General features: G+C 36.0%; 3 protein-coding genes and 1 long non-coding RNA gene across 5 annotated transcripts; 3 read left to right on the forward strand and 1 right to left on the reverse strand.

Annotated features, from left to right (window-relative positions):
• Positions 1-18,803: 18,803 nt before the first annotated feature.
• On the forward strand, positions 18,804-20,351 carry LOC121249266 (protein NODULATION SIGNALING PATHWAY 2-like). Its single transcript, XM_041147980.1, has one exon. It carries the CDS (start codon positions 18,804-18,806, stop codon positions 20,349-20,351), a length of 1,548 nt encoding a protein of 515 aa, XP_041003914.1.
• A 14,597-nt stretch (positions 20,352-34,948) lies between these two features.
• On the forward strand, positions 34,949-40,977 carry LOC121250670 (serine/threonine-protein kinase ATG1t). The gene is made up of 9 exons (XM_041149853.1): positions 34,949-35,248; positions 37,414-37,531; positions 37,642-37,700; positions 38,647-38,711; positions 38,838-38,931; positions 39,003-39,083; positions 39,158-39,269; positions 39,388-40,134; positions 40,689-40,977. The coding sequence occupies exons 1-8, from the start codon at positions 34,985-34,987 to the stop codon at positions 39,453-39,455; spliced, it is 861 nt and encodes a 286-aa protein (XP_041005787.1). The 5' UTR covers positions 34,949-34,984; the 3' UTR covers positions 39,456-40,134; positions 40,689-40,977.
• A 2,693-nt stretch (positions 40,978-43,670) lies between these two features.
• LOC121250844 lies at positions 43,671-60,324 on the forward strand. Its single transcript, XR_005937862.1, has 3 exons — positions 43,671-43,681; positions 51,595-51,601; positions 60,042-60,324. It is a non-coding gene; the product is annotated as an uncharacterized LOC121250844 (long non-coding RNA).
• LOC121250843 (G-type lectin S-receptor-like serine/threonine-protein kinase LECRK2) lies at positions 52,416-54,984 on the reverse strand. 2 transcript variants are annotated; one of them, XM_041150074.1, is made up of 2 exons: positions 54,522-54,646; positions 52,416-54,357 (listed from the first exon to the last, which is right to left on the reverse strand). In XM_041150074.1, the coding sequence occupies exons 1-2, from the start codon at positions 54,633-54,635 to the stop codon at positions 52,519-52,521; spliced, it is 1,953 nt and encodes a 650-aa protein (XP_041006008.1). In that variant the 5' UTR covers positions 54,636-54,646; the 3' UTR covers positions 52,416-52,518. The 2 variants fall into 2 exon arrangements, with proteins under 2 accessions (XP_041006008.1, XP_041006007.1); XM_041150073.1 differs by having other exon boundaries at positions 52,416-54,984.
• Positions 60,325-60,948: the final 624 nt, after the last annotated feature.

Below are 60,948 nucleotides of genomic sequence, written 5' to 3' on the forward strand. Positions count from 1 at the left end.
GGAGTAATGAAAACCTTAAGCTAGAATTCCTGTGGGCTTGGGAACCCACGGGGAATTCGAATACTTTGAAACATTGTAAAAAAGGAAGGTCTCGACATCTTGCTCCTACAAGAAACAAAACTAAAGGCTTGAGCTATGGAAAATTATAAGTATCGGTTAGGTTTTATGAGTTGTCTAGCAATAGATTGTAATGGGAGAAGTGGGAGTATTGCGTTGTTGTGAAGAATTAAGTTAATTTATCAGTACTTAGCTACTCAAAAGTCCATATTGATGCATTTATTAAGGATGAAGAGTATACAGAAGAATGTTATCTTACGAGGGTTTATGGGCACCTGGACACAAACTGTAGGATTGGGACATGGAATTTAATAATATCCTTATGTAGAATGGGAGAGAAGGCTTGACTGGTTTTGATTGTGCATTAAGGTGGGTTTTAGGGGTCCTAAGTATATACATGGTGCAACAAAAGAGAAGGAAATTTGTGCATAAGTGAGATATTGGATAGGGTTCTGGCAAATTCCCATTGGTGCCAGAAATTTCCAAGAGCAACTATCACGCATGAAGTAGCCGCATACTTTGACCATCTACCTTTATAGTTAGAATCTGATGGAGCTTTACACAAGGAAAAGGAGAAACCATTTATATTTGAAGCCATGTGGGTAGGAGAAGACAGATGTGCAAAGATTATTGAAGAGGCTTGGAGAAATGGCTCCTACAGAAGTAATATGGAGGAAGTGACGGAGTTGATCTCAGGATGTAGTCAGAAGGTAGATTGCTAGAATCGAAACAAGATTGGAAATGTTCAGAACCAATTGCAAAAGGCAAAACTAAGACTTAAAAACATGCAGAAAAAAGATCCAACTTGTGTTGATATGACTGGGACTGTCTATGCACGAAAGGAAGTCCAAATATGGTTAGAGCAAGATGAAATAATGTGGAGACATAGGTCTAAGGCCTATGGTTGCAGGAAGGGGATCAAAATTAAAAAAAATTTCACACAAAAGCCTCACATAGGAGAAAAAATAATACTATACAAAAGTTACAAGATGATGGTGGAGAATGACAAGAGGTTGAGAACAAAGATCAACTAGTATTGGATTACTTCCAATCTCTATTTCCAGCCTCTGATTAGAGAGGCTTTATGGAATTCTTGGAAGAGTTGTCAAGGACAATTACTACTATCATGAATGAGGACCTAAGAAAGGCTTATACTAAGGATGAGGTGTGAATTGCTCTACAACAAATGCACCCTACAAAAGCCCCTGGACTTGATGGTATGACCCCAATATTCTTCCAAAGGTACTAGCACCTCATTGGCAAATCAGTCATTGCAGCAGTCTTCCAAAGCTTGAATACTGATGAGTTTCCAATGCCTTTGAATCATACTTTTATTACTTTGATACCAAAGAAGAAATCCCCTGGAAAAGTAGCTGACTTTTGACCAATAAGTTTTTGTTCTATAAACTCATATCTAAAGTCATTGCCAATAGACTAAAATAAGTGCTCCCTTGTATTATCTCGAACTCACATAGTGCTTTTGTGCTTGGGAGACTTATCACTGATAATGTACTTGTTGCTTATGAACTTATTCATTATTTGAGAGAAAAAACAGTTGGGAAGAAAGGTTATATGTCAAAAATTGGATATGAGTAAAACATATGATAGAGCGGAGTGAGACTTCTTGGAAATTCTTCTTATGCACAAACTGGGTTTTGATGTCAAATTGATCAAGTTGATTATGCAGTGTGTGAGAACAATTTCTTTTTTTTATTTTGGTTAATGGAGAACCTAAAGGTCCGGATTGAGGCAGGGGGTCCCCTATCCCCTTACCTCTTCCTATTATGCACTGAGGGGTTTATAAGCCTTTTGAAAAGAGTTTCTAATAATTAGTCTATTGTTGGCATCAAGATCTATAGAGGGGCTCCTCATATTAATCATCCACTATTTGTATATGATAGTGTAATTTTTTTGCAAAGCTAATACTAGTACAAATATGAGAGTCCAGTTATTATTAAATCAATATGAGATGACATCAGATCAGAAAATAAATTGGTTTTCTCAAGAAATGTGCCAGCTAGGGTTCAAAAGGAGATCATGTCCCTGTGGAGTGTTAACGGTATGCAATTATATGAGAAGTATTTGGGCTTACCAACCAGTGGTGGGTAGGTTCGTATCTCGAGCCCTCAGAGAAATCAAGCAGAGGGTATGATAGAAATTGCAAAGTTAGAAGGAACAATTGTTATCCCAAGGAGGTAGAGAAGTACTTATAAAAGCAGTTGCTTTATCCATCCCTACATATGCTATGAGTTGTTTTAAATTACCTGGCAACCTATGTTCTGAACTGGAAAGCATGATGGCAAGATTCTAGTGGGGCTAAAAAAAGCAAGAGAGAAGGATACATTGGATCAGCTGGGATAAAATGTGTGAACCCAAATTAAGAGGGGGCTTGGGATTTAAAGTGTGAGAATCTTTAATATGACCCTCTTGGCAAAACAGGGGTTTTACAAGAGGAAGGTACTATGCTGCATAAAATCTATAAAGTAAAGTATTTTCCAAAAGTGAGCTTTTTTACTCTATTTTAGGCCATAATCCTTCATATGCATGGAGAGGAATTTAGGAATCTAAAAATATGCTAATCCAAGGAGGTAGATGGAGAATAGGTAATGCGAAATTTGTGAAAATTTGGATAGACTGTTGGATTCCAAGGCATCAAGCTTTAAGGCAGGAATTCAGTAATGTGGAGATTGAGGCTTGTGAGGATACTGTCGACTATATTATAGACAACAATACTAAGTGGTGGGATACAGTAAAGATTAGAGTTCTATTCAATCCAAATGTTACTGCAAATATTGTGAAGATCATCTTATGCCTTGGTGAACAAGAAGATAAGTAGATATGGACTCAAGAAAGAAGTGGTAGATTTAGTATGAAAAGTGCATACATATTTTTCAGAGATAAACTGAAGAGAAACCAAGGAGAGAGTTCACATGCCAGTAGACAACAAGCTCTTTGGAAAGCTTTGTGGAAACTGAAAATTCCTACTAGAGTCAGGGTGTTTGCTTGGAGAGCTTGTAGATAGGGATTACCTATTCAGTACAATCTCAAAAGAAAACATGTTGAAGTTGAGGACAAATGCTATTTTTGTCAGGAGAAAATGGAAGATACTCCACATGCACTATTTTACTGCCACCCCATCCCAGAATATTGGGACAAATATTTACCTTTGGTGAAAGGAATTGACAATCTTTTGAATTTTATGGATATAGCTCTGATTGTGAAGGCGAATGGTAATATAAAAGACCTAGCTACTTTTTTCTTAATGGCTTGGGAGTTTTGGTTTAGAAGAAATAGAATTGTGCATGAAAAAATTTGTGTTGATCTTAGATAGGTGATTGAACATGCTTTATCTATGCAAAAAACTCTCAAGGACCTGACAACTACCCCAAGCACACAGTCAAAGACCATTTGCTGTTGGAAACCACCCCCTCAAGGATTCCTAAAGCTAAATGTAGGAATCAGAGGTTGCTGATCCATAATCCATTGAACTGCTAGCACTATTTAGAGGCCTATAGTTGTGTTAATATGGGCATCTCAGATATAATCCTTGAAAGTGACTTCTTACTATTGGTGAGAGAACTGCAAGCTGCAAAATACTCTTTCTCAATGCCAGGGAATCTATTGAAAGATACAAAATGACTTGCGCAATTATTTACAAATTGCAAAGTTCAACATGTCAATAGATTAGGAAATAAGGCTGCTCATGGATTAGTTGTAATGACCTGGTCTAATAATGCTAAGGTCAAAATATTGATAATTTTTATTGGCCTAAACTATATTTAATAGGCCATATTGGATAAGCCCACGAACGATAAATTATTGAGATTAATTATGAGTTTTAATTAGACTCAATAATTATGTAAATCCCATTTATTATTTATTGAATGAGTTAGACTCATTTTAGAATTTAAAAATCAGTCATTAGAAATTTATTTCAATTTAAAATCATCACTAATTGAAGTCCCTTATGTAGTCTCAGTCACTGCTAATCCTACATTGAATGAATTATTAAATCATGTTTTTAAATTCAAACTCTCTTCTTGAATAATTGTGACCTTGGTCGAACTCGTTGGCATCCTATTTCAAACAGGGATACAACTCTACAAGTCGTCTTCACGTTAAAACTCTTTAACCAACTGCCTTTTCAAACTCAAAACTATGCACGTCTCCACCTTCCACTATGATTCATACCCCAATAGAACTATCTTACACTTCTACAAATCATCTTCAAATTAAAACTCTTAAACTGACTCCTTAACGCTTAACCCCATGCACTTTACGTGTATCTCATTCCTCTTCAAGCCACAGTGTAGTTTCTACTCACCCAAAATTACACAGAGCACCTCTAGTCCACCATCATCCCCCACGTTTTCTCCCTCCTTCTAGTTCACGTGATCAATTTTATGCCGGAAATATTGGATTAATATTGCGAGGTAAGTAGTATGATCATACCCTTACACGTATGTACGGTAAACGATATGTCTTTTATAAAAGAATTATGCATATATGCTCTCCATTGGAAACCCCTTTTTATATACTCAAGTCATGATAAAATTATGAAAATTCATGATTTTAAGTAAAAATTATGCATCAAAATTTTTTGTAAAAATCCATGATTTATGTGAAGATTATGCATTAAAATATTTATGAAAATTCATGATTTTATGAAAGAAGTTATGCATTGAAAGATTTATGAAAAGTCATAATTTTATGTGAGGAAACATATATCACGATATTTTATGAAAGAATGCGATTTCATTTGAAGTTTATGATACGAAAAGTATGCAAGTATGATTATGATGAAGTATGAATGATAAGAGACATAACGACCTATATTATGATATGAAGACGATACCATATGTTATGAGTATATTGTATTGCCATGTTTTATATGTTGGCAGTGCACTCAGTGTGTCTTCCTTATATACGGATTCCACAACCCACGATCATGAGCGGAATGATCAGAATCTATTTAGGTTCGCTAACTCTAACTCATGACGGTCAACAGTGAGTATCGACCTATGACAAGTGAATTATAAGTTCATGTTCATGTTATTTACGTATGTATTTATAAGTATGCATATTTTTCAAGAAACCTTATATTTATTATGTTTAATGTATGATGTGTTGCTTATTGAGTATTCGACTCATTTTTATATGTTTTTATGTTTTAACCACCCAGATGATAATCCTTATGAGAATGAGACTTCAAGACAGGACATAGTCCAGAGAGGCGAGGCAGAGGCCTAGACTGTTTATGTCATGCTCAATTTTATTATTTATAGTTTAATAAGTTATTTTGATAAGCACGTCAGACTTTATTGATTTTAAATAAGTGATTCCACAGGCTCTCTTTTAGATTTTAAGCATTTAATAAAGACTAATTTATGGAATCTTTCGTATGTGGCGCTTCGTTTGAAGAAAAAATTTTAAGTTCAAGTTTAGTAGCACACCGGTTCTCTGAAAATTCTAAAAATGATTTGATTGGAGAGCGGGGTGTTACATTAGCACGTTATGCTTGAAATGTAATAAGTATTGAAATATGGTGGGATGAAGTTCCACTAGCTCTCAAGCTGTATGGCTTGTTAAACACAGCTTGTAATGTTTCTAATTAATGATATTTTGGTTTCCTATATATATATATACACACACACACACACACACACACACACACACATATATATATATATATATATATATATACTAGTAATAGAGTGACGTCCAAGGGATGTTTGCCTAATTTAGTTAATTAAGAATATTATCATATTTAAATAATGTTAAAACTCTAATTATTTATATGATTTTACTTTCTTAAAAATATTTAACAAAATTTTATCATTTATTTAATGATGAAAGATTAGTATTTTATAAAATAAATTTGATAGTTTATGTATGATATGGTATTTATATTTTAATTATCTATTTTAAAATAGTTTAAATCAATGTGTTGGATCAAATCTGGGACTTAAAATGAAGGGTTGAGATTTAAATCCCCAAATCTTTCATTTTCCCCTCATTTCCCCTTTCTCCCTCTTTCTCCTTCCGCTTCACGTCTTCCATCTCTCTCACCCGATCTCCTCTCTCAAGCAGCCCAACGCCACCCTGCGGCATCATCGACTACCTCACCGGCTTCCCCTCACGCCGGCAACCAAACCCCACCGTCGAAGCCCCTTAGCAGCTCCTCCCTTAGTCGCACGCGAGCAACTCGAAATGGGTCTCAACTCACAGGTTCTCCACCCTTGCACCACCGTGGCTCAGCCTTAGCTCCACCAAGCACCACCACCGAGTTCCCCTCATGCTGTGGACCACTTCCATGGAACTCACCACCCGTAACTCCTCCTTAGCCCCACCGACGCAGCGCCTTTACACGCACGAGTTTCTCCCTGTAGTGCCGCCGTTAGCCAACCCCACGCCACCGCACCACGACGACGACCTAGATCCGCCACCTACAACCCACGACGCCACCACCAACCTTCCATGGCATCTCCCCTGCTCCTCCATACTCAGCCGAGCCTCTACCTCTCCCATTTTGTGATTTTTTGAATTTATACATTTTGTGAATTTGTAGAATTAGGATGATTTACAGTGAGTTTGTGATCATCCTACGGTGATTTTGAGATGATTTACTGTGAGTTTGGTCTGTGTTTGTTGCGATTGCTGTGATTTTGTGAATTTGTACATTTTGTAATTTTGTAGAATTATGATGATTTACGATGAGTTTGTGATCATCCTACAGTGATTTTGATATGATTTACGGTGAGTTTGGTTTGTATTTGCTGTGATTGCTATGAGGTTGTGAGGTCGGGATATAAGTGGAAGACGGAAGTGTACACTGTTCATTCCTATTCATCAGTCGATATGCTCTTTTAAGTATAAGGAGATATATATATATATATATATATATTAAGAACAGTCTCAAAATCTAGTTAATGTACACATGATCTTATGTCGCAGGAAGTTGGAACTATAGACATCTCCACCTACAATCATTATGGTGGGGTTTGGATCATAGTGAGATGAGATGAGATAATTTTAGATGAAAGTTGAATAAAATATTGTTGGAATATTATTTTTTAATATTATTATTGTTTTGGTATTTGAAAAAGTTGAATTGTTTATTATATTTTGTGTGAGAATTTAAAAAATGTGTAATGATAAAATGAGATGGGACCAGATGAAATGGAGTGAGTCTTGAGTCCAAACCGGGCCCGCATAGCTAATTGCCTGAACAATTGAAAATTAAAAATGGGTCGAAAATTGTCAATTCTAGGAAAATAGAAAATATGCCATAAAAAACAATATTCAAACTATCTGTCTTATTATTTTGCTAATTTATAACTTAGAAGAACTAGTCTTAGGGGATGTTTGGATAATGAGTTGATCTCTATTCATCTTATCTCATCTAATCATTATAATTTTTTCAAACTTTCAAACGAAATATAATAAACAATTCAATTTTTTTAAATCCTAAAATAAAAATAATATTAAAAAATATATTATAATAATATGTTATTTAATTTTCAACTTTCATCTCTGAAGTAGTACCCATGTTAAATGTTTGGGGTATTTTCTTTGTGAAAAGTTTCTGTATTATTATTATTATTATTATTTTGAGTTTGGCATTTTTTTTAAATTGGTCATCTCTGAAGTACATAAGAAAAAAAAAAGGAGATCAAAATGATTGGGCTTAGTAAAACTGTTTGCAAATTTTACTAAAAATCATCTTTCACTATTTTAATCGCTAATCTTCTCAAAACTTCTCACATCTCTGTAACGTCTCGGTCTTGGAAGGGTCGAAATGTTACTTCTTGTCACCAAAAATCATATCTCACCGTATAAATATAAATTCTAATTCCTCAATTACTCATAGACCTCATTGTTTTAAACCAACTACTCTAAAATAATTAATTAAGAATACGATAAAGTCTCAAAGTAAATGCCAATTTTCCTAAAGTACTAAGTCAATAGAGTAAAACAAAATTATTAAATAAAATTCTCCAACAACAAGTATCCTCTTTGTATTTAATACACTATGCTCACATAGCCTTACCCATACTTCCTATTCTTGAACTTCCATTGAAATATCTAAAATATTTGATAAATGTTGTGGAGATAAAGTTTGAGTTAAGAACAACTCAATAAGCAGAGGACATATGATAGAGTGCAAATATGAGCATTTATAGAGTACAGTATGAGGAAAAAAATATTTTCCAATGTTATCATGTAGAACAAAACATGTTTTCAAACATAACAGAATGCTAGTTTTAAGACACATAAAATGCAGAGTAATTTGACATAACATAACCTGAGCATCATAATCACATCAAAATAGAGCATCTCATAAAGTAGAGACCATGTTTAACCCCAGTAGTAGGGTTTTGCTATCCCCGGTGGTTAAACCAGATATATAGAGGTGAATCTTCCTCTTATTATTCTTAGAGTTTCGTCTGTGCACACACGAAATATCACTTAAAAATCACTTTGCTTCCAAAGTGGGTGTACTCAGATGTAGAGGAGTTGGTACAAACCCAAACAAAACAAAGCATAACAAAGTAGAGCAGAGACAGAGTCAGATATAAAATCAATACACCATGCCAATGGTTTTTTAGATGCCATATCAAAACAAATCAGAGTACCAAAACATATTCAGATCATTCTCACATACTGAAAACAAAAGTCGGAGCATATTTCTAAATCAATGCATAATTTTTCAGATTTTTAATATCGTTCTTTTTCAGATTTCAGAGACAATATGACAAAATATAGCTTATGTCTACACAATACATGTAAGAAAAAATTTTTCAATTTTCATACAGATTTCAGAAGTAATGCAAATAAGCGATCGATGTTGTTTTTCCCAAGTTCTCATTTCATCACAAAACATGCAAAGTTTTCAGAAAGTCAATCACAGTCTCAATAATTCATGTAAAGCCTAGCATAGGAACCCTACTTACTTGAACTTTTTAGCTTTTCAGAATTTCTACACAACAGTACTAGATGAAAATCAATTGTCACATATAAAAATAATCACGTAATTTCCATAAATATTCGAAATTAACACCTTTTTCAATACTTAAATATGAAGCGTTAAGTAACCTATTTTTCTAAAAATATAAATTCCTTGAAACCTTAAAATATCTTAAATTCTCAAATACCTCGATATTCACTTACTGTAATAATATAGCAAAATTGATTAAAGTAATCAACAAAAATCCCGTTTAATAAAAATAAAACGTAATTAAATTTAAAACTCATATCTCTACAAACTATTTTTGGAAACATAATTTAACACTACTAACATATAATGTAGCAGGAAATCATAAATTTCTTAAAGTACAGTAGTTCATAAGATATCTTTAATAATACTTACATTTGAAATCATTGTAAACTACTACTCATATCTAATTTAAAACTATCAAAGATTGATTTCATATAATAGGCTTAAAGTGTTTAAAATACAAAATCAAACACTTACAATTTACTACTAAAATAAAATTATACAATTAATACTAAGTAATATAATTAAAGCCTTTTGAATATTTTCTGTGAAATCAAGTTTATGGCCTATATATTTATCCGACTAAAATTATGCATAATTTAAAAATACCAAACACAACTCAAATTAAAATAATACATTAGTTTCTTAATACAATAAAATAAAGCCCATTTAAAAACTAACCCCAACCCACAAAACTCAGCCTACTATATGGTGTTTTGGGAAACATCAAATCTGAGTATGGGCATTTTGGTAATTAGAAATACTCCTTGAAGATGCCAAATTACTAGAGGATAAAACTCTTCTCATTTGAGAAAAACAGACATGAGAGAGAGAGAGAGAGAGAGTCTGGCAGCTGCTCAAAGAGGAAGGCTTGGATGCGGCGGCAGGTTTGAGTGGAGATCAATGGCGGCGTGGTTGGGGTGGACGGTGACGAAGCCCTAAGAGTAAAAAGGTACCAGCGCTGTTAAAGAAGAAAACTGTACGAAGAGAATAGGGGATTAGAGGGAAACTTGTGCTTACTGAGAGAGCATCATGCGGGTGGAGGTTGAGTGGTTCACAGTGGTTGCGTGTCTCTCTTTCGGTGGTTCTTCGGCATGATGACAACGATGGTTTCTGTTTGCCATGGGGAAGACGTGGGTTATTGGGTCCAACAATGGTGGTGAATGGATATGAGATTAGTTGATTCACAGTGGGTGGAGGCTGGCGTTCTGCATTGGGCGATGCTAGGACAGCTTCCATTGTGCAGGAGCAGTGGCTAGTGGTGCTGCACTGTCTCTGTTTTTGTGGGTTAAAATAGGAGAGTTTGGCTGTGGGCATGGTTGTGCCGCTTGGTGGTTGTCGTGGTCTTGGTTGCGGAAAGGTTGGGTTGTGTGCATGGGCCTAGTTTTTCATTTGAGAACACGGAGGGGCTGTGCCTGGGGGGATGGTTGAAAGTGGAGGGAGGGGCTATGGTGCAACTATAGCTTCAAGTAGTGGTTCTCATGTGGCTTCTTGGCAGTTTGGTCTCTTAAGGTGGCATCTAGGGAGGGGTTGGTATTGGTTGACGTGGGGCAGTGTCTGAGTGTTGCAAGGTGGTAGCGCGAGAAAGGAGATGGAAGCGGGACGCTATTTGCTGTGTATGTAGTGGCCACTAATGCTGCATGGGTTGCGGACGCTGTTGGTTACGGTGGTTAGTTCACGGTGGCTAGGAAATAGTGTTCATGTGTGGGTTGACAGTGGTTGAGTGTGGAAGAAGAGAATTGATCTGCTAAGAGAAGAAAATAAAAACTTAGAGGGGGAGGAAACTGAAGATGAATGGGGAAGAGAAAATTTGAGAAAGGGGGTTGTTAAACAAATGAGAGAGAGAGAGAGAGAACATGTGAATGTGAAGTGGGGAGAAACGGTGAGAAAGAAACCAAAATACAAGATTATGGGAGAAACCGATGTGATCATTGTATTCGGGGAGAGGGATTTTCGAATGAGGGGAACAAACTGAAAATCTATGAGGAAGGGGGAAAAACGTCGGGTGAAGGAAAATAGAACCAGAGAAAAAAAATCTTACTTGCCTAAACGACGTCGTTTGGATCCTCTGCGGGCCTGGGTATTACAATCTCACTCTTTATTCTTTTCCTACTCTATTAAAATAATCATTCTTTATTATTTTAACTCATTTCTTTTTTACATTTTCTTAACTACTCAATTATGTGTCTTTCTCCTTTTATTTTGGACTATTAATCACTAATATTTTAAAAAAAAACTTTGATTATTTATCTCTCGAAAACTATAATATTTTCAAAATTGATCATTTCTTAGCGATAATATTTTTGTTCAAAAATTACCTTTTTCCAAATTCTAAGATTTTATAAAAAAGATTGGATTTATCATAAATGACAAACGGAGGGCACGAGAGAGTGGATATATATGAGAGAAAATGAGAAATGCAGGAGGCCGGAAATCTCCAGATGTAATAATTTTATTTTATTTTTTAAATTTTTTGGAGAGCTACAGTAGGTCCCTATAAATGAAGAGTAACTAAATCTCATAAAATCAGACAATTTTAACTATATTTTAGGGAAAAAAACTACTTTGCCCACCTAAACTTACCGCTCAATTTGACCACTTGTTGATTTTTTTTTTACTTAGTGATGAAAAAAATGATTTTAAGTATATTAGAGCATTTTTTTATTTTTTAAAAATATTTAAATATATTAAAAAATGTAAAAATAAAAATAAAAACAAAAACTGAAGAGTGGTAAGTTTGAGCAGGCTACTCTTGACAGCAGAGTAGCCCGACTCATATTTTAGTCAAGCCGTAACTTTAATTAGGGGGATGAGAATGCTATTATAATAAGAGCTCTTTTTGGAGGAAATGAAAAAAAAATGAGTAGTGCTACAGAGTTGCCATTGTAGTTGTGCACACATTGCACACACTACGTGACTGCTTCTCTTCTTTTTATTTTTTTGGTGCAAAACGCACCAGTCTCTCCTTCTCCTCGACTCTCTCTCTCAACATATCTCTCTCATCTCGGTCTCTCTCTCATCTCCGCTCTCTCTCATCATCTCTCTCTAATTTCGAAGAGATGTGTAGTTTAGATGATGCCACGTAGGATGTGCAAAAATGATTACTCTCAATATTTTTCCCAAAAAAATTATAAAAGGGAAGTGCGTTTTTATCATTTTCTTTCCAGAAAAGGTCAAACTCCAGATCAATCCAATGGTGTTTTATCTTTTTCAATAAATTAAAGTGATGTAAGATAATTACTTTTTAAAATTAATTAACATTTGGATATAGAAACGGTTTCATTTTATCTCATCATATTATTATAATTTTTTTAAAATTTTCACATTAAATATAAGAAATAATTCAAATTTTTTAAATTTGAAAATAACAATAATATTAAAAAATAATATTTTAATAATATTTTATTTAATTTTTAACTTTTATTTTAAATTATCTTAACTTATATCACTATATATATATAAAGAGTCGGTGAGATTTGGATAGAAAGATAAGATGATGGTTTTAGATAAAAATTAAATAAAATATTATTAGAATAATTTTTTTAATATTATTATTATTTTAAAATTTAAAAAAAATAAATTATTATTATATTTAATAAAAAAATTTATAAAAATTATAATAATAAAATAAGATAAATTGGGGTGAAACCAAACTGAGCTGAAAAGTTTTGCATATTGTGAGGTATACGTCTTTCATGATGAATTGATCCCTTTGAAAAGGACCGACGCCCTAATCACGCTAGCTAGCTAGGTTGCTAATTTTGTTTGTTTTATTAGACTTCTAATGACTTCATCACATGTACTTGATGTGACCTGTTCCCTCTTATTGTAACGACAAACTTCTCTTTATTCATATTAAAGAATGTTTAAACAGTGAATTATAAAAACCTGATCACACGTTATATAAACACATAGGTATATATATATATATTTATATATATCCTTATACTTAAAATAATTTATTTTTTTATGAATAATAATGAATAGTAATTTTATTTAACAATTTTTTTCTTCTAGTTATGTCTTTCTATACATCTTCATAACAATTATATTCCTCGTAAAATCATCAATCATCACAAAATCATCACACAATAGAGCAAGTGAGTTGCATTAACTGTGGTTGTTAGAGGCGGTATACGGAAGTGTCGTGGTGGTCCTATGGTGGTGGATCTGGGATCTTGTGAAGATTGAGGACATGAGAGGAGCTAGGGCTTCGGCTGGAGGAAAGGAGGAAGAGGAGGGTCGTCGGCGAAGGATGAGGCTGTTGGTGGTGGTGCGTTGGCGTGGGGGTGGCTAACAGTGGCGTTACAGGGAGAAATCTGTGCTTGTAGAGGGGCTATGTGTGTGAGGGCTAGGGAGGAGCTACAGGTGGTGGGTTCCATGGAAGTGGTCCACGGCGTGAAAGGAATTCGGTGGTGGTGCTTGGTGGAGCTAGGGTTGAACCGCGGTGGCGCAAGGGTGGAGAACCCTTGCATCGAGACCCATTGCGGGTTGCTCGCGTGTAGCTGAGGGAGGATCTGCCAATGGGCTTTGATGGTGGGGTGGGGCGTGGTCGCCGGCGTGAGGGGAAACTGGTGAGGTGGTCGGTGATGCCGCAGGGTGATGCACGGCGGCATTGGGTTGCTTGAGGGAGGAGATCAGGTGAGAGAGAGGGAAGACGTGTGGTTGCTGAAGGGGAAGGAGAGAGAGGGAGAAAGGGAAAGTGAGGGAAAAATGCTAGGTTTGGAATTTTAAATCCCAACCCTTCATCTTGAATTCCCAAATTTGATCAAACGGTGAAGATTTAAACACTGATTTAAACTAACTTAAAATAGATAACTAAAATATAAATATCATATCATATACTTAAAATCAACTTTAATTTAAAAAATACTAATCTTTCATCATTAAATAAATGATAAAGTTTTGCTAAACATTTTTAAAAGAATAAAACCATCTAATTAATTAGGATTTTCAACATAATTTAAATCCTATAATAAATGATGAACATGAATGAACAATAATTTTGTTTGACACTTCATTCTTCCATTTATGTCCATCTGTACACATAATTAAATGATGAAGTTTTGCTAAATATTTTTAAGAAAGTAAAACCATATAAATAGTTAGAGTTTTTAACATAATTTAAATCTTATAATATTCTTAATTAACTAAAAAGAAAGGAAAGCAGGAATAGGGAGGGTGGATTTGCTTCATATGAGCTCACTACATCTCCTGCATGGTTGGTTAACATGACATGCATGCATTGATCTCTATCGTCAAATATGGTTAATTTGTAGAGCTGAAACTTCCATGCAGAGCTTTAACACATGATTGTGATTGATTTTTCACGTACAAATGATCAACCCAAAGGAAATATTTGGAGATACTGCGATTTGAACAAACTATTTTTATTAGAGTGGTTTGGATTCAGAGATGAGTTGAGATGAGTTAAGATGGTTTGTAAATAGTAGAATAAAAGTTGAATTATTTGTTATATTTTATATTGGAATTTGAAAAAATTGTAATGATGAGATGAGATGAATTGAGATGAGATGAGATGAATTGAGATGTGTCCAAATTTACTGTTTGGACACATTATTTTCAAGAATTTTATTTTTTCTTTCAATTAGGTAAATGTGGCAAACTTGCTTTGTTCGTTAAACTACTGCTAGTGTGTATATATATATATATATATGTATGTATATACACACATGATGATGCTACTCATAGTTATACATCAAACATTTTACATATTTTTTAAAAAAAATTATTTATTTTATTTTATTATTTTATTATTAAATTAATTGAGTTGTTCTACTTATCATTCATATACCATATACTTATCATGAAAAAAAATTAAAAGAAGTATAGTGTATATATGAGATAATAAGTAAAATTTTTCTATAATATCGATATATATATAATATTATATATATAGCTAGGTGCATGGAATATTATTTGGAATATTATTTCTAGTAACATTAATTGCATCATTAGGCTATAATTAGTACAATGAACGAGACAAATTTCTTCTCCTTTGCAGGCATGCAATTAAAGACGTAGCAATCCCTTTCACACTTGGGGATCTCCTTCCTGTTGGACAATATGGCTGGCGCGAGTTTGGCATATTGGATTGAAGACAAGCTGCTAGCCCGCGCGCAGACAATTATTGAGAAAGCGAATCTTCTGTGCATTTGGTATCATGCATGAGAGATGGTCCCACCCAACTAGCTTACCTAGAAAGGCATCTTCGATTATTTATTAATGAATCCAGTTTTAGGCTTTTAAACAAATCAGATTTAACTTATGATCTAAATTAATTAGTCTAGACTATACATGATACATGTCTATAGTTTTGTCTTAATGTTAGATCTCAATAATTCGGTTGCATGTCACCTAATTAATGACTGATCTAAACAAGGCGTACTGCGTGATCACTCATGTGATATTGCAACGCTAGCAAACTTGTAAAAAAAAACACAGAATAATTCGGTATTTTTGAGCTGCAAAAGCTTCAGTCTCTTAAAAAATTAAAGAGAGAAAAAAAAGGAGCAGAACAGAAAAAGTTGAATTGTGAAGTATGATGATGATCATGCGTTAGCTGCATTCTTATTCTTTGATCAAGAGATGTTGATGCATGCATGCATGCAGATATATCGATTGATGTGCATGGTCATGTCAAGACTAATTGCATGTTCTTCCGAAATAATGAGAATTAGGAAGTTATAAAAATTAGTGAAAGCAGATTGAGATGCTTCGATCTGCCACATGCATGCATGCATGCTTAGTGACAACATGATGTAAATGACAGGTTTTACTAGTGTTTTGGTTCTGCTATGGTATCAAGTGTAACATGTGATGCCAACTACTAGACTACTTCCTCTGCTGTTCATGCCAGATTCACAGACGGTAGTCTATATATAATAAAACTTAATTTCCATATTCCAAACGTACGTTTCTCATTCATCGATCACTAACTAATTTAAGGTCATTCAGTCGACAAAATTGAAAACGACTTGCCTCTTTAGCTCTCTAGCTTGTATATCATCATCTTTTTCGAAAATGCACGTTCTATATGGAGTTAGGTATATATACATGCATCGATCCTAAAAAAAATATAATGGCCCGAGATCAGCAATGGTAGTACTGTAATTAATATATTATATATATATGTTAAATGTAATTACATGATGATCCTTAATTAATTAAAAGGGGTGACGTCGCTTTCTTCTCCGGCCCATTTCAACGTATTATATATAATACAGTACTACTTCAATATATATCTCTGATACCGCCACTGAAGTATTCTCCAGTACGTACTAAACTTGCGTGCAGTCATGAAAAGTTACAGTACTCTTGCGCGCAGCTAGGTCATGTATTCAAACATTATTTGCTAATATTAATTCATGAAGAACTCATTTTCCATTAATATATGCATTGCATGATTCGAAAAGGAATGACCTTAATTATAGAATGATCAAGCATCAGCATTTCATGGAGCCCCGATATATATATATCTGACGTCATGATAAAGGAACGCATGCACGCTGCAAGGAAAACATGTTCAGCTATTGTATATTAAATTAGAAAGGAAAATAAATTCCTATCCCGGTAATATTTTAAGATAACTATTATTTATTTTTTATTTTTTTTGTAGGCTATGGCATGTGGCCATGTGGGGAAGGGTTAAAGAATGACAAAGATGAACCCTACATGATATCTTCAGAGCAAATTTGCTGTGTGCTTAATTATTTAGCAAAAGTAAATAAAATAAGTATACGTGATCCTTTAAAGACCAACATTAATCTTCTTCTAATCATGATAGCTTCATCGATCTAAATGATTGTGAGAAAAAATTGTGAGGTTCTTTTCTAAAGTAATGAAGTCGATCGATTAGATTTGCACACTAAATCTAAGACTGTATCTAGTATTACTCAAAGAGATATTATCAATTTTATTGAAAATGGTAATAATTGAAATGCATATATAGTATTGACGACCCTTCATGTCAAGTTATTAACATAAGCCAACCCACAGACACATCAAGGATGAAGAACCATATAATATACTAATAATTTAATCAGACTCCCACTAGCTATAAATTTTGGAGATGCATTTTTTTTTAAATTAGATTTTGGAGATGTTGAGAAGTCTCAGTACTACGTACTGAGGTTCCGCATTGCATGGCTAGCTATAATTGGTTGTTTGATTAATATTTTCGTTTAATAAGGTTGCAAACTAAACTAGGTTGTTCATGCATGCATGCATGTATGTACTGTGAATGTTTATGTCATGAGTCGTCTGTGATCCATGCACTTGTTTACCATCCTAGCTGTTAATGTGTACAATTGTACAGCACTCTTGGTTGAATTAATTTAATTTCAGCCAGAAGTACTTAATGAATTAATCGGGGACGAGTGTTTTTTCTTCTTGACAGCTTATTTTTATCATGAATATCATTACTATTTCCCTGATGTCGACAGCAGATGCTTGCGGTTTGGAATATTTAGACAAGTAGTCGTCAATATTGAAGTAGTACTATGCCTCGACTGGCATATATATATTCTTCCAACCTTTCATAAATAGATGGGAAATTGAGGTTCAAATTTTAAGTACTGATCCTTAACTTTTTTTTAATGAAGTGTTTCCAATATGCTTGTCGTTCTCACAGTCCTTTGCTTCAGCAGTACTCATGCATGCGACATTTAGATCACAAATTGATGCTAATAAACAATTGCCAAAACTCTGAGACCAAAGGATATTCTAAAGATCTTCGACCCTTTTTCTAGTACCAGATCATGAAGTACAGTTTGGGTGTGCCGATGCACGTTATATATAATAATTTGCTGCATGCTACCTCTCAGCTTCATAATTTCATCACATCTTGTTGCCTTTCAGCTATAACACTTGAAAGTATCCATAAAATTACCAGATTTAATTGGACCCAGACCGACCTGCAGAAATCATCATCCATGTGTCGTACTGCACGCACCACATATTCTCCAGGTTCCATATACCTACAATATACACATAGTACGTCGTCAGCCTGATCACTCCTGAGTAGTACTCCAAAACATTATATATCTATATATATATATATATATATATATATATATTGCAGTGTCCAATTATTTGCTGGTTTTGAGTGCAGGCATTAACCCTAGCTGGCCTGGACTTATTTCATGATTTGGATACTTGGCACGTCCCATGACTTCCATTGTAAAAAGGCTCTACTCGTACATGAAGTGGTAATTAAGTACTTGACGAGATCAACAGGAAGCAATTTATAAAGCATATATATAAATTAATCTCTAAAGCCAAAGAAAAATGTTTGATGGTAGAGTTTTTTTTTCCTTTTCATATAACTGCTACAGTACAAAAAATTATTTAAAAATAAATTTATAAATTAATGTGATTTTACGTGATCCGTTAGACCTACTTTATAATAAAAATAACGTTTTATAATTTGACATACTGCATCAAGTTATGTCAATTTATAAATTTATTTTTATGTAATGTCTTTATAGTTAAAATATTAATTATTTTTTAACCGACAGTGATGATTCATTCAAGTCATATAAAAAGTACTGTGCCAAAAATGGGATACAATTTGTACGATACAATTTTTCTTATTACAATTTGGAAGTTCAACGTCGGTGGGTCCATTCTTCTAATATTATTTTTATTTTCTCCTAAAGTCAGGTAGTATATTAGGTAGTACTTTGGCTTATCTCCAGATCGGAGTTCTATATATGTAAAAATTCTTATGGCTTTATCTTCTTCCATGAACTCAATGGAATATGAGGAGATTGATTACATCTTCAACTCTAGTTGCATTGAAGAACTTCATGTATGTAGCTTGGAAACAGGTTTTTCCTTGGAAAAAGAAGATCATCATGGGTTAATCTCCCCGAACATCATCCAAGATGTTGCAATTGACGATGATGAGTACACGGAAAGATTGCTCCAGCTAGAGGCGGGGCTGGTGGATTTTGATTCCATCTGTCGAGCTACAGAAATGGATCTTGAGAGTTCTGTGGAAATTGGATCGGGTCATGATCACAAAAATCAAGAAAACCAGGAAAACGTGAGTATATCTACTGAAGGAGGTTTTGCTTTAAAGGGAATTCAAGAAGAACTGATGCAGGAAAGCAGCTTGACAGATCTACTATTGATGGGAGCTGAAGCTGTTGAAGCACAAAACTGGGCTCTTGTTTCAACAGCAGTTGAGAAGCTTAACGATCTCTTAATTGATATAGAGAATATTGGAGATGAGTCGTTTAAGAGGTTGGCTCTTTTCTTCACTCAAGGCCTGCATTCCAAGAGCATCAATGCTCTCAAAATGCAGCACGACCCTGTAGCACTCACACCTACTAACCGCACTATTTATACCTTTCAGATGCTTCAGGAACTCTCTCCCTACGTGAAATTTGCGCATTTCACAGCGAACCAAGCGATCCTTGAGGCCACACAAGGAGATCATGAGATTCATGTCATTGATTTTGACATGATGGAGGGAATCCAATGGCCACCTCTGATGGTTGAGCTTTCAATGAGGAAGGATACTTTCCTCAGACTAACAGCCATCATAGCGCCAGACGAGGAAAATACCGTATATTATGTTCAACAGACAGGAAAAAGACTGAAAGATTTCGCAGATTCAATCAATTTTCCCTTCATGTTTGATCATATGGTGATGGCCAGAGAAGAAGATTTTGAAAGTATCAAAGTTGGCAATACTTTCATAGCCAACTGCATGATTCACCAGCTTCACATGCCTTACAGGAGTTTTTCATTGGTCAAAACTTTCCTGGGTGGTGTTTTCAAATTATCTCCAAAGATTTTCATTTTAGTACAAGAAGAGTTGTTCAATTTTGCTAGAATCCAGTCCATGTCATTTGTAGAGTTCTTCTGTGAGGCACTCCACCATTACACTGCGCTGACTGACTCACTGGTCAACAGCTTTTGTGGTGTGTACAAAATGGGGTTTAGGCTAATAGAGAAGGAGTTTTTAGAGAGTAGAATTTTAGATAGTTTAAGTCAGTTTCCTAATGAGAAGGAGAAAAGAATGTTGTGGGGAGAGGGAGATGCTAATTCCTTCTTCAAGGGATTTAGGAGAATCCCACTGAGTTCTGGTAATATTTGTCAAGCAAAGTCATTGGCAAGCCTGTTTAGTGGGGGGTATTGGGTGCAGCATGAGAAGAGCAGGCTGGCCTTGTGTTGGAAGTCAAGGCCTTTGACAACAGCATCCATCTGGGTGCCAAAGCCAAAAACCAAAGACAAGCTGATGATCAAGGTGTTCACATCCAGTTGAACTCTCTTTTTGTACAGATCATGTATGCAGGATTATCGATAAATCAAGACATGCGAGACAAATTCCACTCGTTATAGCCTATAGGTGATTAGGACTGGTTAATTTTATAATGAGCAGCTTTTATATATCCAATGTTGGTATGGATTTGCTAGCTTGTACGTAGTACAACCATCTGTTTTTACCTTGGCAAATTTTCGTATATGGGACTTTGTGAATAATGCATTTCTGGTTTTTCATGATGAAGCTACACGTACGTACGTGGAATTTATTAATTAAAGATATCATTTAATTAATCAAATCTTTTTTTTTATCAGTTCATATTTTTTTAAAACTAATGAATATGTAACGTAATATCATAATTAAGTTAACAGAAGTGCTGCATGACAATCGGGCTGTTATAGATAGAAAATCAGCCCTCCTTGGAGACAGTGACACGTAGAAAAAAATACAATAGACTAGATACACCCCACCACACGCAAAAGAGACCGAAATCATTGTTTGGGTAGCACCTTCCTCATTTCATCTTCGTCTCCAAGCTCTCGCATGGGTCTCTTTGCATCGCCGCCCAAGACGAAGCTCATTTCCACCACTACCACCCGAGTTTGACGCCGACCAACTTAGAATCATCAACTTCCTCCCTTTCTTCCCAAGCAAGTCTCCCTTCTATTCCTTCTCAGTCTGTGTGTGGAAGACCGATAACAATACCCAAAACCAAAAATACACATGCATAGCCGCTTTGATCCCCATGCTTAATGATCGTTTTTCAAGGCTTCTCTCGGCCAAGAAATACGTGGAGTTGCGACAGCACAAGAAGTCCACATGGGTACATCACGTTGATACTGTTTTGACACTTGCTATATCCAGGGACGGTTCTCTTCTCTACTTAGCTTCATGGGATAGGACGTTCAAGATTTGATGAACCTCAGACTTTAAGTGCTTGCAGTCTCTGAGGATTGTGCACGACGATGCAATTAATGCTCTAGTATTTTTCGGAGATGGATTTGTTTACACTGGTTCGACAGATATGAAAATCAAGGTATGGAAGAAGCAAATGCGCGGGAGATAAAAAAAACATTCACTAGTGGCTACATTAGAGAAGCACAAGTCAGCCATTAATGCCTTGGCTCTACACAGTGATAGGTCTGTGCTCTATTCCGACGCGTGCAATCGGTCAAGTGCCGTCGGGGATGAGTGTGCGGTGGGATTTCGTTTGGGTTGGGATGGTTACCAGTACGGAAGACGAAGGAGTGAGGGAGGGGCTGTATGGGTCTTGATCATGTATATGCAAGTGTAAATTCAGCACTATAAATTACTTACATGACGCACAATCATTAGAAGGCTGCTTAACCAAGTTTTCTCTTAAGTTAAACCGATAAAATAGATAAATTTAATGGTGTTATATGTATACACTTTATTCATGTAGACCGGAATAGGCCAGGCCGGGAAACTATGAATTTGTTTTCACAAAAAATAGAATTAATGTGTACTAAAAAGCTTTTATTCTCTCTCTCTCTTCAATCTAGGCATGAGATAGGCTGGTGAGAGTGGGGTCAAATTAGTGGATTCAGCGTGCACCATAGCACCTCTCAAATTTACCGTTAGGTAAAATTGGTTTTTCTATATATTACAAAATTACTTATTTGTAATTAGTTAATTTTAATAAAATAATTATTTATAATTAAAATAAATCTATTTTAATCACAAATGAATTTTTCACCACAATTAAATGACTATAAAAGTTCCTTTTTTTTTTGTAGATATATATATATATTTTAATTTTTTTATTCATATTTTTTTATTATTTTAAAATATTTTTAAAAAAATATAAAAAAATATCAATATACTAATAGTTACTTCTTTAATCATTAAGTAAAAATAAAAAATAAAAAATAATAAAAATAATAATAATTAAAATATAAGAAATATCAGTATCAAATTTAAGTGTCAAATAGTATTTTCCATAACTTAAACTTATGGACTGAACCAATATTGAGAGAGAGAGAGAACCGTGAACAATTGGTTACTAATTTCTATGCAGACGGCCGCCAAAACTTACAGTGTAAAGTCAGGTAATTGAATTTTTTGATGGCACGTATAAAGTAGATAATCCATTTCCACGTCCCATTGTGTTGATGTGATCATTCTATTTATATATTGATCCTTAGATCAACTTTTATTTTTTTAAATTAATCCATTAATAGATTGTTGGATAAGATCACAATAAAATGAATAGAAGTTATATTAAATAAAAATTTTATAAAAATAAACTCATAAATTGATATGATTTTATGTAATATGTTAGATCTACTTTATGATAAAAATTGTTTTATAATTTGACATATCTTATCAAGTTAAGTCAATTTATAAATTTACTTTTATATAATTTTTTTTTTGGATAAAGCATTAATTTCTCTTACATTACTAAAATATAGTGGAAAAATTTATTCTTAAGAAACTGAGAAGGCATGAGTTGAGAATATAAAAAGAGATTGTGGTTCAACAACGATAATAATGGGAGATGATGATGAGGCTAAAAGGAGTTAAAATTGTCTATGACGCGCATGCATGGAATTGAAGGGTGTTTTTCGGGTATATATATAAATTGAGAGTAATGATACGAACAAGTCATGTGAAATGGATAAACTCTATGCCTTTTGTAAAAATATAAGTCTCATTTAAAAAGATATTTATTTTTGTATTTATTTTTATAATAAATTTTACTTTTTTATAAAAGGCATGAATGAAAGTTGCACATGTCATTTTTTAGGTTTGTTTAAATGGTTGCATATCTTTAGAATTCAAATATTTTTAAACAAAAATGTTAAAATAATAAAATTTATGATGGGAATAAAGCTGACAACGTGTCTCAAGTCTCACCAGAGTAAAACTCCTGACTGGAAAATAATCATGGTTTAAATATATATATATATATATATTGTTCTTATTGGGAAACAAATCCAGTTAATATATAGATGGAAAACGTTTACTCGCACTAATACATCGATATAACCATTTAATTTGGAGATTTGCATTTTGCACAACCCTATCATTCATAAGTATCCATATAACAGGCCACGTGATCATGAATTTCAACAATATTGATTGAAACAAAAATTAAGTTATTCGTGATCATTCTATTAATTAACGGTCGTTCTATTAATTTCACCATCCCTAAAAGATAACGGTTAATAGAATGATGGGTACGTAGTAATTTTCAAACAAATGTATATATATATTGAGGTTGGCCGCAATGATGTTGTTTAAAGTTTAATGGGTCGATCGAGTTGGTGAATGAATGTGAAATTCAAGTAAACGGCCAGATCAAGTAGTTACAAATTATTAATAAGGCATCTTAAGTTAGGGTTCATGCATGCATGCCCATTGAAGATAGCTAGATGCATGCATGGGACCAATCTAATTTCCTTAATTAATTAAGATTGATATTAATTTGTTTCAGTAGCTAGCTAGCATGTTAACGTCGCATGCATGCATGCATGTTGACCTCTTACATGGATGACGGAATCACTCATGACTTCAAAACATTGTCAAGTACGTAGCAGCTTAAATCAATTCCATTCCAACTTTGGATGTTTCTGTTGCTATGAACACATCTGAATGCGCCCTGCTCTTTTTGCTAAATACATTGATCCATGAGATTGATGATCTGCCGTCCCTGGATGAGACATAAATTTTAAACACTCCCAGGAGTAGTGGCTGGAGAATAATATCGGACAGGAATTAAGTGGTGGACCCCTATAGGCCGCCAGGGGAGATTCGATCGTGAATAAGTTGAGATGAATTCGTAGAGATCATGATCAGGAGATCATTAATGCAAATTAAATATAAAAGGGTTACCTAAGTTATAAATACCATGCTAGTTTATGATCATGTACGTGTATATATATACAAGGCCAGTAAGAGAGGAAGTCGAAGTTTGCGGCCAACAATGATGCTAAAAAGAAATTAAAAGGATTAAATAGCCTCGCCCCGATGCGCAAGCAAACAAAGGCGAGAGAAAGAGAGGCAGAAGCAAACAAGGTTACATTTGCCGGCAGTTGGTATATACAACTTAATTTGGCTAGCTAGTGGGTCTGTGTATACGTACTTTTATATATGATCATTGGCTTCACGTCGCATCTGCCCGCCTTTGTTGTGCGCGCAAGTTGTCCAATTAATCATCTTTTATTTTATATATATATATATATATATATGTTTATGATTAATAACTCCACCTTAGTTGGAATCACAGTTTATTATTGTTCAGCACTACTTTGATTCACAACTTAGTAAATTAAGCATAATAAATTTCATAAAATTGAAAGTGCTTTCATTATGACCTTTTTATAGCCTTCTTCTCATGAATCTGATTGGTTGGTCAAGGGTAATTGCTTGTTGGCCTTTTTATGACCTTTTTCTAGCATTCTTCCTCTTTGGCCGAAATCCTCATCATTGGGTGGCTTTGGGAAGTGCAAATGCCACTTTGGAAAGTGGCGTGTGCCTTGCCCTAGGTTAGCCCAAAAGTCTCTCTTGCCCCTCTCCATAATGTCCAGGTTTAATGTATCTTAAGTACATAAACGTAAAATGACACAAAGCCCCTTCATCTTTCCAAGAAGGAGTGTGTGCATGCATACCAAGTGGCATTGCCGTGTGGAGGGTATGTATGTGCCCCTCTCTCTTTTCCCCCATGAGGATCTTTTCTCTTTTCCATGTGTCTCTTCCTTTTTCCCGTGCCTTCTAGAATGTCCAAAGGATGACATGTGGTAAGTGAGGGTAGTGGTTGGGTGAGGGTAGCCGGAAATCTAGGGTTAGAAGCATCGACAAGTGAGTGACAAATGGCATAAGGATCTGAAAATGCCCTTGGGTGGGCGTGTGGCTTAGAATTAATCTGAATTCCTCTTGGTGTTCCCCATCATGTAATCCTTAGGAAAAATCAACCCTTCAGTCTTTCCATATGCCATTTTCCCATGTAGATCTCTTGGGATTCTTCAAAATGACAAGTGGCTTAAGGTGGGTTCCTTGGTGAGTGTGAGGCGTGTTGGCTGAGTGGCCCTTGGCCTCCCCTAGGTGAATCTCATGATTCCCTTCTAGAATCCTTCATGCTTGAGTGACATGTGACAAGTCCAAAGGCTTGTCACTAGTATAGGCATGCAAGCCCCCTTGGGTTCCCAAACCCTAAGCTTTTTCCCCCCTAGCTCACTATCACGTCCAGATTTATGGACTATGCATGCGCGACAAGTGGCACAAGGCACATGGCTTGGGCATGACCTATGGCTTTTCTAGGATTTTTGGGCTCAACCCACCTAGTTTGCAGAAAATGCAAGGGCTTGAGTAGCCCTTTCTCTTGGGCTTTAGATGCTAAACTACAGGTCCAAGGCTCCTATCAATCTAGACCTAATTTCATGTTCTTAAAATAATATTAAGGCAACGAAAAATAATACGGATGAAATCTAACTTTTCCGGGTTGTAACAATTCACAATTTAGTAAATTAAGCATAATAAATTTCATAAAAATTGAAAGTGCTTTCATTATTTAGTTATAAAATTAGTAGACCTTACAAATATTATATACACACACACACTCATAGGTGGATAAGTGTTTGACAAACTCTTTTGTAGATGAACGACTGCTTAAATGGTAGCTAGCCATTGTAAATTATTATAATTAATGATTTTGATCTCTTGGTCACTACTTCTATATATAATGTGTTGATAAAAGAAAAGTATCCCCCTTTCTAATTTGCTAACAAATATAACCAACATTAACTTTCTATTATTATGTTTATCTCAGACAATAAAATATCTATTCATTAGATAATGATAATTAGTATTGTTCTACACACCGGCTTAAAAATAGAATAACTCTAATAATACACAATTCACTAAGTCTAGGAGTGTGCCAAGAATATCTAATTACACATCCATAATTTCTTTTTCCCTAGTTTTTTTAAAAGTCACAAATCATGCACAACAGGTCAATTAACATACTTTTTGTGTCTCACCATGCAATGTGTGCTTAATTTAAACGCTTCAGCTAGCATGCCCTGGTGCTAATTTCATCAAGTTGGGTTGCTTTCCTTCTTCAAACTTAAATTAGTTGCTCCAATACAAAACTTCAATCTGTGTTATATATTCTGACCAAAGACTTTCACCCACGTGTCATGTATGAACTTGGGTATCATTTTGATTATAATCATGAGTTGGTGGCGGTGTGTGTATTATTCAGAGCAAATTTTATTTGTTAAGTCACAAATTATTCCAAATAATTAAATTGATAGTGATATTTGAATTTGACCATTTGATTTCTATTTTAACACTTTCCCTTGTATGTGTGCCAAAATCGCTCTTCACAAATGGGTGTAATACAAAAAAACTTCAATATTTAAACTTGGGGCTGGTGATATATGTAGTAAAGATTCATACTCAAAACCTATGCCATGATACCGTGTTAAATCATGTACATTACTTCATATGTTTTTTTTTTAATATCCCATATTGGTTTAGTGGTGATGATGATCATGATCAAATCATTAAATATAACCTATGAGAGATTGAGAAGTTCTTGTGTTTTATAATAATAGATTCATATGTCTAGATATGGCTTGGGTTTTCCTTGATTTGATTTCCCTTTAACCTAGCCATGACATCATTTGTAATGATTCATAAAAAGTTTAACTCAAACTCACATCTTGTTCTATATTTCAAAATGATTAATCAAGACTACACCATTTCATATACTCAATTTAGAGTATTATACTCTTTATTCTTCTTGTCTTTGGATGCTAACTATTTGAATCAAACAATTGATCATTTGGAAAAGGTTGCACCACAACATCTATTGAATGGGGCAACACTACACATGGCTTTATGGAGATAGATATACCATTACCATGGTTGAAGGTTCTTTAACATTTTATTTGAATTTCAGGGCCTTAAGTGAGAGAGGAATAAATACATAAAGTGAGTTCTACAACATTTATTGTTGATTTAATTTTGCCTGAAATATTTATATAGGCATCGCTAGATGGTGTAAGATCTACTTCATATGTCTATCTCCCTCTCACTTAAAACTCTCAAGCTGAGATAAGAATTTGAAAGAGTTACTTTTTGCCTACAAACATAGCACTAGAACACAACGATTATTAATTTTCATCATTAATTAATTCTCAAGAGAAATGAGAGGGGGAAAAAAAACTTTGTATGACATATTTAGGTGCATTGCAACTCATTTAAGAAGGGAGTTATGTCTGGAAAACAAGATTCCCAGGTACAAAAAATTCTTAGTTTGATAATTTATGTTTTCAAGCTCCACTAGTATGGCCCATATTTCTTTGTGTTCATTCTCTCTGCTCAAAATTCTTTGTTTATTTTTAAATGAAACCTCAACTTAAGGTTTCAAAGTAAACATTTTAGTTCCACTATCTCCCATGAATGCAATGGAAAATGAGCAATTTTTCCCCTTCATCCCCAGCTACAATGATCAACTCCAAGAATGTCGCTTGGAAACATCATTTTCTTTCCAAATTGCATATTTGTTCTCCTTAAGAACCATGCAAGACACAGTACTTTTTGACTATGAGGGCATTGAAAGATACATATATATATATATATATGTATAGAGAGAGAGAGAGAGAGAGCGAGCTCGTGAACACTGATTCCACTAATCAAGACTTCGAAACCCGTCTTGAAGGTGTTGTAGAAATTGAAGTACTGGGTTATGAAGTAAATCAAGATAAAGAAGAAAAATTGGATGTTTTGACAGATGGAAATTCCCATAATTTGAAGGTAAGTCAAGAGTTGATGGAAGATAGTAGCTTAATTGATCTATTATTGATGGGAGTTGAAGTTGTAAAAGACCAAAGTTGGTATCTTGCTTCAACCATAATTGCAAAGCTCAATAATCTCCTATTTGATCAAGAAAAGAGAGAAAACCCATTCAACAAGTTGGCCATTTTCTTCACTCATGGCTTTATTACAGGATCGTGAATGCCGGTGAAATGCAACACAAGCTTCTCTCTAGATAGATAAACGCTACGCCTACCTTTCAGTTGTTCCAAGAACTCTCCCCTTCCAAAAAATTTGCACATGTCATAGCCAACCTAGCGATTCTTGAAGGCACTCAAGGCGAACCAGAGGTTCATGTCATTGATTTCGACATCATGGAAGGGATGCAGTGGCCACCATTAATGGTTGATCTTGTTGCGAAAACAATGGAAATAAAGTGAATAAGAAATAATCAATCAATCAATCAATCACATGACACAAGTTTACGTAGTTCGGCAACTTGCATATGTCCATAGATCTGCACAAGATTTTATTATGTTGAGGAATTACAAGATATACTTTGGGGCGATTTTTCATTGTTAAAAAAGGCCATACTTTATAAAATAAGCATACTTATAGGGTTACATGGCAGAAACCCTAATTTTCACTTTTCTGCAACATTCGCTCCAACAGAGTGTCGAGCACGCATCAAACGAACTCTTTGTTTGGTTTTCACTCAAGCGCCGAGTCGAGCGACTGTTGAGCGAACTCTTTGCCTAGACTTTGCTTGAGCCAACTGTCGAGCAAGACTCAAACAAATTTTCTGTCTCATCTTCGCTCCAGCTGAAAGTTGAGTGAACTTTTTGTCTTGGTGCTTCTTGAGTTGAGAACAGTGCCAAAATATATTATCGGGTCAAATCATCAAGTCAGGCCACCACAACAATAAACCAAACTCCAAAAATCCAACATATCTTGCAATGAGAAAGGATGTTTTCTTTAGAGTAACGACCATTATAGTGGACCACGTAAATGAAGCTATTGTTTAGCATACATGAAGAAGACTTAAAGAGTTTGCAGATTCAATCAATTTACCTGCATTCACAATGGATCAGATAACATTGTGGTAAAAGAAGAAGATTTTGAATGAATTGATGATGTGGGTCATATGCTAATAGCCAACTGTATGATGCATCGACTTCAAATGCAGACCAGAAGTTTCTCAGTAGTCAACACTTTCTTGGCTGGGGTGAGCAGGTTGTCTCCTAAGATTATTGTTTTAGTTGAGGAAGAGTTATATAACTTTGCTAGAACCCCATCCATGTCCTTTGTGAAGTTCTTCTGGGAGGCGCTTCACCATTATGCTGGTTTATCAGACTCACTAGCAAGCAGTTTATTAGGTGGTGGATACAAAACCCCTTAAGAGTAATAGACAAAGAGCTTTTGGGCATTAGAATTTTAGATAGGTTAAGGCCGCAGTTCCTTTATGAGAGCCTTGGCAATGGTCTAGCTATTGCCAAGTCCAAAACTTGATTAAAAGTTGAAGCCAAAACTATTTGAGAGGTTAATACATATTGAACTATCCATTCAAAAGTCAAAATAATTATATAATATTAGATATTTTAATAATATTTTTTAGTTTTATATTTTGCAAATATACTCAATATATTAATCATTAATAATTTAATTTTTGCTCAAAATTATTTTTTTCAACTATTTTTTTCCTCAACCTAATTATCCAATAGTAGCCATGGGGAATATTTTTAGTATAAAATATTGAATAATGATAGCCTTACCACTCTTCTACTACTTTTCTATTACTCTTTTTAATTTTTTTAAAACTTTTCATTATTTTGGAGATGAATAGTAGTTGGCCAAATTTGGAGAAAGAGATCAATTTGCTATAGCTCAAAAGTGGAGCTTTTGAGTTTTGATTACTACAATGCAGACTACTTTTGAGCTATTTAGCCAAAATTTGGCTAGGCACTGGTGCCATTTGGCTAGGCCAATGTCAATGCTTTGAGGAGGAGAGGGTTTTGTGGGGAAGGCAAAGCCATTTTCCTGAAAGGTTATAAGCCAATCCCTATGAGTTCTTGTAATACTTCTCAGGCCAAGTTACTGGTGGGTCTTTTTGGTGGAGGGGACTGGGTGCAACATGATAAGTACAGGTTGGCCTTGTGTTAGAAGCTGTCGAGGCCTTTGACGACGGCTTCCATTTTGGTGCCAAAATCATCAATATCTAGGTCATCAAGACCACTATAATTAATTTGTTTTCTTATGTATAAATGCAGGGTTCTAGCATGATGGAAGCTGGGTGCATATCATACCCACATGATATGTCTATCTTTATTTAAAATTAGAGCATCGGCTAATTCATCAGATATAATCTATATTCTTTTTTTTTTTTTTTTGCATTTCATGTAGCCATTGCTGATCTGAATTTGTCATGAAGTTATTAGTTGTAACAATACTTTTTATCTTGTATTTGAGAAATTTGTTTACTTGCCTTGTGACTCAAGAGTATATATTGCATTAATTGGAGGTTTGTGAGAGGGTAGTGGAATATTTGCACTGAGATGGTGATTATTGGCTATTGTAAAAGAATAATTCTTCTTATCAGCTACTATTCACTATCCCACACCCTATGAAAAAAAAAATATTAGGTGTGAGATGTGGGGGTAAATAATGACTGATGAATAACAAAACTCATTGAAAAAATTCTTCCCAATTATATATCAAACAGATATAGGTAGGCTCGCAAATGTTTTGGCCACCGGTGGTAAAAACAAATAATTAATTTCTCCCATCAAACGAAGATTGACAAAAACAAAAGATTAAACTCCTTTTGTTTTGATTGAACAGAGATGCATGGAGTACCATCAGCCAAGGATAATGCCAGCTGATGTCTCTTGATCAGCCTGACTTTGCTCATGTAAACCTTTCGATGGTAATGGCCTCTTGCCAAAATTCGTATAAAAATGATAGAACATTTTTGTAATAGATTATAGTAAGATGTAGTAGATTATGAGATGAATAGTAATAGTAATCTGTATTTCCTCACAGTGACGTTAGCTACACTTTCTTCGAGAAAAAATACTTCCACAGGAGTAATGAACAGTAGAATATTCCAGATGATAGGTCAAGTCTGTTCAGGATACTAATATACCCTAACAAGCAATTTATTGTAAAGTCTTTACATACCTGGGCCATAGGCCCTTACAAAAGTAATTCACTAACAACATAAAGATAAGATAGTCTGGCCCACGGCATGAGCCCAACGCCTCTTCCTTTGAACCCGTCTACTTTGTGTTTCCTCTAAACGGCAGCCCACAACAAGTATGTCTCCCTTCAATGGCCCACGACAACAACTAGCCCATGACAAGGCCCAAGACATCATAATACACTTAGGGTTTGATCTCATTTCCTTTAGTTGTCTTCCCCGTGTTCCACTTCAGTTCCAGTCGCCGTGTCATAATTTTTCAACTTGGTCATTTTGGAAATACTAACAACTTCCAAAGAAAAAATAAAAAAATATAGAAAAAGAAAAGAAATGGGCATTTTTTGTTGTCTGGATAGACTATAATATCAAACAATATAAATGCTTAATACTTGTTAAAGGAAAACTCTTCTCAAGCGAATTTGCGCACCGAAGTGTATTAACAGCTAACATGGAATAGTTTAATGAAACAACTCGTTTTGATATTACTTTGAATGAGTTTTGGGGGAGATCTAACTTTAAATGAAAATTTCTGAAATGCTTTGTTTTGCATTTTCTCTTCTCTGCTTCTCTTCTCCCCGTGCCTTCACTGTACCTAGACTCCTCCATTCTCTTCTCTCTTCCACTTCCACCTAAAAGTTCCATTCTCTTCTCTACGCATGCCTTCTCAAGCCGTCGATTATTGTTCTCTCTTCCCAGATGATTACGAGGATGTTGTCTCCAGGTTGGTCACTCCTTTGACGTTTACTAAAAATGAGCTTTTTCTTCTTCTTTGCAACCCGGTTCTCATAGATGCTGGCAAGAAGGTAGGTTTGAAATGATCTCCAAGACCCCTCATTTTTCTCACTCTCATTATCTCATGCACAAATTCTCTGCATACCTCTTCACCATGCATCTCTTCGTTTAGATACTCTTTGCTTCAAAGAACTTTGAAGTTTGAAAAATGGAAGTGTTAAATATTCAATATACAATATAGAGCTTCAAAGCTGTTAGAGAAGATGTATGGACAAGAAAACTAAAATTATGCATACATCCCTAATTTTTCCCTTTTGTTTATGTTCCAAAGAAAAAATAGAGCTTCAAGTTGGAGAAACCATTTGGCAAAAAATTCTATATACTGTCAGCAAGAGAACTTTCTATTACATGGAGCGACGAACCCCTATATTGGAGCTGGAGATCCATACCCCAATCAAGGTTGCTTTTCTCTTCTTCTTTTCTGATATAGAGAGAGGGAGTGGGGAGCAAACAACAAAGCATCCAACTTTTTTATTTTTTTCTTCAACAAAGCATCCAACAGAGCGGGGCACCATCGCACGCAGAATAGTCGGTCGCAAAATAGTCGACGAAGAAGATCAACGACACCCAAAGAAGACCGTTGCGAGCACAGAAGAGTCTCAATTTCCAGTCGTTTGACGTTTCTTTCTCTTCCATAGTATTTTCTTTTTTCTTCTTTTTCTCTTCTTCTTTTTTAAAAATAAAAAATAAAAATAACGACAAAAACATTAAAATAAGAGTTGGTACATGGGTTGTCGCACCGACCCGCATGTACCTAGAAGAACTATGTTAAAATAATTTATTTCAAAAATTTTAATTAATAAAAAAATACAGTTTTAATAATTTAAATTATATTTTAACATTACTCCTCAAGCGTGTATGGGCTAGATCTTTCTATATAAATACTTCTAACAGTACTTAAAATATTTAATTAAAATAAGGGAAATATAATATATATTTAGTTAAAATAAAAATATTTAATTAAAACATGTGAAATGTGGAGGTAAGGTTTGAACCCATCTACTTTGATTGATCATGTTAAATTGCAATTTGTCCAAAATATCAAAACTAATAAAAGATCTAAATTTAATTACTTAAATTATATTGGAGCCAAAAGTACATTTACCGTTGTCTTGCCAAAAGGCAATCCTTAGATCGTCTATGTATTGAAAATATTCTTTGAAGTCATGGCTAATGCTCAGTATATAATGGTATCTTGGATTTTAAATTTTCAATTGGCCACAGGAAAATGCCATGTATAAAAACAAATTGTTTGATCTTTCCAATAAAGTTTTTTGGGCTTTTTAAAATCGGGCGGATATCCGTCCAAATAAATCCGGTCAAAATCCAAGCGGGTATCGGATTTGGACCCGGATAACCGGATTTTATACCCGGTTTTTAATTTTTTTGGTTTTTAGTTTTTTATAAATTTTTGTAACACTTTTTAAAAGACTTTTTATATATTGCTTTCCTGTTTTTTTTTTTTATATAATAAATATTTTTATAGGCATTTTAAAAAAAAAATTTTGTCCATTCAAATTTTTATAAAATAAAATAAATAATAATAGATATCTACACAGAATACTACATATTACATTGTTTACATCACAATGCAAAACATTAATTTTACAAGGAACTCTTAGATTTACACTTAACAAATGGGATTTAAGCTTATTAACATTAGATAATCGAATTGGTTTCAGGAAGAAGTCTCCTTTGCTCCTTGTTCCAAGCATCTGACAAAACGATTCCTGCAAATTAAATAAAATCAAATATGAGTTGATACAAACGAAAATTTTGTGATTAGGAGAGAATTTACACGTAAAATTTATTTTTAGAAGGGATAATTTTCCGTAAAAACTCTTACATTCAACAGAGGAGGCAAATCAACATTAAGGAAGGTCCTCTCTTAGAACAAGCAAAGCATAAAATCATAAATATTACGCAAATGTTTTCTAACCCCAATTTTAAAATGTTACTCAACCGAGCAAAATAATAGCATCCAATGGTCAAAAAAGAAACAATCTCGAAACCATAACATTCAAACTCTCCTAGCAGTCAAACACAAAGGGAGTTAGAGCTTAAACTTGGGGAATAACAAGAATAGGCTTTTGGGTGCTTTTAGGTCTTTTTTACTACTTGCGATTTGGGTGTTTTCAGCTATTTTTTTGTCAGGTCAAAATCGGATTGACCTAAGCTCAATAGATAAGATTGAGATTTCACCCAATTTTATGATACTTTATTCACAATTTTATTAAATTCCCCGTTGCCATAATTAATCCATATTTTAATTCAATGAAATTATTATAAAAAGAAAAAAGAAAAATATCATGTATTACAAGGACACTGATGCTTAGTTTTGAATAATTATTTGTACAAATGTCAAATAGATAAATTTTATATAATTTTGTTAATAAAAAATACACTGTAATAAAAAAAATATAAAAAAAAATTATTCAAGATTTAATATTTTTTAATAAATAATATTTGTAATCATAGAATATTTGTACTTTTTTTTAAAAAAATAAATAAATATAAGATTTACGTAAAAAAAATTAATTTTCTAAATGTTACATCTCACTTATTTTTTTTTTTTAAATATACATGATATTTATTCAACTCATAGTTATATCCCGCATTAATTAAATTTTTTTTTTTATTTTTTAAGGAAGGAAAGCTCGTGAACTTTACCTAGCATTTGGTCTCCTTTAAATATAGCGCCCAATCAACAAACTCCACCTAGACAGAGAAGTATAAAATTCTGTTTCTATCTAGGTGCCACGTGTACTAAAAAGCTCAGCTAAATTAAAAATTTAAATATATACAATTATAAAGAAAATATACATTTAATTTACAAACCTTGCCACTGCTTGATGAGCTCGGAATGCAGAACGAGACCGAAACTGGACCCGATCACTTCAAAGGTCCCGTTACGGTGGGAGACTATGTTCTGAAATCAAAGCTCGGAGAGGGTTCGTTCTCCACAGTGTGGAACGCGAAGCACAGGTTGAGCGGCCAAGAGGTGGCGTTGAAGCAGGTCTATCCGTCCAGGCTGAATCGCCAACTCAGGAACTGCTTCGACTGTGAGCTTAACTTCTTGTCCTCTGTTAACCATCCCAACATCGTCCGCCTTTTCGACGTTTTTCGGGTTCGTGATATCATTCTCTTTCTCTGCTCTTGTCGCCCACCTTTTCATTCAGTGATTTTGTTGAATCTGGGCCTTTCGTACGTATTTACGTGTTCTTGGCCCTATTTGTGTGATCTTGGTTGGTATTAGCCACGATCCAGTTCATCAATTTTAATCTTTTTTTGGTGTTTTTTGCACATAGCATTCTGCATATGTTGATAAAGAGGAAGGATTTCTTTTAGAGGAAACTATGAAATTTAGCTACAATTGAACTTAGAAGCATTTATTTCTTATATAATCTATCCCTCAGGTCCTAGAAAAATTAGTAACTTCCAAAAGGAACTTGTCAACTCTTCAGTTGGTTCACTTAGGCTCTTGCTGAGTTATGATAAATTACCCAAGATCCTGCGCAATACCTTATAGGTGCTTGGTAGGTTTTCAAGCGTGAGAATTAGTGCCCTTCAGCTTGTCGAAGTTCTATATCGTTCATCCAGGTTTTAGGTTCTAGGTTGGGCGCTAATAAATTGGAAGCACGGAATTTTGGTTCCGGGAATGCTACCTAGAAACATGGTGATTTATTTGCAACCAATTTCTTAGGTGAATTGATTGTTGATCTTGTTGCAAGCAGGAGGTTAGTCCCAAATAAAAAAAAAAAAAAAAAAATAGTAGATTTATCAGAAGGAAGGCATGCTGTCAGGTGTTTCCATGTAGATTTTATATCCTAATGACAGTTTGTTTAATGGATATATCTTAATGAGAGATAAAACTGCTAACTTAGCATTATCGCTGAGTGTGAGTATTAAGCTTGGATACTTTATGAAATTTAAAGACAAAGGACCTGTTGAAAAGAAGCTTTAAATTGGGAATCTGGAAGAACATATTCAAGAAGCTGCATAGTTCTTGATATTTTGAAGATTAAAGAAGGCTAAACGTGGTTTACAACAAATACTTTAGATGAATATGCAAAGGCATCCATTGCAGAGTAAAAACAGACTTGTCATGCTCTGACTGGTGTTTAACGGTTAACTATCTTTCCCCAGTTCTCTTTGTTTGTCATGCTATTGCAAATTATCTCAAATTCCAAGATTTCCATTAACATATTGAAAAAGAAGCAAGGATTTTCAATTTATTTATAAGTTGGGGTAATGGTTCCACATCCATAAGAAAAGAGTAATGAATTTTAGCTGAAGACTTTGTATAGGTCCTATCAAGAGTATTATGGCCTCAGCCCAAGCTGTGATCTAGGCAGTAGGCCCAAGTTGCTCTTAATTTATGGAATAGTTTTGGTGTTTTCTTGAACAGAGAGGTATGTAGCTCTTGGGTTGAAGACCCCGTGCATGAGTTGAGAGTTTGTTTATTGTTTCAATGTGAGAGCACAGGTAAGTCAATTTAGAGCTTGAGTTGGGTCAGTAAGAATTGGGATTAGTGTTTGTCTATGGCTGGTTTCTGCGTTTTTTTTAAACCATACTTAAAATAAGATTTTTCTTTTTCTCAGTACCAAAATCTCATGATACCATAACAATTCCATGGATTTGATTTGCAGTAGAGAAGGTAAGGGGTTTGTGTCCAAGGAAAATTGTGAGATCCATTTCTTGATGGGGTAGTTCACCTATTGTACTGCCTGCTACAGAATGCCAAAGAAATTTTCTTCCAATGAATGGATAATTCTTATTTCTACAAGAATTTTTCCCCTTTATCTGACTACACATGTTTGGATTTCTCCATTCAATTTCCTTTTCTACTTTACTCCACTAACTCATCTCTCTTTTCTTTTTATTGGAGATTGGTCTTCTTTGAATAACCGTTTAAGATCCAATAAATTAAAATAATCTGTTCATATTCACATCAATATTTTTAGAACTAAACTGAATATTTTCTACTCTAGATAATTTGGCACACCCGCAACATTCTGGAATGAATGCAAGTGAGTTGCTTACAAAACAACTAGTTTAATTAATGACATTCAAGGTTTTTGTGATGATTGAGAAGCTCTGCAGTGCAATTACTGAATTGAAGAGAATAAACCAATGCCCTCTAATGGAATCTCTGGTGGTTGTATTAAGAATCTTAATGTGGGTAATTTATAATTTTGCCCTTGCAAATTATACATGAGCAAACATTTGCATCGTAAAACAGAGAAAAGAAAAGAAAATAATTCCTATATGCTTCCCCGTTGTTATCCCCAGGCTGAAGGTTGTATATTCCTGGTCCTGGAATTTTGTGCGGGTGGAAGTCTGGCTTCATATCTTCGACACTGTGGGAGAGTTCAAGAACAGATAGTGAGAGGATTTATGCAACAGCTTGGTAGCTCCTCCTTTGCTTTTCTTCCCAATATTTGGGCTTCTTAGTTGCTGCTATTACTCCCATGGTTTGCATCAAATTGACATAATGCACTTTTGTCCTCTTTGATGCAGGAGCTGCTATGGAAATTCTGAACTCACACCACATCATTCACAGGGATTTGAAACCGGAGGTAAAAAAATTGTTCATAGGCTATGTGACTTTTGTCTAATTAGTAACATCCGGTATGGAAATTATTTACATCACGCCATTCAATGCTACAGATCATGGTGTCCCCATCAACTGAAAAGAAAAGATGACACAATGTTCATTCCCTTAAAGAGAATAAAATTAAGGGCTCCCAACCCCTAGGGGTTGGCTCAAGTGGTAAAGGCCTTGGACTTGGGGGTATGCTCCCCCTAGGTCTAAGGTTAAAATCCTCTTGGGTGCAAACAATCTTTAGGGGTCATCGGATAGGAGAAATTTTCCCTTGAATTTCTCGAGGTGCACTTGCGGGAAACTTCTTGCCGAGGGCCTGTGCACCCCTGGGATTAGTCGGGACACTATTCCTGGACACCCGGTGCCAATAAAAAAAAAAAAAAAAATATTAAGGGCTCCCCATGCCTCCATGAAACATGCTTTGGTTGGTCATTGGATGGACTGGAGAGGCAAAAAGCAGTGGAAGTAAACATGACAATCTACTTGTTAAAAATATATATATATATATATATATATATATAAACATGAGATTGTAATTCTCTGATGGATCTTTCTTGGTAGACTTCATAAATGGGTTCCACTTGGCAACGTTATGATAGAAATAGACTTCCAATACTCTGGGTACTTATTAAACTTTTAGATCTTTTAGATGTTGCTAGGGGAGAAATTCTAGTTATTGTGTTATCTTTTCCAAGTTAAAAAGTTAGAAATTTTGCTAGTCATGTATATGTTTATTCTGACCACTTGATGGTTTTTGTACAAAAGAAAGGAACAATACTTTGCTAAAATTGACTAATATTGCAGTCCTAATTAGTAGTTGCAGAGGAAAATTTGTACGAACAACTCATCTTTTATGTGTGCAATATCATGAGATCAGAGTTCCTTTTAATTTGCTTATCATGGTCATTCTATTGGCACAGAATATTCTTCTCTCTGTTCCAGAGGATGATGCTGTCCTAAAGATATCTGATTTTGGACTTTCTAGGTAAAAACTAGCAGAAGGGCACTAATACAGCTTGCCATTATTTATACCTTTCTTGGCAACAAACTTTGTTGAACTTCAGTTTAAGAAATTCCTGGCATTATTTTTTGTTGTTGTTGTTGAGGACAGATATGTACATCCAAGTGATTATGCAGAGACAGTTTGTGGAACTGCATTATACATGGCTCCAGAAGTTCTTCAATTCCAAAGATATGATGAGAAGGTAAGATCTTTGCCAAATCTCAACCTTTTATTCTAAATTAGGAATAACTTAGATTTTGGGCTTCACTACAGGTTGACATGTGGAGTCTTGGTGCAATTCTTTTCGAGCTTCTGAATGGCTATCCTCCTTTTCGTGGTAGGACTAATGTTCAGGTACTGCTATGACCTAGTTTTGGTCCTTCAGATGTGCCAGCTCCAATCACCATTAAAACTTCTGTTTTCCTCAGCTGCTACAGAACATCAAGTCGTGTAAGCGTCTTCCATTTTCTCAGTTAATCCTTCCGGCTTTGGATCCAGACTGTGTTGATATGTGTTCAAGGCTGCTGTCTATAAATCCAGGTTTAGCATATTGCCTCAACTGAAAATATATTTATGTTATTCCTCCTCCCAAAAGAATTATCTTGTGCTATTGCATCGTCTTTTAGACTTGCACTTACAGATTCATATAATGTTTCAGCGGATCGCCTCTCCTTCAACGAATTTTATCGGCATATTTTTTTGAGTAGAAAAGGAGTGGCAACTTAAAATGCATGGGAACTCCTAGGCTGATGGATTTTCCTTGCCAGAGACTGCGTGAAAGTGAAGCACATTGTCAAAACCCATTGAAATGAAGTGTCAATTACTTGCATACCTTTCCAATGCCCCGGCTTTGATATTTGTCTCCTCTTCTTGACATTGCGAGCAGTCTACACTGCAACCAAGAATAATCTCTGATCATTCCCTGCTGCTCTTGCCTGCATACTAAGTCAAGCTATGAGCCTGGCTTTCTTCTTGGTTTCTTGAAGGGGTGTGTTATGGTTGCATAGCAGCAGGTATATAGATGAAGAAGGAAGTCCCTTAGTCTGGGATATGAGCAAGAAATTTGAATATTGGATGTAAAAATATAATTGAATCGGTCATGGACATTATCCTGTCCGATATGATTATTAATCCTTTTGTTTTCACAATATTCTATCTGCCATGTGAAAGAACGTTTACCTTGAAGTTTTATTCGTAAGTTATAGGTCTTGCTTGCCGCGTTACGGTATAACATAGCTACCGGCAGCGACAGCTTGGCCAGGGAGAAATGTGCGGCAGCAGCAGTAGAAAGCTTCAAGAAGAAGAGGCAGAAGAGAAGTGCTAGGTGTTTGATCTTAGTGAACCGTAGTTCTTCACGTGGGGCATTCAGGATCTAAGTGAACTAAGTTATTGAAGTGGGGCGTGCGTAGGGGTGGTAATATGTGACACGACCCGTTAACCCAACACGAACATGATACAATAAAAGCGGGTTAGGGTTTAGCCTTAACGGGTTCGGGTTAAAACGGGTTGACCCGTTAAGACATGATAGCTTAACGGATTGATAACGGGTCAACCCGTTATGATCCGTTAAGAAAGTTAAAGTTACAATTATACACTTACCTAAAAAATAAAATTTTTGGGATTTTAATTTTGATATTTTTATTGTTTGGATTGTAATTTTGGACTTGTAGTTAGTTTTATATTTTTTTATAGATATTGTGATTTTAACATTTATGTAAAATTATGCTAAACTTAACTAAAGGGAGTTAATTTTGGGTCTATTCAATCCATTTACATAAAAAGGTCAAAATGGGTTGACACGACACGATTCGTTATGTTAATGGGTCGTGTTAGGGTTTGAGATCTTGACACGATAAGCTTAACAGGTCGGATTAGGGTTGACCTATATAGTATAATATACATGTCTTGATACGACACGAACACGACCCGTTAATACGATTTGACACCCCTAGGCGTGAGGTCTGAAGTGAAGTGCAAGGGAGTGTTGACTGAAAGGGGGATTGGGCTCATCGAGCACGGGCTTAAGGGAAATGCCCCTGGGCTGTTTATTTTAGTTGGGCTTTCTCCAGTTGGGCTTTACTATTTTATTTTTGTTGGTTTATTTTTATTGTTGCTCGATTAGTTCAGAAAGTCTAGTACATGCCCATGGCCCTTTTACATTTGGTAAGGTTCCTGCATATTAGAGGCACCATAATGTACTTTTCTTTTTTATGCAAAATTTGAATGAAAGTTTGAATTCCTTTCCTCTATCTTTTTCTTCTCAACCTATTCTGAAAAAGCAACCTTCAGGGAAGCTTTTTTCAGTGTGTGTTTATCCAGTGTGTTATAAGTGGTATCAAGAGACACCGTTACCTATGCAAAATATAACCATATGGCTGAAGGTACTAGGATAAATCAGTTGCAAGATGGGCTCAATGCCCTAAAAAAATCGTTAGAATCCCAGTATCAGGAGCTAAAAAAATCAACAGAGATAGAAATGGCAACACTCAAAAGGCAAAAGGAAGCTATTGTACAACAATTAGCTATCATTACAATGGAGCTAAAAAAGGGAAATCCTAGTCTTAACTCTGGGGAGTCTTCTTTGGGAGTGCCAGGTGGAAATGACCATGAGCAGTTGCAGTTACAATAGCAGTAGTAGCAACAACTGCAATTTCAACAGTAGCAACAACGTTTTCATCAATAGCAACAGTTCCATCAACAGTAGCAAGGTGAGGTCCAAGCACACACAGTGAGGTTGTATTTCCCTGTATTCAATAGAGAGAACCCTACAGGTTGGATCTATAAAGTAAATCAGTTTTTTCAGTTTCATAACACTACCCTTCAAAGCCGAGTGAAACTTGCCTCTTTTCACTTATAGGGAAGAGCACTAGTTTGGTTCCAAGATTCGGAACAAAGTGTTCAAATCCCGGATTGGGATATGTTCACCAGAGCACTACTTGTTCGATTTGGATCTAATGCCTATGATGACCCCATGGAGGCCCTCATTTGGTTAAGGCAAACTACTACTGTTGAGGAGTACCAAACCAACTTTGAAACATTGTCAAATAGGTTGAGAGGGATCTCAGATGCATGCAAGTTAAGCTGTTTTTTAAGAGGATTAAAGGATGAAATTAGACTACCAGTAAGAATGTTCAACCCTACCAATTTAATCACAGCCTACAGCCTAGCCAAGATATAAGAGGAAAACAACAACCTAACCAAAAGAAATCGAAAATCCAACTCATACTATTCCTCTAAATCGAGTATCTTAAGGAACCCCAAGCATCATTTTTCCCACTAAACTGAAAATACCAAGCCAACCCTAAAGCCATCCTTGACTATACACAAAATCAACCAAAACCAAATGAAAGATAGGAGGGAAAAGAGATTCTGTTATTATGGTGATGCAAAGTGGATCTCAGGGCATAAGTGTCAAAATCCCAAATTGTTTTTGCTTGAAGAAGTGTTGTTGGATAGTGAGAGTAGTGTGGTGATTGAAGAAATAGAAAAGGGATATGGGAGAAGAAATTCTAGCAACCATAGACACTTGTACAACCCAAAATAACCCAAAAATATCTTTCCATGCCATAACTGGATCCGTTAACCTGAAAACCATGAGAGTGAAGGGGAGGATTGTGAAGCAATGGATTACCATCTTGATTGACTCGGGTTCTACACAATTTTTTAGGCGCATCAATATTAAAGAAAACTAACATACCCTTAGATGAAAAGGAGAAGGTTAAAGTGAAGGTTGCAAATGGTGAGATTGTCCCTAGTGTGGGGAAATGTAGTAAGGTAAAAGTCTTAATTCAAGGCACGACTTTTGTAGTGGAAGTGCATGTGATTGAATTAGCAGGATGTGATATGGTGTTGAGAATTAAATGGCTGCGTGAGTTGGGAGAAATTTTGTGGGATTTTGATAAATTAACTATGCAGTTTTGTTATCAAGATATAAAGCTTAACATGCAGGCGTTAACAGTTGCCAAAATGATTGAGGAGGGGTCTCTTAACATGCTGAACAAGTTAGAGACGAAAGGGGTCATTTTGCAATTAATTGAAGGGGAAACTCCCTCTGTTACACAAGTTGGAGTTGAAATCCCAGCAACCCTTCAGCCTATATTGCAACACTTTGGAGATGTATTCTCAGAACCTAAGGGACTCCCACCACCCCGAGTCTATGACCATTTCATAAACCTCATACCCAACACCAACCCCATTTCTATAAGATCCTACCGTTACCCCTATTACCAAAAAGATGAGATTGAAAAAATAGTACAGGACCTGTTGGCTACAAGAGTGATCGAACCTATCCAAAGTCCCTACTCTTCTCCCTTGTTTTTGGTAAGAAAAGCCGATGTAACGTGGCGGTTACGTGTTGACTATAGAGGGCTAAATAGTATCACCATCAAAGATAAATTTCCTATTCCCGTGGTCGAGAAGCTAATGGATGAGCTACACGGGTCAACAATATTCTCTAACCTGGATTTGAGATCAAGGTATCATCAAATACGGGTTAAGCCTAATGATGTACCCAGAACAACCTTTAGGACTTATGAGAGAGAGACACTATGAGTTCCTAGTGATGCCTTTTGGGCTCACTAACGCCCCCTCAACCTTCCAAAGTCTCATGAATGAGGTATTTCGACCATTCCTAAGAAAATTTATACTTATTTTCTTTGATGACATTTTGGTGTACAGCAAAACAGAAAGGGAACATGAACAACACTTGCGGGTCACTTTGGAGACACTAAGACAACACAAGTTGTTTGCCAAACAATCCAAGTGCCAGTTTGGTTGTGAGAAAGGTGGCTTACCTTGGCCATTTGATTTCAGCCAAAGGAGTACAAGCGGACCCAGAAAAATTAAATGCCATGGTGGAGTGGCCCCTACCTAAGTCCCTTAAAGCTTTGAAAGGATTTTTGGGCTTGACGAGTTACTACTGGAGATTCATAAAAGGGTATGGAGATATTGCTGTGCCACTTACAAGGTTGCTTAAAAAGGAGGGTTTTCATTGGAATGGGGAGGCTAAGACTGCTTTTCAAAGATTAAAAGAGGCTGTAACTAAACCTTCAGTTTTAGCACTACCGGATTTTCTCTACCATTTATAATTGAATGTGATGCCTCAGGGACAGCAATAGGGGCAGTTTTGATGTAGCGTGGAAGGCCAATAACTTGTTTCAGCAAAGCACTTAAAGGTAAATCCCTCTCATTGTCCACATATGAGAATGAACTATTTGCTTTAGTTTTAGCAGTGTTAAAGTGGAGGCCTTACTTATTAGGGTGGACCTTTGTGATTAAAACTTACCAGCAAAGCCTCAAGCACTTGCTTGATTAGAAAATTGGAACCCCTATGCAGCAAAAGTGGATAACAAAGCTAATTGGCTACGATTTTGTGGTAGAGTATAAGAAGGGGTCAGAGAATAGGTTGGCTGATGCCCTATCCCGAAAAGATAAGGAACTTGAAGGGACATTGATGCTAATTACCTTTCCAAGTGTGGAATGGGTGAATGACTTAAAAAAGGCTTATGAATTGGATGAGCACTTAAAAGGGCTGCTAAAGAGTTGTTCAGAAGGTAAGTTAAGCTCTAACTATACCTTGAGGGAAGGGTTACAGCTGTACAAGAATAGATTATACATTCCCTAGCACGAAGAATTTAAAAATAAATTGATGGAGCTGTCCCACAGCAGCCCATGGGGAGGACATTCAGGTTAAGACAAATCCATTCATCAAATGAGAAGGGATTTTTACTGGTCGGGAATGAAAAAAGATTTCAAGAGGTTCATCCGAACTTGTGACATTTGTCAAAGGGTGAAGGCAGATAACACTCTACCAAATGGCTTGCTGCAGCCATTACCCATACCAGCCCAACCATGTACTCATATTACCATGGATTTCATTGATGAGCTTCCCATTTCTCAAGGCTTTAATTGTTTATGCGTTGTGGTTGACCGATTAACAAAATACAATCACTTCGTGCCCCTTAAACACACCTACACAACCAGGATAGTGGCTGATTTGTTCCTAAAAAATATCCTCAGGCTACATGGTTTACCCCAATCTATAGTTTCTGACAGGAACACTATATTAACAAGCCACTTCTGGCAAGAGTTGTTCTTTTTACAGGGGGTTCAAATGTTAATGAGCTCTGCCTACCATCCTCAGACTGACGGGCAAACAAAAGCTGTGAACAAAACAGTGGAGAACTACCTATAGTGCTTCACAAGGGACAGATCTAAAGACTGGGCTGTTTGGGTTCCCCTTGCCAAGTGGTGGTACAATTCCAATCAGCACACATCCACGAGGATATCCCTTTTTGAGGCCCTCTATGGTTACACCCCACCCCGAATGCTAGATTACATCTCGGGGACAACCCGTATTTACACAGTGGACCTAACTCTACGCAACAGGGACCAAATCTCAAAATTACTCTAGTAGAATTTACAACAAGCACAAAATCGCAAGAAGAAATACTCTGATTTGAAAAGGAAAGAGCAACAATTCTCAGTAGGGGAATGGATATACCTATAGCTACAACCTCATCGACAAACAACTGTAGCCCATCGGCGCAACCTCAAGCTAGCCCCTCATTTCTTTGGTCCATTCAGAGTGCTACAGCGAGTTGGTGAAGTCGCATACAAATTGGATCTGCCTCCATCATCAAGAACTCATAACACTTTCCATGTATCACAACTCAAGAAAAAAAATTAGAGAAAGGGCTTCAGCCATACCTTCACTGTCACCTGTGGATGAGCAAGGAGTACTATGGCTCGAACCCGAGGAGATGCTTAGTTATTACATGATCAAAGCAGGGAACTAGGCCAAGGTGGGCTACTCATTGGGTGGCATGGTCAAGAAGTGGCATACGCCACTTGGGAGGGATATTCACGGTTGAATGAGGACTTCCCCCACCTTGTGGGCAAGGTGTTCTGATGGGGGAAGGTGTGTAACATAGCTACCAGCAGTGACAACTTGGCCAGGGAGAACGAGCGGCAGCGGCGGTGGTAGGAACCTTCAAGAAGAAGAGGTAGAAGAAAAGTACCAAGTGTTTGATCTTAGTGAACCGTAGTTCTTCACGTGGGGCATTTGGGATCTAAGTGAACTAAGTTACTGAAGTGGGGCGTGTGGTCTAAAGTGAAGTGCAAGGGAGTGTTGATTGAAAGGGGGACTGGGCTCAATAGGCACGGGCTTAAGGGAAATGCCTCTGGGCTGTTTATTTTAGTTGGGCTTTCTCTAGTTGGGTTTTATCTATTTTATTTCTGGTTCAAAGTTTGCACTTCGCAATGTTTCTTTCTTCTTCTTTTTTCCTCGGATGATAAATCATTTTTCAGTGTAATTTATCGAGATTGGCTTTTATGAATTTTCTAACTTCTAGTTCGTGTAATAAGCGTGTTTACACGAACTAGAAGTTTGGCCATCACTTTACAGTTTGTCGAGAGGAGAAAATGATTGAGTTGGAGTTACTTTTGATGAACCATCTTTCAGTCACATTGACATATTTATCTAGGTCCTCGGCACCAAGTTTGATTTACATGAGAGGGCTGGGACGTTCTTCCAAACGTGTCGGTTCATCCTTCAAGACCTCGGGTTCAGGAGTTACTAATCTTACCAAAGATTTGGATGCTGTGTGCTAAGAGATTGAGCAAATGAAGGCAAGACAACAAGAGCTGGAGGATCTCCTGTCTCTATAGTCAAAGCTGGAGATGCATTTGCAGGAGCAGCAGAGAGAGCATGAGGAAAGAATATGCATTGGAGTGCAAGAACAAATACAGAGAGATGATGGTCTAGATGGAACGCGTAATGTCACCGCAGTAGGATTGAAGTGGTCGAAGAAAAAGGAAGAAATCAAATTTAACCTATGTTTAAAAGAATTTTCATATTTTTTTTCTATTTAATCTAAGTTTAATACAATTTTCATCTATTTTCACGTCTAAAGTAATTTTCATATATTGTCTATTATTTATGCATGATACAATTTAGATAACTAGTGTGATATTTAACTTTATGTATTTCTTAATTCTGATTAAATTTACATTTGAATGTAAACTTCAAACGTGACCATCATATTCGAAAAGACATCCGAACAAAAATTAGTTACAACTTGCGATAACAAACGTTTGAATGTACCAACGTTCAAACATGCAAAATCCCATTTGAACTTGTAGAGTTGTACAACATGCAGACGTAGCCTTGCACATCTGAACATGGATCATTTAATGTTCGAACTAATGATACCCTACCATTCGAACAAAAAATACCTGTAGCATTCTAATGGCACATTACCAATGATCAAACAACGATTATGTTTGAATGTGTTTTACCAACCGTTTGCTTTGCTATAATTAAACAATAGAAAATAACATTCAAACATGAGTTTGCGGCGATAGCTCGGGTTCATAGTCGAACGTATGACAATACATTCATATGTACTTTCTGTGATGAAAATGGGCCATCATAAATTGGTCATCACGTTCACACGATAAATTGAACGGCGGAATTTAAACCCTCATAGAAAATATTTTTCGTGATGGTTGAATAGTAAACAAACACATTATCTATTCCGTGATGCGGTTGTTGTGTTAGTTGGTGAACGATTTTTTCCATTATGCAGAATATTTTGTGATGGTTTGGTTTTTTTTTTTTCTTTTTTCTTTTTTTTTTTGACGATTTTGTCCATCACAAAAGCTATGATATGTTGCAATGCGATTTGCCATAAAATCCTTCAATCCAACATAAACATCCCCCACCGTCTAATTAAGCATCAACCCGAGACATTCAAAAGTCAAAATTCCACTCTTTTAACAAATTACAATTTCGTCAGTACTAGAAACATTGACCCTAATTTTCTAATTACTCGAGGCATGCATGCCCAAAATTGTCCTTTTGCATGTCAGCACAACCATAACAAATAGCCCAACAAAGTCATTCTTCCCTCTCTGTCTAAAACTACTTAAAACCAACCTCTAGTACATCAACTTACAACCAATCAATCAACCATTAACCAAACTCACAACACAAAATAATCGATTCTTAAAACAGTCTCTTCACTCTACAATACAAGTTAGCCACTGTTTTAACATGTACATTGGCAAAGAAAGAGAGCATCTTACCAAACTTGCAGTGATGATTGGCTGAGTTGGGTGGTTGGGACTTGGCACAATAGAGTTTCGGTGGGCGGTGCAACATACTCCAAGTAGGGTGTTGCGGTGTATGAAGCAGAGTATAGAGGGAGGAGCTAACAATGAGATGGACAACAAATAAATGGAGACATAGAGAGAGTAAGTAGAGAGTAAACACAGAGAAATAGATGGTGAAAAGGAGGGACACATGATGAATAGAAAAAGAACAACAAATAATACGTTAAAAATGAGAATATCAAGAATGATGATCCGTTAAGTTTGTAGGAAGCCTCTGGAGAATGTGTGGTGAATGGCAAAAAAAAAAAAAAAAAAAAAAAATTACTAAGAGCTTGTTTGGACAATGAGAATAATCTTATAATAGTATAGAGTGAAGATGTTTGAGTAAGTTTTATTAATCCCATTGAGATATATTTGAATGTGTAAAGTAAGTTGAGATAATTTTAACTTTTTATAGGAATTTGAAAAGGTAGTGGGTCTCATCAATGATTGATATGTTTTTGTAATGATTGAATAATTATTTTATTGTTATGTTTTCTTAATAGAAATAAGTTATTTATTGGAAAGCCACCAAACATATTTAAATAGAAAATTTTAAAAAATTACCAATTATCAATTATGAAGACACCATTCTAATTAAAACCTATTGAATGGAAATTTTATAAAGATTATTTAATAAGTACTAAACATAATTATAATGGTGGATTAAACGGTTATAATCAAAATTTTATTTCAAAAATCCAGATTTTTCATCTTAAATGATTTTTTCCGCAATCTCATTTTCATAACCCACTTTGTTTTAATTCTAAGTTGTTATTAATTAGTAATAGATTGAAATGTCGTAAATTTCATTACATGCCATCTGATTTTTGTTGTCGTTGAAGAAAAGAGAAGGCATGACTTGGGTGGGAGAGGCTGAAGACCTGAGCAGAACGCCGTACTAGTACTATGTTTGGTTGGCTAAGTTGTGCATTTTTGCACTTTTTCTCATTTTCTTCAACAATCTTCAATCACAATGTACCTGCTTCATCATAAATCACAGTCACCTCTGTCTCTCTTTCTCTTTGTTTGTGTTTACCATAGGGAAGATGTTTAGTATAAAATGATGAGCTCTAAAAGTGTTGTTCACCATTTATGGTGCAGGATTCTTGCACTTACTCTACATGTGATTCAATCTTGTGGGCATAACACAAATGGTACTATCTTGCTTTCTTTCAAGTACTATTTTCTCAGAGACCCTCTATGCGTACCAGAGAGCTGAAACTACTACGACGAGACGCCACGTTCACGGAAAGGAGTTACATGTGTAGCTCAAGGCTTAGAAGCCAATACTCGATACTCAACGCTGATCGGCTTAGCTCTCCCAAATCCCCAACTTCTTGGCTCCATCCGTGCCAATCTGGGCATGATCGAACACCTCCAGAATCTCAACCTCTCCAACAATTCTCTCAATGATTCACTTACTTCTTCTTTCAACTACTCCATTTTGTTATGGTCTTTCGACACAACTTTTCTGATGTATAACACCTTTAGAAGAGAAAAACTCAGGCATGTGAACTCAGTCCCATGATTAGTCCTTATTTTCTTTATTTGAGATTGAAATTGAGTCTCAACTAATTTGAAGGACTGCAAATAAGGTTGGGTATGAGACTTTTTTTGTAGAAGATATACCCAAGTGAATTTTGAGTAATGGGCAAATTGACCAAATACAAGAATCTGGAAAGTTTTGTATATGTATATCTGACATGCAATTATTGACATGCAAAAATTTGGAATGTGACCTAGCTTATAGTGCACAACCTAAAACTTGGATTTATTGAAGAAGAAACAGAACAACCAATGAAGGGTTTTTGCAACAATTGATATAAGCCAGCCTTCTCTTTACCCCTTCCAATCGTTGTCCATGTAGATAGGTCCTGTATAAGACAGATATTGGAAGCAAATACAAGACAATAGGAAGAGTCATGGGTTAATGTGCTGGCGGAAATAAGATTCAAAGAAAAAAAGGGAACACAAAGTACATTGTGTAGAACAAGTATATTTGATAAGTGAACAGTTGTAGTATGTGTTATTGGAACTGAGTGGCCATTTGGTAACTTGACAGTAGAAGTAGTTCTAGAGTTTATGGAAGAAAAACAATCAACAGAGTTGACCATATGGTTTGTTGCTCCAGTATCGATTACCCATGGAATATGCTTACCTGCTAAGTTACCAGAGGGAGGCATTTGTGGAGTTGGAAGAATATAAGAAGTTGAAAGTGAAGTGACTTGATTCACAGAATGTGTGGTGGATTGTGGCTTAAGCATGGCAAGAAGCTGCTGGTATTGGTCTTGAGATAAATCAAATTGTGAAACATCATCACTTGCTTGCTTGCAGAAGAAAAAGTCTGGTTTGATAAATATATTGTGCATCGTTTTGACTTAAAACCAGGAGGAAAACCATGAATTTGATAGCACTTTTCAGAAGTGTTTCCTGTTTATCCACAATGACTACACACAGGTTTATCCTTGCGAAAATTGGTTTACTTTGAAGCAAGATTTTCAATTTTAGCAGCCTCTGCTGTCAGAGCAGCAATTGATTCAAGACTTGGTGTAGTAGTGTTAATAGTGATCCTCTCTATTTCTCTTCTTGTAAAACCAAAGCAACTACTTTGTTGATAGATGGAAATGGATCAAGCAACAAAATTTAACTTCTTATACTATTAAAGGTGTCATTCAATCCCATAAAAAATTGCATCACATATTCCTCTTGTTGTGTCTCCTCAAAGAATCTTAGGGTTTCAATAGAACATTGTGGCAGATTACGTTTGTAATTGGCTAATTCATCCCAGTTAGACTTTAAATCTGTGTAATAATCACTAATAGACTTTTGTTCTTGCTTTAAGGAACTAATTGCTTCTCTTAATTGGAAGATTCTTGGATGGCTGTCATGTGAGAAGTTGTCCTTCAAATCCTTCCACATGTTTGCAACATTGTCGATGTAAAGAATGCTTGAGCCAATATTCTTCACAACTGAGTTGATGATCCATGAGATCAGCATCATATCGTTACATCGAACTCATGGTGAGTAGAGAGGGTCAGCTTCATCAATCGGCTTTTTGAGGACTCCAATAATGAATCCTAGCTTGTTTTTAGCATTGAGGGCTTTCAACATTGATCTTGCCCATGGATGATAATTTTCACCAGTTAATCGATCGATGACAAGCATAACATCAGAATTTTCTCCATGATGTAAAAAGTAAGGGTTTGAAGGATCGTCAAGGGAAATTTGAGGAATAGAGGAAACTGAAGTTGAATCCATGACGAGAATTTCAGAGTAATCAGAATGCTCTAATACCATGACAAAAACAGAATTCTGCCATGGATTTCTTGAGAAATCGAGATCAGGGAATGAGGAAATGCTTTTGTGAACTGAGAAAACAAAGAGAAAATATCTTGGAGTTTTATTTCTGAGATAAACTTTTCTATTACAATTGGGTAGTCATGTGGTATATTTATAGCCACGCGCGTCTAGAATGAAAAAATAGCAGCAAGCAAACTGATAGTTACATCATACTATTAGGTGCAAAAATGTACAGCTAATACAAAGAAACAAAGAAAGAGTCAAACAACTTGATCTCTGGCGAGCTACCTAAGTATGTCTGTAGGCACACTTCAAAACCTCCAGTTTCTTACTGAGGGCTTGGGGAACGGTGCAAGGGAAAGGGAGAATCGAGAAAGGGAGTTGGTTTTTTTTTTTTTTTTTGAGAAAGGGAGAAAGTGAGTTATCAACTTGGAAAATACTATTCCCACGTAGAGTTTCTGCCGAAAGTTTCTACGGAATTGTATTTTATTTTATTTTATTTATTTTTATTTAATAATTAAGAAAATATTTTTAAATAAATTTATATTTTTTAAAAATATTTAAAGTGACTAAAAAACTGATTGAATAAAAGTTTAAAAAAAAAAAAAAATTGCCTTTCCATGAGATTCTATGTAAGAATCCTATCTGGGTGTAGCATAGTCCTATCAACTTATGAACCCTCTGCCATGCCTGCAACTAGTTGTCTTTCAATGAACAGTAATGGAAAAAGTTGAGAAAAATTCAATGGAGGTATGTTATGTTTTGTGCGTTTGGAATCAGTGTATACTCTCATAATACTCTCTACCGAGGCCTAAATAACATGCTGAACAGTAGACTTATCATCAAGGATGATAATCCATTAAGTACTTGGGGGAAGTTTTATGTGTCGTGAACAGAAAAGAATATCAAATAATAATTTAAATATGGGACTTATCACGAACGAAAAAAACAGTGAGAGACACTAGGAAATCGATGGCTGTGATGCCAAAATGCAAACAACTTATACAATCAATTGGTAACCTGATTAAAAAAGGGACATAATTAACATGTAAAGAAACGTACAGTGAAACAACAGCTCTCCGAATACAAACCACTTGGTAGTATGGCGATTTCGTTGGCTCAAATGCACATGCACAAGTAAGTAGGATGACTTCGGTCTTGTAGAAAATAAAAAATAAAATAGGAAAAGATCAAGATGGGGAATAAAATTTTGTGAGAATAAAATAGGAATTGGTTTTTCTAGCAAGAGAATAGAAAAAAGTTGATAAACTGAAAGTTTTATGCATACAATAGATTGATTACAACAAGCGTAATTAGCAGAAAGAAAATAATTTCATGAAACGTCAACGTCGGAAACAACAGGAGATGGTGGGACTGGAATATCCATCGTCCCCTCCAACATCAAGATCACTTTCTTCATTGATGGACGCAAAGCTGGATCTTCTTGAAGGCACCATAACCCCACCTTCACCATTCTTTCCAGTGTTTTGAAGTCAACATTTTCATCTTCCACAAGCTTATCCAACTCTCCAGCCACAAAGCGATTATACACCCAACTAGAAAGAACTATCTCATCTGCTAGTGGGGCGTTTAGTTCTATACTTCTTCTACAACATACAATCTCCAAAAGCACGACCCCAAAACTGTATATGTCTGATTTTACTGAAATCAAGGCATTCTTTTGCCATTCGGGTGCAAAGTAGGAAAACTCGGTTGCCTTTCCACCCCCCGTAGTCTTTCTTGATAATTGATTTGGCAGCAATAGCTTTGCCAACCCAAAATCAGATATCTTTGCCGTCCATGTATCGTCCATGAGTATATTCTGGGGCTTTATATTGCAGTGGATGATGTAGACTCCACACTCTTCATGCAGATAGAGGATTCCTCTGGCAACATCCAGTGCAATTTTTACCCTCTGTTTCCATACGGGATGTATCGCAGCCTTGAAGAGAAGATCTGCAAGTGAGCCATTGCTCATGAATTCATAAACAAGAAGCTTCCTAGAGCCCTCAATACAAAAACCAAGCAATCGAACCAAGTTTCTGTGATGAGTTCGTGCAATTGCAGCCATTTCAGCTTGAAATTCCCTTTGCCCTTCTTCCGCAACTTTCTCGACTCTTTTAACAGCAATAGTTTTGTCACCTCCAGATATAGTCCCTTTATAAACAGCCCCAAAAGAGCCCCTGCCTAACTCTTCCTTGAAGCCACCAGTTGCTTTCTCAAGCTCATCGTATGAAAATGATCGCAGAGTAAAGTCGTCACTTAACCCTAAATTTGAATTTTCTGACAACCTCTTGTACCTCCGAACTTGATGCCTGTATCTCAAGAAACTATAGATAGCAAAGATGAAGCACAAGCACGAAATGAAACCCAAACATGTAGAAAGAATCAAAACCAGGCTTCTCTTGCCATCGGTCACGACTCGTACGTTTGGATCTGAATCATCTGATGAACCTGGAAAGCCGGTATGGATCTTTCTCGCGATCACCTTGAAGAAGGCCGTCTGACCGGATTTGTCTTTATCTAGTACTCTACCGGATCTAAGTGGGAGCTTAAATTTGGAGCAAGTGTTATTTGTAAAAAATACTGCCCCACAATTACAATCCTTCAAGCAGGAGTTGCTACAATCTTCCTCCATCGTTTCTACCACTGAGTAACTGTAATCGACCCACCACATATTATTCCCCAAACCAACGATTCTATACAGCACCATGGGATCTTCACCTCGTATGCAATCATCGTCAGTGAAGGTCCTGTAGCAGCCCAGGAACTTACTGTCGGGGTTAACGAAATCAAATCCAGGATAGCAGGTACAGTCAGCTTTGTTGCCCGTGACTGAGCAGTAACTATTAAGTCCACAGACGCCTCTGACTTCACATTGGTTGGAAAGGCTGGACCATTCCATGAGCATACTTGAGTTATTATCACTATCAAAGTGGTGAGCATACAATCTAAAGATCCCATCTGCATCAAGTGTTACTCGGTGGATAATGCTTCCATTATTATTATCAGGATATGAGCTATTTGCCAGAACTTTTCCGGGAAGGATTTCTAGAACACCTTGAAGAGTAAGCGCGAGGCGCTCTACCCTAGTATAAGTCGGACTAGGCCAATAAGAGTCGTCTGGTTGATTTGAGTTGTTAACAGGGTAGGCAACAAGGTTTCCATCACCCTGCAAATTAAGAGAAAATCGTCCACTCGATCGGTCTAATTTAGATACACTCGAAACCAAACTTTTGCCCATAGACAGATTCTGACCTCCTAATATGGTATCAGTTGGAAAATCAAAAGTTTCCCAAATAATATAAGAATCATTTTTGTACAGCACAAAATTACCGGAATCAAGCATAGCAGCTGAAGTTGCAGGCTCAGACGCATCAGAAATGGGTTTTTCAATGTCGTCCTCAGTAAGAAGCTGTAGAATACCATTAGTGAAGTTGAGTGTAGCATTTGAGGAGACAGGGGGGTCATCTCGATTTGCAGTCCAAATGGTTATGTTTTCGGTTTGATGAATCAGCCATATTCCGATTGCAAAAAGATCACCTTGGGGATAGAAACCGAATGCAAAAAGACCGGAAGGTGAGAGCCATGAAGTACGGTTTAAACTGGGGGAGAGTGAAGAACCCAAGGGTATGACAACGGACTCATTTCTTTGGGCATATGCAACGAGAGAAAGTAGGAAAACAAGCAGCGAGTTTAGAACTGCCTTGGAAGCCATGAGATGAAGAGTGAGAGACACGAGGCCAGACAATTGATCATGCCAATGAATACCATATAATGTTGACACATATATATTAGTTTATAAGACAATTTATCCTTTGCGACTAATTCCAAGTGACTAATAGAAAGAAGAAACTTCAGAGCAATTCGGTGAAGTTATTTCAGCCAAAGTTGACTTTGACTAACCTTTTTTGAAAAAATAAAAGAGCTCTTCATTCCGCTGATTATTATTGCAGAAAATTTTGATATTTGAACAGTAAATCCTAAATAATGTGAATGCTCCAACGGACGAATAGAAGGAAAGAAACTACAGAACAATTCGGTAGAGTTATTAATTGCAGCCCAAGTTAGACGTTGAGTACTAAGAATATATCTGAAATATTTTCAGAATATTTTATTATTATTATTTATCTATTTTTTATTACTATATATTATTATTTTTTAAATATTTTTTTAGTACTATTAAAAAAACCTCGCCACCTTAATTCGTACGGCTTCAACGTTAGATTTTATAGTACTTCGTGGGCAAAATTTATGTGAATGCAAAAAGTTGATCCATGGGCCTCGTCGATGAAATGAATGTACTGTACATGATTGAGATTTCGAATGATTCAAAGGAAAAGTACCTTGCATTGAAAACTTACTTTTGACCGGAATGGTTTGGTGGTTGGTTTAATTAAAAGACCGGAAAACTTACTTGACCCGTCCGCCATTTAATTATATCAAATATTGTCATTTGAACATGTCAATAAAGTAATTTTGAATTAATGAACTGTTGACCCACACGCAAAAGAATGATATCTTTCTTCGTTTTCTCGGTATAATGCCTACCTATATAAGAGTCATGCAATTTATAATCGTGGAATGTATAAATATTGTATAGTTATTTTAAAAAAAAATAAGATCTATTATTAAAAAATTAATTTATTTTTACGTGAGTTCTGTATTTATTCATTTTTTTCAAAACGACTGCACAACGCTTGCAAACTCACGATTACAAGTATCATTTCTCACCTATATAATGTTGAGTTCTTCCACAAGCAACAGGGGAGTGCAACCATGGGGAATCAGCTTACCACATCAGCCAATATAACGGAGGAAAAAAAAAAAGAGAAAGGGGAAGAAGGAAAGAAGGAAATAAAGATTTTAGAAGCTCATATCGAAGAAAACAAACTCCAAATTATAAAGTATCGATTCTAAGGCAAAAATACTCAGATCATTATCAAGACTGAAATCATTTTCCGAACTTGCATAAATACCTGTTCACCCACTCCTCCCGATCTCAAAACCTACACACTCTCTCTTATTGACCAACTCTCTCCCGCCGTCCATGGCATACTTTGAGTTCCATACATTTCTTGGGATTAATGGTGATAGATCCAGAAAGAAACATAGAGAGACAGAGAGAGGTTTGATAGGACCTTGTCAAATAAGGAAATCCCACGAGATTGAAACCCAGAGAAGGGAAAGTGATCAAAACCTTTACATTGGTCATAGATCATCCATGATTTCCAACGCCCGAAATCATAGCTTAACCCGTTGTACAAATCTTGTAAGCTTTCAATGATATCCAAAACACTCTTTCCATGTTCTATGCTATGCCCACCTTCTGTTTCTCCCCTTTTCCTTTCTGTGTTCCTATAATAATTTTTAATTTTTATCCATAATCTGATTGTTCCACTATTTCTCCTTCAACTGTTAATTTTCCATCTGGTTGTACATTTTTTGGGCATTTTTGTTGTTTCCTCTCTTATTTTCTTCCACAAAGAAACCTTTCCCTATCCCAGTCTGAAAATGGGTCCAGTGGGGAAAAAAAAGACAGGGAATACAGTCTTAATTGCAAAATACGGGTACGCATTCGTCGGCTAGCTATTTACATATAAATATTTATTTCTTCGATCGACATGTTTTTGCAGCTATTAACACTGTGCATTTGAGAAAATGAATGAAGACGCCAGAGCGCAATGACAAAAAGCATGGAGAACCAAGCTATGAGGAAAACAGAACAAGAGAGAACGAATTCAAAAGAAAAAGAAAATAAGAAATTGATAGAGAAAGAGAGAGTAGGACAAAACGATTCCTTCAACAAGAGAGAGAGTTGTGTAATGCGATTGCCATTGGAGGTCGATTGCGACCACTAGATCTCGAGGTCGATCGCGACCACTAGTAGTTGTGGTACTGTTGCAGTTGTTCATTGTCTAGCAGCCAAGATGATATATTCTAACAAAATATGGATGGGCTTGATGTAGAGCTCTGTGGGTTTTTGGGTTCGTAGATTTCAGATGTGGGTGGAGAAGACGAAGGGGGCTTCGCTGGGTTCGTGGAGAAGATGAAGACTTTTGTGGCTTAAACCGTACGTTTTGACAAGTTGAATGAAACGTGGTTGTTTCATTTTTGCCACGTGGGATGTGGTTCCCTAGCGGTTTCTCTAGCCGGTTACGAATATCATTATTTATATGTTTTGGGAGAGCAACTGTGGGATATGACAGCATTGTAATCTATTAATTTTTATTGGCCTCTCAGCTTACATATATGGTTCTTTGAATACTGAAAACAACACCATCCATCGTTTGGAAGACTGCAACTGTGGGCCGACGTCACTCCTTGATGGTGGGTCTTGTATGAAACAGGCTCTTCCACTGAGATATGTACGAAGAGATACAAAAGACAGGTCCAAGGCATTCTTGAAAAATGGTATACATGAGAAACATCATTGAAACTGTTAGTATCCCAAACAAGAAACTCGTTGTCCCACTCAAAAAGACAACAGTGACGAAGATTCTTCTTGTAGCCTTTTGTTTTACTGTATTCTCAGGCGTTGCCCTTGCAATCTCTGGCCTCTTCATTTTCAAAAGTAGATTTTTAAGGTACAAAAAGCTGTTAGAGAATGGAAACTTGGGGTTGACGGAGGAGGTCACCCTAAGATTGTTTTCATATAATGAGTTTTTTTTTTAATATTTTTTTTAAGAAGAGGACAGTATCCCAATGATTACCTTCACTTGCGGCTGATGAAAACCGTGGGTACAAACACGACACCTGGGAGGTACATATAATCTATGAAAATCAAAACCCAGGCATCAAAACCATTATATTCATATAATCCAAGTACACGGCCAAAAGAGAGACACTTATCCTAAATCAGAACAAACCAAAGAGTAAGGAAACCTGCAAGAAAAAAAAGCAAATGAAGCGAAATTTACCAGGCACAAACCTTACAAGACCCTTAGGTAGAGCATACCCAATTTATCCATGCGGAGAATACCCTTCAACGGACTAGGCAACATATGATTTTCAGACCAATCGGAGTTCAAATTCTCAGCCCCACACTTAGCTAGAAAATCAGTCACAATATTTCCTTCACGAAAAATATGATTCACAGTATACTCCAAGCTATTAAGGTATTCATGTAATTCATCCCAGAAATCTTCTAAATACTAGATAGGACAATTATCCTTAGTAATCCAATTATCCACCAGTTGAGAATCAATCTCTATATGAACACGATAAAACCCAAGAGCGTGACACCTTCGAACGCCTTCCAATAAGCTACTGATTTCGGCAAAATTATTAGTACTTGGATCCAGGGGAACAAAGTAAGCCAGAAGTAACCTACCTTTATCATCCCAAATAACACCCCCAGCACCAGAAGCGTCAGAGTTCCCGAGACTACTACCATCAGTATTGAGTTTAACCCAGCCCTGTTGAGGCGGATGCCATCTAACCACCCAAACCCTCTTAGGCTTAGGAAACAAAACCGAGGTATCCAGTCTGTTTATCATAATTTTGTCCATGATGAGAAGGAGCCATAATTTAATAGCGTGCCAAACCGACTCTACCGTATGAACCTTATCCTCATACCGAGCTTTACATCGCCTCTTCCAAAGTTTCCAGGTTATAATAGAAGGGAGAAAGCCAAAAATGATTCTAACTTGAGAAGACCTACTCGCACGGCGAAACCAAAAATTAGTTTGTTCCTTCCAAGGGTAGAAAGAGGCCATATGAACCCCTAATTGTGTAGCCGCTAGGCGCCAAATGTGTCTAGCAAAATCCCCCGTGCAGAGCACATGATTCAAGTCCTCAATATGGCCTTTTTTACAACAATTACATTTGGAAGCCATTGGAACACCCACCATCTTAATATTCTCATCAACACTGATGCAATTATTAGCAGCCTTCCACATCATTATGATAATCTTCTTAGGGAGATTAGTATGTCATATCCATTGAGCCCAAAGTAAAGAAGGCGCCCGAACCCTAATACAATCACAAACGCTCTTAGTGGTAAAATTTCCTTCCTTGTCTTTCAACCAAACAAGCACATCTTGACCCTCCTTCCATCTAGCCGAAAAGTCATACAGAGCATTGACTTTTTGACGGCCCATTACGCTATTCAGAAGAGAGATATCCCACTCATTCTCAATGTGACATTCATTGATCTTAATCAAAGGGTGAGCAGACACAGAAAATTGACCATTGAGAGGACCTCCCTCATCCCAATTGTCATAGCAGAAAGAGATATTACACTCTTTCACAACCCATTTGCATCTATTTATCACCTCCAGGATACTGTGGACAATTGACTTCCAAAACCGGGTCCATTTTGTAGGCTCCAGGAGGGATAAATAATTTTCTTTAACATATTTACCTTTGAAGAATTCCGCCCAAAGAGAGTTGCCCTTGATAAGATTCCAAGCAAGTTTCATGTGTAAAGCTCTCTAAACATCCCCAAAATCTCTAATATCCAATCCACCTTCATCTGTGGGAGTACAAATATGCTTCTAGGAGATCCATTTCCTTCGACCCTTGCCTCCATATTCACCCCAAAAGAAGGAGCTAAGAAGCTTATTCAAGCTTAGAATCACCACTTTGGGGACATCTAAAACAACAAGAAGATGGGTAGCCATACTAGATAAAACGTGACGCAAAAGAATAGTTCTACCACCAACATAGAGTATTTTCATCTTCCAGCCCGTAATCTTCGTATTCACTTTGCCCAGCAAATCACCAAAATCACAAGCCTTCAGCCTTCCGTCCACTATAGGCACCCCCAGGTACTTAAAATGAAACGAACCCTCAGTAAACCTAGTAAAGCAGAGAAGAGAACGTTTCCTGGAGACTAGAATTCTCTTAGAGAAGAATATGACACTCTTCTCTTTATTAAGCACTTGACCAGTCCAAGCCTCATATTTGTGCAAAACCTCCATCAAACCTCTCATAGTTCTTTTCCCATCATTAGCAAAGATAACTATATCATCGGCATACATAAGATGAGAGATAAGGGGGGTCCCTCTAGCTTAAGCAAATTGACCAATTTTACCTTCTTCAAAGGATTTCTTAATGAGACGAGAGAGCACCTCTTGCATTATAATGAATAGGTAAGGTGATAAGGGGTCATCTTGCCTTAGATTCCGCTCTCCTTTAAAGAAACCTATAAGAGTCTCATTCATCATGATCGAGTACCACGGCGAAGATATATAAGAATTAAGCAGGTCGCAAACATTAGAGGAGAACCCAAAGTTGGTCAAAACATGTAATAAGAAATACCAATCCACTCGATCATAAGCCTTAGACATATCGAGCTTGACCAAAACATTGCCCCCCATGGACTTCCTGTGAATTGAATGGACCATTCCCTAAGTTACACTAATATTTTCAAAAATACTGTGGTCTAGGATAAAGGCCTCTTGTTCCTGCAAAATCATTTTAAGAAGTAAACTAGTAATGCAAGCCATAATAATTTTAGAGCAAATCTTATAGACCACGGAACAAAGGCTAATAGGCCAAAATTTATCAAAGCTAATAGGCTTGTCTACCTTAGGAATTAACACAATATAAGAAGCAGTGTAACTTTTAGGGGCATGTGGAAACCAAAACCATCTGGCCCAGGACTACTATCAATGAGAGTAGTGAAAATAGCATCATTTACTTCCTCTATAGAAGGAGCTCTACCAATAGACAAGTTATCCTCATTTGTTATAACAGGAGAGATCAGGTCACTCAAATTCGGTAGAACACGAGGACTACTCTGGCCCAAAAACTTCAG

Source organism: Juglans microcarpa x Juglans regia, chromosome 2D (genome assembly GCF_004785595.1).
Source record: "Juglans microcarpa x Juglans regia isolate MS1-56 chromosome 2D, Jm3101_v1.0, whole genome shotgun sequence".
Lineage (NCBI taxonomy): Eukaryota > Viridiplantae > Streptophyta > Magnoliopsida > Fagales > Juglandaceae > Juglans > Juglans microcarpa x Juglans regia.

Coding starts and splice junctions, on each gene's coding strand:
- LOC121250843 (XM_041150073.1), bottom strand. CDS start 54,903: ATGGCTTCCAAGGCAGTTCTAAACTCGCTGCTTGTTTTCCTACTTTCT.
- LOC121250670 (XM_041149853.1), top strand. CDS start 34,985: ATGCAGAACGAGACCGAAACTGGACCCGATCACTTCAAAGGTCCCGTT. Junction 38,932..39,002: donor TCCAAAGATATGATGAGAAG/GTAAGATCTTTG, acceptor GCTTCACTACAG/GTTGACATGTGGAGTCTTGG. Junction 39,270..39,387: donor GCTGCTGTCTATAAATCCAG/GTTTAGCATATT, acceptor ATAATGTTTCAG/CGGATCGCCTCTCCTTCAAC.
- LOC121249266 (XM_041147980.1), top strand. CDS start 18,804: ATGGCTTTATCTTCTTCCATGAACTCAATGGAATATGAGGAGATTGAT.